Genomic DNA, 71240 nt, shown 5'->3' on the forward strand with positions numbered 1-71240 from the left:
TCTCAGTCTCTCTTTCGTCATCGCTTTTATGCATTTCTTCTTGCATTTTCCATGATGAGGGTCTATTCATGCTAATTTTATTCATGCACGAAGCGCTAAATTACATTAAATTAGCGAGCGACACGTATAGCTCCAGAGTAGACGTGACCGGGAAATAAAGAAAAGGGTGACGCAACACAATGTCATCAACATCGACTGCCTTGAACTTAAAAGCTGCATCATATGCATTGTCCCCCATGATAACGGTTTGTGTTGTTATTGATCTCGTTCTGTCTCTTCTTTGTGTGAATTATACGGCACTATTTGCTTGGCGGATGGACATGCAATCAACACACCACTTTTCTCCCCAGTGACCGTGTCACATATCCCTCCGCCCAGCAAAGCGGTGCCGCACAACAGCGGTCCACAGCCTTTTTACGAGTGTATAAAAGTGATTGTCATCACAAAAATCACGGGAAAAAATCCTATATAAACCGCACCGACTATAAACCGCATGGTTAAAAATTTGAGAAAAAAAGTCACGTCTTATAGTCCAAAATTTACGGTAGTCCTGAATCAGTGGTAAAATACGATAGATTAAATTATATAAATATACTGTCTAGTCAATATCATTCATATGCCGTGATTTTCGGACTATAAATCGCTCCGGAGTATAAGTCGCACTAGCCATAAAATGCACAATAAAGTGAAAAAAAACATAAAAGTCGCACCGGAGTATAAATCGCACTTTTGAGGCATATTTATTTGTCAAAATCCAACACCAAAAATAGACATGAATGAGCAACAACAGGCTAAACGATAGGTATGCTAATGTGACATAAACACAAACGAAGAGCTGAGAACGGGCCTGGCGTAACATTCAGAGTTATTCTAATAACTATTACATAAATAACACGTTTATAAAACCATCTGTGTCACTCCAATTCATTAAATCCATCATTCATCCTTTATGTATATTGTAGCGTTAACAAAGTACAAGCAAAGACGTGGGTTTGGTAAACGGCTCTTTATTTAACAAAACAAGAGTTTAACGAGCCAACAACTACTGAACTTCCAGCCACAGAGGTGGAAGAGAGCTCCATAGAATAGGACCGGGCGTTCGTAAAAGCCATGTCCGAGCCCCATCCACCGTCCCCGGACAGTCACTTGGCCGAGTGCTGGCCCCCGACTTCCATCCACGGAGGTGAAAGAAAGCTCCGTAGAGTATGATCGGGCGTGCTTAAAAGCCATGTCCGAGCCCCATCCATCGTCCCCGGACAGCAACCCGGCCAAGCGCCGGCCCCCGACTTCCATCCACGGAGGTGAAAGAGAGCTCCCGTCGAGAAGGACCAGGCGTGCATAAAAGCCATAATAGATTTTCAAAACTTCTGTGTCACTCCAAATCATTAAATCCTTCAAACTCTTCGTCCTCCGTGTCACTTACAAACAAAGCCGCTAATGCTACGTGGGGCACTTCGTCATCTTTGTCATCCCGTGATCGAATCTTTGTTTTTTATGTAAACAACCCCCTCGGCGGTTGCCGAGGCAAAAACCCGGGTGTGGGAGGAGTTTGGCGAGGCCATGGAGAATGACTTCCGGACGGCTTCGAGGAAATTCTGGTCCACCATCCGGCATCTCAGGAGGGGGAAGGAGTGCACGGTCAACACTGTTTACAGTGGAGATGGTGTGCTGCTGACCTCGACTCGGGATGTCGTGAGTCGGGGGGGGAATATTTCGAAGACCTCCTCAATTCCACCGACACGTCTTCCATTGTGGAAGCGGGGCCTGAGGACTCTGAGGTGGACTCTCCAATCTCGGAGGTCGAAGTCACTGAGGTAGTTAAAAAACTCCTCGGTGGCAAGGCCCCGGGGGTGGATGAGATCCGCCCGGAGTTCTTAAAGGCTCTGGATGTTGTGGGGCTGTCATAGCTGACACGCCTCTACACCATTGCGTGGACATCGGGGACGGTGCCTCTGAATTGGCAGACTGGGGTGGTGGTTCCCCTCTTTAAGAAGGGGGACCGGAGGGTGTGTTCCAATTACAAGGGAATCACACTCCTCAGCCTCCCTGGTAAGGTCTATTCAGGGGTGCTGGAGAGGAGGATCCGTCGGGAGGTCGAGCCTCAAATTCAGGAGGAGCAGTGTGGCTTTCGTCCTGGCCGTGGAACAGTCGACCAGCTCTACACCCTCGGCAGGATCCTCGAGGGTGCATGGGAGTTCGCCAACCAGTCCACATGTGTTTTGTGGACTTGGAGAAGGCGTTTGACCGTGTCCCTCGGGAGGTTCTCTGGAGGGTGCTTCGGGATTACGGGGTGCCGAGCCAACTGATAAAGGTTGACCGTGATACGGTCCCTGTATCACCGATGCCTGAGTTTGGTCCGCATTTCCGGCAGTAGGTCGGATTTGTTCCCAGTGAGGGTTGGGGTTATAACTTTTATATATAACTTATATTTATATATATATATAAGAGAATAAAAATCTGTGGTGTGTCCCCGTTCCTCCGCAGGTTTCTCTTTTCATGCTGCTGTCTGCAGTGTGCGTGATCCTCAGTCTGGACGGCTCCATGCTCCATGCCAAAGCTGCCCTTTGTCACCGATTCTGTTCATGATTTTTATGGACAGAATTTCTAGGCGCAGCCGAGGCGTTGAGGGGGTCCGGTTTGGGGACCTCAGCATCGCGTCACTGCTTTTTGCAGATGACGTGGTGCTGTTGGCTTCTTCGGTCCGTGATCTCCAGCTCTCACTGGAGCGGTTCGCAGCCGAATGTGAAGCGGTCGGGATGAGGGTCAGCACCCCCAAATCCGAGTCCATGGTCCTCGGTCGGAAAAGGGTGGAATGCCCTCTCCGGATCGGGGATGAGATCCTGCCCCAAGTGGAGGAGTTCAAGTATCTTGGGGTCTTGTTCACGAGTGAGGGCAGGATGGAGCGCGAGATCGACAGGCGGATCGGTGCAGCGTTGGCAGTAATGCGAACTCTGTACCTGTCCGTCGTGGTGAAGAGAGAGCTGAGCCAAATGGCAAAGCTCTCGATTTACCGGTCGATCTACGCTCCTACCTTCACCTATGGTCACGAGCTATGGGTCGTGACCGAAAGAACGAGGTCCAGGATACAAGCGGCCGAAATGAGTTTCCTCCGCAGGGTGTCCGGGCTCTCCCTTAGAGATAAGGTGAGAAGCTTGGTCATCCGGGAGAGACTCGGAGTAGAGCTGCTTTTCCTCCACGTTGAGAGGAGCCAGATGAGGTGGCTCGGGCATCTCATCAGGATGCCTTCTGGACGCCTCCCTGGGGAGGTGTTCCGGGCATGTCCCACCGGTAGGAGACCCCGGGGACGACCCAGGATGCGCTGGAGAGACTACGTCTCTCGGCTGGCCTGGGAACGCCTTGGGATCCCCCGGGATGAGCTGGATGAAGTGGCTGGGGAGAGGGAGGTCTGGGAGTCCCTCCTAAAGCTGCTGCCCCCGCGACCCGACCCCGGATAAGCGGAAGAAGATGGATGGATGGATGAAAATTTGTGAAAAAATTCACATATAAGTCGCCCCTCAGTATAAGTCACCCCACCACCCAAACTAAGAAAAAATCCGCGATTTATAGTCCGAAAATTACGGTAAATGTGAAGATCACTTTTGCTTTTAGGATTAGTTTTGTATCCCTTTCTATACAAATATATAATAACATATAATAAATTATATAATTATGTATATCATGTATATATTAGGTATATCAATATTATTCATATAAATGGGACTATCACTTTTGTTTTGGGATTAGGTTTTTATCAATTTTTTTTACAAATATGTAATCAATTATCTAATTATGCTGTCATATCAGTATCATTTATATAAATGGGAATATCACTTTTGCTTTTAGGATTAGGTTTTTATTAATTTTATTTACAATATTGAGTTAATGGCATCACGGATGGATGGATGGATGGATGGATGGATGGATGGATGGATGGATGGATGGATGGATGGATGGATGGATGGATGGATGGAGGGAGGGATGGAGGGAGGGATGGATGGAGGTAGGGATGGAAGGAAGGGATGGAAGGAAGTAGGGATGGAAGGAGGTAGGGATGGATGGATGGATAGATGGATGGACAGATGAACGGGCGGAAGATGGATTGGCAGGCGAACGGATGGATATGTTATCCTCACTCGGTTCTTGTATCTTTAACGCTCGTTATGGTAATAGTAACTACCAGAAGACTGCATTTTCTCAGTTTACCTATTTAATGGATTCCAGAAAGATCGAGACACAGCTGTGAAGCCTTCTTTGCAAGATTGCAAAAGAAGGTCTAACCGACACCTCCAGTATTCTTACCCTTATACTCTTGGCCACTCACCTACATGGGAACGACTCTGCCTAGCGTGATAATGTGTGGCCTTGCAATATTAACTGAAATCAACTAATATATGCACATATGTGCAAAGATTGTCATAGAGAAGAGACGGCCAGTGAAAGCAAGAGAAGGGTCACAAGATAACGGCACAGCTCAAACTACCTACCTAATCACTCGTGCCAAAGAGTCCTATTATAACAGATTATACGTAACAGATGGTGTGGAAAGTATTCCGACTACATTTAAGATTTTACTCTTTGTTCCATTGCATCCATTTGCTATGATGAAAAAAAAGTTATTTTGTAACCTCAGCCAGCTTCTGTGCCTTGCCACAATTCTGTCTCTGAGCTCCTTGGGCTGTTCGTTCGACCTCATGATTCGTATTTGCTCTGACATGCACCGTGAGCTGTAGTCAAGTCAAGCCAAATCCGTTTATATACCCCTTAATCACACCATGTCTCAAAGGGCTTCACATGGCCACAGTTGACAATTATTCTCAACATCTCCTGATCTTAACTCCCAGGAGGGCAAGAAAAACTCACAAAACCCCAACTGGGGAAAAATGAGAAACCTTGAAAAGACCACAGATGGGAGGAGCCCCTTTCTAGGATTACCAGGCTGCAATGGATGCAGAGTGGGCAACATTTAACACAATATAAAAACAATCCAAAGAAAAAGTAAAATAGATGTCCATAGTAAAGGAATATAAGAGTTTGATCTTAAAGTAGTTCATTAGACATCTTGTGTATGAGAGTACGAATCTGTAAAGTGCTGAGTGTGTGACGATGGAGACAAAACAAGATATGTGGGCAAGGATGTGCACGAATGAAATGTTCCAGATTAAACAATGACGCAGGAGCAGCAAGGAGTACAGGATGACCCAGGGGCAGCGGGGAGATAACAACTAGGGGACCCTGTATGGAAAACTACAACCAGGAGGAGCGAGCAAATGATTCTGCAGAAGAAGAAAGACCAATAAGAGCAAGCTAAAGTTAAATGCAGTGTACACATAGCCAATAGAATAATGACAGAATGCCTTTGTTTATGTGCCATTTGCATATTGTGTAGTATAATTAATGGCTGGGCAACTCGGAAGTAGAGTACGTCTGCTGGTGGGAACAGAGACGTACAGAGGTGTATTGAGAGGGACCCGAGACCCAGGTGATGGATTAGATTTGTGTGTTAGGAATAAATCCACTCGTGTGTGAAAATGCCAGCTTCCTGATACCTTTCTATTGCAGAACGAGCGCGCAAATTGTTGGATGAGTGGCAGTTGGGTAAGGTCACAAATTGGAGTCAGATTAGTAACTCGCGTTCAAGTTAAATTAGAAATAAATTCCAACAATTTATGGTGACCCCGACGTGATGCAAGAGAGGTAAAAGAGTCTGGGACTCTAAAGAAGTCTGGGACTTCGGTAACCACAAGAGTCTGGGAATCTGGGTCTGGGACCCACGTCCACACCAGGTGACGACCTGATAAAGACGCCACACGTCCGACCGTCTTTCCTCTTGGGCCCACAGTGAGACAAGGTAAGCAGATTCCTTTTCAAATTCTGCATATTGACAACGCTAAATTATAAGAGGAAGGATGAGCGGAACAGTGAAAGTGTGTAGTAGGGTATAAAATCTGGGATTTACCTACTAGAATAGTTTGGAACTATTTGCGGTTACTATACGGTTTAAAATCTGGGATTTACGTATTAGTACAAGTGTGGACTTAGTAGGGTATAAAATCTGGGATTTACCTACTAGAATAGTTTGGAACTATTCGTGGTTACGATACGGTTTAAAATCTGGGATTTACGTATCAGTGTGAGTGGGAGTGTGAGTGTGGAAACTAAAATTCTTTTGTGTGAAAAGTGGTGACGTGATGCAAGAGAGATAAAAGAGTCTGGGACTCTAAAGAAGTCTGGGACTTCGGTAACCACAAGAGTCTGGGACTCTGGGTCTGGGACCCACGTCCACACCAGGTGACGACCTGATAAAGACGCCACACGTCCGACCGTCTTTGCTCTTGGGCCCACAGTGAGATAAGGTAAGCAGATTCCTTTTCAAATTCTGCACATTGACAACGCTAAATTACAAGAGGAAGGATGAGCGGAACAGTGAAAGTGTGTAGTAGGGTATAAAATCTGGGATTTACCTACTAGAATAGTTTGGAACTATTTGCGGTTACTATACGGTTTAAAATCTGGGATTTACGTATTAGTACAAGTGTGGACTTAGTAGGGTATAAAATCTGGGATTTACCTACTAGAATAGTTTGGAACTATTCGTGGTTACGATACGGTTTAAAATCTGGGATTTACGTATCAGTGTGAAAGCAGTGTGAGTGGGAGTGAGAGTGTGGAAACTAGAAATATTCTGCGTAAAAAGTGGTTGGGAGACACACGAGTGGATTTAAAGAAGGCGGATAAGAGGAAGTGGGATAATGGTCTCGGGTCCCTCCAAATTAAGGGTCCCTCCAAATTAAGGGTCCCTCCAAATTAAGGGTCCCTCCAAATTAAGGGTCCCCCCAAATTAAGGGTCCCTCCAAATTAAAGGTCCCTTCAAATTAAGGGTCCCTTCAAATTAATGGAAGAAAAAGTAAGAAATAAGTGAAAGGCAGGATCCTGATTGAAATAAAAATCTAGATAAACGGATCAAACCCATGTAACAGAATGGGAACCTGGCTGAGAGAAAAAAAAAAAAAAAAAAAAAAAAAAAAAAAGAAGAAACGGAAATTATCTTAAATGTACAGGAGATATTCGCGTTAAAGGAAAAAGTAAGAGAGAAACACAAGTTAAAATTTGCAAAATAAAAGGAAAAGAATTACAAAAAGCGTCTAAAAGTAAAATAGAGAATAAATCAGACAAGATGAGCAAAAAGGTGTTCTTAGTGTGGTCTTTGTGGTCTTTTATGTTGTGCGCCAAACGTGTGTGTAGGGTGTGTGCGTGCGTGTGTATGTGTGGGTGTGTGAGATGTGTGTCCTATGGAAGAAATTAGTCATGGAGAATGTTCAGGAGCCTGTTGAGCGATAATAGGGAAGTTGAGAAGTAGACGATGAGTATGTTTAAATTGGTTGGAGAAACTAAGATGATCGAGGTGTGGCAGTAGAGAAAATAAGATGTGTGGCAGTAGAGACTATAAAGTGTGTGACAGAAAGTGACTAGAAAGGTGGCCTGATAGGATGAGAATAATAGACAACAAATGTTGTGTAGAAGACAGTGAAAGATGTTGAATGTGAACATGATGAAGGGGAACAGTAAAGTAGGCCTGCCCTTTGAGAGGGTGAGATTGAGGAGCGTGCCTGCCCTTGCGCGTAGTCATGGGTCTGTGCTATGCTCGTGTGTGTGTGTGTGGTGGGCCGGCATCATGATTGTTGCAGGAAAAGGCCAGCCTGTGGGCAATCAACATTGATGCCACGTCCCCCCTCACACGGGTCACAAGTCATTTTTCAGTAAATAAGGGTTCAAGGGTTTTCTTATTCAGCTCTTCAGAAACAAAAAAGGAGAAGAGTTTTCTGGGTTACATGTTTAAACATTTGCTTGGTAAAAGCAGTGAATGAAATAATTAGGGGGTTATTTTTACACAGAGGAGTAAATGTTTCCAAACGACTTAAATAAATTAAAAATGGCAGCTGATCAATGAAAGTGCTCAAGCCAAACAATGGAATATTAAAATGTGAATTTTCCCAAATTCACGCCAGGTAAAAAAAAAAAAAGCAGCTTGTTATAACATTAATATATTTATTTAGATATCTGGTGTATCATGTCCACTTTTTGCTATGGCTGCGGGTGAGGCAGAGAAAGTGTGAGTTTTTCAGAGAAGGTTTGAAGAAGAGTGATGCACATTTGCATAAAGGATAAAAGGCACTGATGAGAAAATATAACCAAAACGTCATCCTCTATGACGTTAGCGCAGCATTATTTGTTTTTATTGTTTGTGAGCTGTGTCTTTGCTGTTTTTTGTGTTGTCTGTGTGCTGTCAGTGTTATGTGTTAAAAGGATGAAATTGGCTAAAATAGGTAAATAAAAAGAATTTATTAGACTGTAGTCTATCTGATTTGCAACGCAAAACAAAAGCAATTTGGAAAGATGTGTCAAATTAAATGATAATGTAATCGTATGTAGTAATACGTTATTGCATGTTAGGTGGCCATCAGGGTTGCGGTTTTGTTAACTTTAACAATATGGTATTTGTGAGAAGAGATGAGAGATTAGTTGGCAATTTATATAGAACACTCCCAAAATTATGCTGCATTGTGTTGATTTAAAAAGATCTATTTGGCCTTTGCAGGGTGAGCTACTGTGTTGCATGCATCTGGCCATGGAGAAAGTATGTTGTTTATTTGTGTACTTTGTCAACAACCAATGTAGATGTTAAAGAATGAAATTAATATCTTTAAAATGAATGTGGATTGAGACCACAGGTAAACACCCAGGCAACTACCCTGAAGCTAAGATGATGTTCAGGACGGCGATGCTGAACGGCCTCCCAAATGAGGTGCAAGCGATCATGAGAGTTGATCTGGACATTTGGTCTGTCCGGAACCGAGATTCAAGAGGCATTTGATACACCATTGCCGCATCTACATGGAAAAAGCAAATAAAGATCAAAAGGAAACTGACGCTCTGGCGACTAGTTTGGTTAAATTACAGTTGGCAAAGTTGCATGGTGAGGCAAAACAAGAAAAGGTTAAACAAAAACAGATGTATCAGACTCCAGTGGGAGCTGGACGGGGCTGAGGCCAAGGGTTCCGTGGTGGATACAGAGGGCGAGGTTAAGGCGCCCTCCCAGGACTGGGGCGGAATTGGTTCGCTCCAGGGACTTGCTTCAACTGCGGGGCCCCTGATCACTGGGCGCGAGATTGTAATGGCAACCCACCACCAGCAGGGGCGGAGCAGCAGAACCAGCAAGCAGGGCCACCACACCAAAGTGGACCACAGCAGCCCCGCCCGGGGCCACAGCCGAATCCACATGGGCAGTGTTACCAAGCCGACCCGTGGTATGGCCCGGACGAATAGTGGGGCCTGGGAAGCTCGGGAAGCACAGGCCAGGCAGAGCCAATGCTTCGGTTGACAGTGGCAGACACTCCGGTCCAGATGTTGATGGACACTGGAGCAACACATTCATCGATCAACATGCCACGGCCAAGTACAGCGTTGTCGAAACGAGTTACAACGTTGGTCGGCTTCTCGGGACGTCCTCAGACTCTGCCCTTCACTCGACCATTGAAAACGGAAATCACAAACACCGGACAGAAACTATATCATTCATATGTTCATGCAATGGACACACCCATCAACTTGATGGGCAGAGACATGTCAGCATTGAGAGCCCAGATTCTGTGCGGCGAGAAGGGACTTACAGTGACATTTCCTGACGGACAGGTTCTGGAATGCTCCCAGCCTGTGACACCTCAGGGTCAGTGGTTGATGGCACCACTCCCCACAGTACCAGAAACGGCACGAATCTACTGGGCGAGATTGAATCCTGAGACTCCGTTTGGGAGAGGTGTCTACTCCACGTACCTCCTGTGGAAACCATGGATCCAGGCATTGGCACCGTACCACCCCCCAGTGGATCCATTGCATTGCACTCTATATTATGATAGAGAATCAGATGAGATATATAGAGATGCGTTTGAAGAAATTGAGGGAGATGATTGGACATTACAATCACCATGCATCTTTGTGGGCCCCGAGGGGGTGGCAGCATATGTACAGTTGTCGCCGGAGCAAGAGCAATGGTATCGAATGAGTGAGGAAGGTTTGCCGCACGTGTCACTGGCTGTGTCGCCAGGCCATGAGCCCCGCCAATTGGGGCCTATGGTGAAACGATTAACACAACAACATGACTGGATGATGACTGAGATTCCAGATGGGTGGCATTCGGCCGCAACCAAAAGTTACAGGATAATGGCAAAAATGGTAGATGAGTCAGACCTTGAATTGGTCTTTCTGGACCGCCATCATGGGCGGGAACAGACGGACCATGAGTCTGCACAGGTGATGCTGGATCAAATGCCACAGACCTTGTGGTCACAGGGTCCATTTGGTTTTTGTCATACGGTTCAGCCGATCCAACTGGAAGTTGATTGCTCCAGTCCGGTCCGCCGTCCTCAATATCGATGGCCGAAGGAAGCAGACAAAGGTTTGGAGGACACAGTGGCACAGTGCCTGCCAATGGTGGGCTTAAAGGTTGACCGCCCGAACAGGCAGGTCAAGAGAGGGAATGTGACAATGGCGAGAATTGGATCCAAGTCGGACTCGAAAGTGTCTGAACAACGACGACGACGATGCAAATGTTTAACTTTATTGACTATTTTCAGAAGTGATGGAGCGAAAGAAGAACGAGTGATGGTGTATCAGTCCTGCAATGGAACGGTATGGTAAGAAGCAGAGCAAGATGGTGGTAAGACGCTGACACAGACACAACAACTACTGCTAAATCTGAAGTGTAAACAACTGACACAGGTGAAAGCTTGGGTGACAATTTTCAACTGGACTCAACAATGGCTTGATTTGTTAGATAAATTGGACAATTATCAACCACGGTACAAGGACTGGCCCTGGGATTGGAAATATCCAGGAGTCATGGTGTAATGAAAATGTGTCTTTGCCAGCAGGAATCCCTCTCGCTCGTGCTGATGTTTGGCTGTGGTGTGGAGCAAAAGTGTTGTACGATAGGCTTCCTTCCCTCCAATGCCTCAGGTAAGTGCGCCCTAGTAACGCTGATCATGCCAATTAGTGTGACAGCATTAGACGTGTCCAGAATAAATTGGGAAGGCGTTGGACGGTGGGGAAGAATCCCCTTCCTTGTGAGGAGGAAAAAGGACATGCAAGAATGGTTGAATACAGGAGACCCCACGTACATAGATGCAATTGGAGTTCCGAGAGGGGTTCCTGATGAATACAAATTGGTGAATCAAGTGGCGGCAGGATGGGAGAGTATTTTCCTGCTCATTACAGTAAACAAAAATGTGGACCGGATTAATTATGTCCACTACAATGTCCAACGATTGGCGAACTTCACCACCTCGGCACTCCAGGCAGTGCATGAGCAATTAGCAGCCACGTCTCTTATGGCATTCCAAAATAGAATAGGTTTAGATATGGTGTTAGCGGAAAGAGGAGGAGTCTGTGGTATTTTTGGGGATCAGTGCTGTACTCTGATTCCCAACAATACGTCTCCTGACGGTCGGCTCACTAAGGCATTGGAGGGTCTGCGCACGCTAAGTAACAAAATGAAGGAGCACTCAGGTGTGGACACCAGTTGGTACTCTGACTGGTTAAACGTCTTTGGCAAATATAAAAGCTTGATTGCATCAGTACTGATTTCTATCGCTGTGTTTGCTGCTATTATGGTGTTATGCGGATGTTGCTGTATTCCATGTATCAGATCATTAACTGTTAAGACAATTGAACGCACGTTGGGGCCACTCCCTCCGGGTGGCCAGTACATGATGATCCCTCAGAAGGACCCCCAGGAGGCGGAGACAGCTGTGGCCCTCCGGGATGTGAGTATGTGAAGGTGGCCTCAGGGACCTGAGGCCATGAGGAGGGTATGAAATTTTGTGTTTAACAATAAAACAAGGTATTCGAGTGATGACCTCAGTGGTCTGAGGTCATGAGAGGGATTAAAGGAATATAAGAGTTTGATCTTAAAGTAGTTCATTAGACATCTTGTGTATGAGAGTACGAATCTGTAAAGTGCTGAGTGTGTGACGATGGAGACAAAACAAGATATGTGGGCAAGGATGTGCACGAATGAAATGTTCCAGATTAAACAATGACGCAGGAGCAGCAAGGAGTACAGGATGACCCAGGGGCAGCGGGGAGATAACAACTAGGGGACCCTGTATGGAAAACTACAACCAGGAGGAGCGAGCAAATGATTCTGCAGAAGAAGAAAGACCAATAAGAGCAAGCTAAAGTTAAATGCAGTGTACACATAGCCAATAGAATAATGACAGAATGCCTTTGTTTATGTGCCATTTGCATATTGTGTAGTATAATTAATGGCTGGGCAACTCGGAAGTAGAGTACGTCTGCTGGTGGGAACAGAGACGTACAGAGGTGTATTGAGAGGGACCCGAGACCCAGGTGATGGATTAGATTTGTGTGTTAGGAATAAATCCACTCGTGTGTGAAAATGCCAGCTTCCTGATACCTTTCTATTGCAGAACGAGCGCGCAAATTGTTGGATGAGTGGCAGTTGGGTAAGGTCACAAATTGGAGTCAGATTAGTAACTCGCGTTCAAGTTAAATTAGAAATAAATTCCAACAATAGTCAAAATGAAGAGGCGCAGGAAGATGCCCTCGGTTGTTGAGATAAAAGTTAATTGATATTTTATCATGGATTTGGCTACATAAGGAAAATAAAAATCATTTGATGGCTCAACACTTTTTTTTGCATTCAAAGTGGTAATACAAACACATCCACAATTTACAGTGTACAGCAGGGAGCACTACCATACTGTTCAACAGGCTATTTTCCATAACTCCAAATCGACAGACGTGCTCCGGCTCCAAAGTCCCCCTCCGAGTGCAGAGGCATCACAGACCGTGAGAAGCTCACAGAGAAACAAACTTGTTTGGGGGCGTGATGCGTCATTTTTACAAAGGATTCTCTCAAGGGCTCCCAGAAATGGCGGCCTAACGTACTTAACTTTCGCTTGCACGTGACAAATATATGCTTCTTCTCTTTTTCTCAAACGATACACTACTGTTCAAAAGTTTGGAATCACCCAGACAATTAAATGTTTTCCATAAAAACTAATATAATTGTACAAGGCTTTCAAGTGTTTTCAAGGGTGTTTTAACCGTCTAACACAATTAGCAAACACAATGGATCGTTAGAACATTGGAGGGATGGTTGCTGGAAATGGGCCTTTATACACCTAAGCAGATATTGCATTAAAAATCAGACGTTTGCAGCTAGAATACCGTAATTTTTGGACGATAAGTCGCTCCGGAGTATAAATCGCACTTTTGGGGCAAATTTATTTGTCAAAATCCAACACCAAAGACAGACATGAACCAGTAACAACAGGCTAAACGATACGGTACGCTAACGTGACATTTACACAAACGAGGAGCTGAGAACGGGCCTGAAGTAACATTCGGAGTTATTCAAGTAAGTATTACATAAATAACACGTTTATCAAACCATCTGTGTCACTCCAATTCTTTAAATCCATAGATCGTGCGCCGCATATGCTCACGCCGGACCCGTTGTAAGTTGCATTTCTAATTATTCCACAGACCCATATAACGATATAAAGAGTAGATTTCAAATAACTATCATATTAAAACAATATCATCGAACCATCTGTGTCACTCCAAATCATTAAATCCATCAATCAAATTCTTCGTTCTTTATGTCAACAATGCCGTGCGTGCGCTGCAGAGATCTAGTATATAACTAAGTAACAAAGTACCAGGAAAGACGTTGGTTTGGTAAACGGCTCTTTATTTAACAAAACAAGAGTTCAACGAGCCAACAACTACTGAACTTCCAGCCACGGAGATGAAAGAAAGCTCCGTAGAGTATGACCGGGCGTGCGTAAAAGCCATGTCCGAGCCCCATCCACCGTCCCCGGACAGCCACCCGGCCGAGCGCCGGCCCCCGACTTCCATCCACGGAGGTGAAAGAGAGCTCCCCTCGAGAAGGACCGGGCGTGCGTAAAAGCCATAATAGTTTTTCAAACCTTCTGTGTCACTCCAAATCATTAAATCCTTCAAACTCTTCGTCTTCCGTGTCACTTACAAACAAAGCCGCTAATGATGCCGGTAGTACGTGGCCTTCGTCATCTTCGTCATCCCGTGATCGAATCCTTTGCCCTTTATGTAAACAACTGTCGCGCGGCATGGGTGACGTTACTTGCAGTTCAAATGACAGTAATCCCTTGCTACATCGCGGTTCGTTTATCGCGGTTTCACTACATTGCGGATTTTTGAATTTTGAAAATTTGTGAAAATAAATTACATATATGTCGCTCCTGAGTATAAGTCGCCCCCCCACCCAAACTATGACAAAAACCACGACTTATAGTACGAGAATTACGGTACTCATTTACCACATTAACAATGTACAGAGTGTATTCCTGATTAGTTTAATGTTATCCTCATTGAAAAACAATAGTGATTTTATTTAAAAAATAAGGACATTTCTAAGTGACCCAAAAAATGTGAATGGTAGTGTATAAGAGAATCTCCGGAAGAATGTTCTTGTGTTAGTCCTCAGGAAGACGATACTTTTTTTTGTTTCTTATGGTTCTTTCGGCAGCCATTGTGACAGAAATCCTAAGGGCAACCGCATATTGGAAATTCTGCCCGTTTCCCTTTCATATCAAGCAGCAACGTCAACAGATTCGTACTGATCTTCTGTTTTCATGCTTTCATATGAATTGTGTGCTGATTGTCATGAGTTTTTGAAGCTGCAACTTCAGACCTGCATGAACTCACTGACACTGTCACATTATACATCAGTTTTCGTGAGGATCTGTGTGTGCAGACTAAGACCTTCTGCACGTACAACAATGACAAACCTTGGTTTACACCGAACCTCAGGAGGCTGCGCAAAGTCAAGGAGGAGGCCTACAGGAGCGGTGACCGGGACCTGTTCAAGCAGACCAGAAACACAGTGAACCGAGAGGTCAGGAAAGCCAGGAGGTATTACGGGGGGAGCCTGGAGAGACACCTCTCTGCCAATCCTGATCCCTCAACAGTGTGGAAAGGTCTGCAGAGCATCACGGGCTTCAAGAAACGAACCCCCCGTCCTGTGGAGAGCCCAAGGCTTGCTAACAAGCTAAACAGGTTCTACTGCAGGTTTGATCGGTCCTCCCACACAACAGGACCTCCTGCAGCACAATCTACATACTCCCCTCCCCTCACAACCGCTCTGTCCACACCTCCGTCACCGCTGTCATGTACTCTCTCTCTTGCAGAAGCCGGGCCCTCACTCCAGATACGCGAGGAGGAGGTGTGCCAGATGTTCCGGAGACAAAAGGTCAGGAAGGCACCGGGCCAAGACGGCGTGTCTCCTTCCTGCTTGAAAGTCTGTGCTGAGCAGCTGGCATCCACCTTTGCACGGATCTTCAACTGCTCCCTGGAGCTGTGTGAGGTGCCCTCGTGCTTGAAGAGCTCCACCATCGCTCCAGTGGCCAAGAAGCCCGCCATCACAGGATTGAATGACTATAGACCTGTCGCTCTAACATCTGTGGTCATGAAATCTTTCGAGAGGTTAGTGCTGAACCACCTGAAGGATGTCACGGGCCCCTTGCTTGACCCCCTCTTGTTTGCCTACTGGGCAAACAGGTTGGTGAATGATGCGGTCAACATGGGACTGCACTACATCCTGCACCACCTGGACACCCCAGGAACGTACACCAGGATCCCGTTTGTGGATTTCAGCTCGGCGTTCAACACCATCGCTCCTGACATCCTCCAACAGAAGATCATCCAGCTCGCGGTGCCTGCCTCCACCTGTCAGTGGATCACCAGCTTCCTGACCAACAGGAGACAGCGTGTGAGGCTGAGGAGCATCACATCTGACACCCGGACCACCAATACTGGCGCCTCTCAGGGGTGCGTCCTCTCCCCACTGCTCTTCTCTCTCTACACCAACGATTTCTCCTCAGGTGACTCTTCTGTGAAGCTCCTGAAGTATGCAGACGACACCACTCTCATCGGACTGATTCGGGACAAGGTGACGCTATTAAGTCAACATTGTAAACTAAAGGATTTAAAAATAACAATCCTAAGAGCAAAAATAATCATCATAGTTATATAAATGATATCGATATGCCAGTATAATTATGTAAGCTAACTTGCCGTATTTCAGGACTAATTCAGGACTATTTCAGAAAAAAGACGTGTTCCCAAATAGATTTTGGGTATATACTGGTGCATTTTTTTCTGTTTGTTGTCCATCAGATAACTCGTAATAAACACGCATTCAATCTAATCGTAATTCGATGCTTCAGTGTGAAAAGTGGCCATAGGTGTCAGACGGCAATTGCCATGTCCTGGTGAAGCCCCACGCGTGGCGGACACTGTAGCTGTGGCAGCTGTGTTCATTTCTGACCGTCATCACTCAGCAGTATGGACAGCGAAGATGAGAACGTAGAGGAGGCCGTGGAAGGTAAGACAATAGAGATGCTCTGCATTTAAAGGATATCTGAGATCTTGGTGGCAAATCTCTCTCGAATGTCTGCACGGCGGCTCGCTAGTGGGCCCCCACGGCAACTTGACGCACCGGGGACTCCATTTAACAAGGGAAGCCGTCTGGCAGGCGCACGAGAGCGGTCTGGCTTCCCCCACCCTTACGCAGCAGCTTCCGGTGACCTAGTAAAGGGAAAATGCATACGTGTATTATACGGCAGTGGTGCAGGAATGCATGTTTTGTTCCGATCGGTCCCAATGACATCAATATGTCTGAGATTTAATTGTTAAAGGTGTCGGTCGTATTGTGAACCCGAACTGCACATTCGACAGATTATGTACAATCGTTAAACAGTCTGACTCTAAAACTCAAACCGCAACATGAGCATGCGGAATCTGAGATGATTGTCACATGTTCGGGTCAAAATGTTCGGCCAGGGTTTGTGGTCACGCTGGGAAGGGATAGCGATACACCGGGGCTAACGGGTATGTAGCCCAGTCACATATCTGTGTAGCGGTAGCCCCACCTAATCCCCTTCTGCATTTAGAATTTGATATTTTAAAATAATCATAAATTATTTTATTTTATGTATCCGTCAACCCCCCCCCCCCCCCCCTCCCTGTTGTTCTTGCAGGGGTATCAGCACGCTTAGTAGAGTAGAGTAGAGTAGAGTAGAGTAGAGTAGAGTAGAGTAGAGTAGAGTAGAGTACCTTTATTGTCATTGAAGAGCAAGTATACAATAAAATTGGGAGCACCGCTCCATTGTGATACGTCTCAAACCTAAGTTTGTACATTCTATGAGGTAAGTACATCACAACATTAGTTTATTGTCTAAAAAAAATATTAATATTGAAAACATTGAATGGCAGGGGATGTGTTTAAGAATGTGCTGTCCTCAAATTATGCTTCATAACTTTAGTCTTACAAATTTTATATTTTATAATTATTCACCAAGTTCAATACTGTTTAGGTCCACTAGATGAAGATGAACAACCTCATGGACAGTGCACAGTGACCTACTCATCCAGTGATCGCTTTGAAGGACACTTTATACACGGAGAGAAAAATGGGAAGGGCAAATTCTTTTTCTTCGATGGAAGGTATTTTCATTCGAAGATATTGTTGAGTTTCATTACTTTGACTTGACATTTTTAAGTTCTCAAAGTGGTATTCTCTCACAGCAACTCAGGTTTGTACAAGGAACACTGAAATAACAGCCTCCATATACTATTCAAAGGGGAAAAGTGGTGAAGTCACATTTAGAATTCAGTTTTCCTTTGTAACGTAACAGAGTTATTAAATTACAGGTGAGTAGTAGCAGGCTAAATTTACTCAGTTAAAGTCAAGTCAATTTTATTTCTATAGCCTTTAATCACAGAAACATCTCAAAGGGCTTGCATGCCCACAGTAGACAAATATTAACAACATCCCCTGATCTTAAATCTGTGGAGGGTATTGCAAAATTCCAAAAACACCAACTGGGGGAAACTGAGAAACCTTGAGAAGGGACCACGTATGGGACAATCCCCCTTCCAGGCTGCAATGGTTGCGAATGGGCAACACACATTGTACAAAACTTAGTACTATAGTAAATGCATTGCAGTGTAACCTCAATTTATCGCCTAATCAGCCACTCGTTTCATCACATAAAACTGTTCATTTATCCATTGTCCTTCATGGTAAACAGAGTAATTTATTGCAATATCGAAGAAACGGCTTTGAATCAATTTTCCTTCATGTGGTAAATATAAGGCAAAAAAACCTGGAGTCGAAGCACAAATGAAAAAAATAAATCTCTGTATTTTTCACAACTCAAAGTTGGCCACTGTCTTGTATGTGTTATGCACAGTGAGTCAGTAATTGAGTAGTTGTAGACTACTTAAATTACTTTGACTTGAGTTATATTCTTCCAAAGTATCAGCACGCTTAGTTGAGTAGCCTTGAGTCGTCAATCATATGAACCAATAGACATCTCTCTTTCACTCATCATAATAGCAGCATATAGTTTAGCTCTCATTCTTTAATCTCCCCTAGTAGTAAAGAGACAAATCACTTGATGAAATAAAGAATTGGTAAAGGTCCCAGTCCCAAGCCACTTTAATGAAGCACTGGATCAAATTGATTCAATATGTAATAATTGTGTTCAGGTTATTTAATCGAGAGAGCTCTGCTATTTTTCTGCCTCATCTGCTCAGCACCTTGGAGGGCTTCTACGTGGATGATGTTCTTCAGGGACAGGCCGTATATTCGTATGAAGACGGAGGTGTCATGCAGGGCACGTATGTGGATGGTGAACTCAACGGGCCGGCTCAGGAGTTTGACATAGAGGGTCGCCCGGTGTTTAAGGGCCAGTACAAAGACAACATCCGCTGTGGGGAATGCTGGGCGTACCACACTGTGAGTCATCTCTGACTTACCGCCTATAATTCTACAGAAGCATGGAGCTGCCAATGTGAAGTAAAACATTTTTGACGGGCAAGTACGTTAAAACGTACTCACAAATACTACATTTGAACGTACGTGGTTATAGCTAAATGCTACCAATGTAGCTTTTTTCCCTTAATGCAACAGGGTATTGACTTGGGCATGTGTGAGTGAAAAAGCTAAGATGTTCACAAAAATGAGGAAACTTGTTTATTCATAAATTTATGGTTTTATTGTGTGTATGCGCATGCGGAAGTCCATAATTGATATATATATATATCTGTATGTATGTATATATATATATATATATATATATATATATATATATATATATATATATATATATATATATATATATATATATATATACACACATATATATATGTATATGTTTCATTTTGTATGTTTGTATGCACCGCATTGCATCCAGGATGGAGGCTGTGTGTTTGGGGAAGTGAACGAGGATGGAGAGTTGACTGGTGATTCGTTAGCGTACGTCTACCCCGATGGCCGCACAGCTCTTCATGGAAGTTTTGTGGATGGTGAACTCATCCAGGCTCAGCTCGCCACCCTGATCCTCACTGAGAATGGAAGACCATCTTTTGAGGTTACACCGAGTAGTGGTAAGCAATGTATTTCATTTTGCACTGTAATTCACTGTATTTTACAGGGAAACGTATTCCAACTTGTGAAATTATAGGGATTCAGCCGGGATGGTCCTTTTTCCACTAACGATCACAATTTATGTACCTTAATTTTCGGACTATAAGTCGCGTTTTTTTCATAGTTTGGGTGGGGGGGCGACTTATACTCAGGAGCGATTTTTATGTGAATTTTTTCACAAATTTTCAAAATTAAAAAATCCGCGATGTAGTGAAACCGCAATAAACAAACCGCGATGTAGCAAGGGATTACTGTCATTTGAACTGCAAGTGATGTCACCAGCGCCGCGCGGCGGTTCTTTACATAAAGGACAAAGGATTCACTTTATTCGATCACGGGATGACGAAGATGACGGAGGGCCCCACGTTTGAAGGATTTAATGATTTGGAGTGACACAAGGTTTGAAAAAGGTTTATGTTATAGTTATTTGATGTATTTTATTTTGTGTAGCAACTTGTATATGTTTTTATCGTTACAGTTCAGTAGTTGTTGGCTCGTTGAACTCTTGTTTTGTTAAATAAAAAGCCATTTACCAAACCCATGTCTTTCCTGGTACTTTAACACTACAATATAGTTATGTACTAGATCTGTGCGCGGCGTTGTTGACATAAAGGACGAGGAATTTGATCGATGGATTTAATGATTTGGAGTGACACAGATGGTTTGATAATATTGTTGTTATAGAAACTCATGTCTTTCCCGGTACTTTGTTAACTCTACAATACAGTTATATACCACATCTGTGCGGCGCGCGCGCGGCGTTGTTGACATAAAGGATGAGGAATTTGATCGATGGATTTAATGATTTGGAGTGACACAGATGGTTTGATAATATTGCTGTTATATAAACCCACGTCTTTCCCGGTACTTTGTTAACGCTACAATACAGTTATATACTAGATCTGTGCGGCGCGTGCACGCGGCCTTGTTGACATAAAGGACGAGGAATTTGATCGATGGGTTTAATGATTTGGAGTGACACAGATGGTTTGATAATATTGTTGTAATATGATATTTATTTGAAATAAGACTATATATATATATATACTTTATATATCGTATATATATATATATATATATATATATATATATATATATATATATATATATATATATATATATATATATATTTATATTTTAGTTTTAGAGTCATATATCGTTATATGGGTCTGTGGAATAATTAGAAATGCAACTTACAACGGGTCCGATGTCAGCATATGCGGCGCATACGCGGCATTGTTTACATAAAGGACGATCGATGGATTTAATGAATTGGAGTGACACAGATGGTTTGATAAACGTATTATTTATGTAATACTTGAATAACTGAATGTTACGTCAGGCCCGTTCTCAGCTCCTCGTTTGTGTATATGTCACGTTAGCATACCGTATCGTTTAGCCTGTTGTTGCTGGTTCATGTCTGTTCTTGGTGTTGGATTTTGACAAATACATTTGCCCCAAAAGTGCAACTTATACTCCGGTGTGATTTATATATGTTTTTTTTCACTTTATTGTGCGTTTTATGGCTGGTGCCACTTATACTCCGAAGCGACTTATAGTCCGAAAATTACGGTGTTTTTTTTTTTTTAATCAGGTAAACGATTATAAGTTGTATTTTCAATTTTTTTTAATTTATTTTTGAGAAATCAGTAAATAACCAAAAACCACCGTCCAGAAATGTGGAATATGGCCACACCGCCACCCCACTGTGTCATCCTAATGTCTGTAAAGCACAATACAATTTCAAATGTGGTTCTGCTTTTTCAAGGGGCTGTATATACATATGACAAATCTACATCCACTCGTATTGCTACCCATGCTATGCTGCCAGATCCTTACGAGAGCCAAAGGTACTGAAGGATAGCTTCATACATATATATATATATATATATATATATATATATATATATATATATATATATATATATATATATATATATATATATATATATATATATAAAACGCTTGAACGCAAAGTTGCAGGACTTATCCATATTTACGTTTTTTGTGTGTTTAGGGTGTTTGTGGCAGACTCCTTGATCAAAGGAGCTGGACAAGGTCTGTTTGCCAAGACAGATGCTGAAAGAGACACCGTAATGGCCTTTTATAATGGAATACGAATCACACACTCAGAGGTGTGGAATCTGTATGCTTTTGCTTGCTGTGTGGATTCTTATTGAACATGTTTTCCACTAATCCTCAGGTGGACAACAGAGACTGGACGTTGAACGGCAACACAATCTCATTGGACGAGGACACTGTGATTGACGTTCCTCGGCCATTTGACCAGACAGAGCGCTATTGTGCCTCTCTTGGTCACAAGGCAAATCACTCCTTTACCCCCAACTGCAAATATGATGTGTAAGTATATAATATTTAATATATATATTGAAATATTTGAAAGTGTTTTGTCCCCACCCCCTAGGTATGTTCATCCCCGTTTTGGGTCGATCAAATGCGTCCGAACAATAAGAGCTGTGCAGAAGGATGAAGAGCTGACTGTTGCCTATGGGTACGATCATGAGGCGACTGGGAAGAATGGCCCAGAGGCCCCTGACTGGTACAAGCAAGAGCTGTATGTGTTCCAACATGGACAGGCACTTCCCACAGCCTCTTGAGGCTACACATTAAACTTGTGAACAGTACAATAACACCCTGCTGCTTGGGATTCACTTTGTCTTCCCTGTAGCCACATATCGTACCATAAATACAGTACGAAAGGTTACTATGCTGAACACGCTAGGCAAACTGTTTTGCGGTGTGGCCCTCTGAGATTGGGGCAAGATTATTAAGTGTGCAATCAAAAGTATTTTTAATGTTTACATTTAGGGTATTGAAACACTGTGTCATTTTGCTCCCTTGGCTAACAATTTACAATCTAAATATATAATTTCTGGAAGTAGGTGATTGTGGAGTCATATTCTTACAGCCTTGTACACACAATACACATGGTCTTCATTCAATGAGCTGTTTGTATTTGTATAATACAAAATAGTCACAGTTAGAATACAAATTTATCTGCTATCAAATTTGACTAAATACAGTACAATCAGTGTACATATGCATTCTGATTTATCTATTTGGTGAACTGCCATTTGGTATCTGGGCTATACTGGGTATACTTTGCACTTCATAGTACCACTATGACACCCTAGGTATAGAAAACCCCCCATCAATACCTAATAACATGAAAACAATACTGACCAGTAATGCTGGTCAATAAGAGCATTACTGCAGAGGCTGGCTCTAAATGGTATTTAGGTGTGCACAATGCTTCATTTGCTTGGCCAAGTTGCAATTTCTTCTCTGACCAGGCGATCAAAAGACCAAAATTATGCTGGCCCCGAGAAGGCGGATTTGAAATCCGATTGATTACAGAAACAGTACTGTTATTTAATCGTTGGAAATTCATTGACTGAATGATATAAAATTATTAAATGGACCAAATGTTAAAATATAGGTTGTAAATGTGGATCATTGCAGTACTATAATAGTGAAAACTGTAGATAAGAAGCCCTTCGTTACTCTCATACCATATAGTTATATACGTGTTTAGTGGCATAATTTGTCGTACTTTATTTATTGGCATAATTAGTTCTGAAGATGAGGCTCCTAATGTGTGACGGGAGTATGTATAAATTCCTGCCAGTGTAAAATCAGGGCAAAACTTCGTCTGTACCTGTCGCTTCATGCATGGGTGCAGGTTAATGATTAAACTTTCTACACTTCAGACTCAAGGCAACTTAACAGCCAGTCCGCTGCCGCTCTGACGCCACTTGAAGATAACAATGTTGGTTTTCTCCAAGACTCGATTTGTGTTTCTCTACTGACAGCCCGAAGCGTGAATGCTAAGCAAAGTTTTTGCTTGGGTCAGCCTTGGCGTCCGTCCTTTGCTCGACCATCGAGCAGGTTGACGTCTGGAGATGGACCGATTCAGGTACTTCACTTTTAACCAAAAGCGCGTACTCGTCCTCGGTGTCCTCCAAGTGGCGTGTGCGGCTATCTGCGTGATCTGTGGCTTTATGGATGCTATTTTCCGCAAGGATACCCCGCTGAGCACAACCAGGACCCCAGTATGGGGAGGAATGGTGAGACACCGCATCGTTGACTTGTCTTTACTATGTTTCTGTTAGAAACAAGAATTGAAACTTGGCTTCATTCACATTGACCTACATTCACAGCAGGAGTTCAGAACATCCAGAGAGCTATTTCTACATTACCATCAGAAATAATGAAAAAAATCATTTAAAGCGCCAAAGTATAGCAAAATTGCAACATTTAACAGCACAATGGGCTCCATAAGTTTATCCCAGGTGACTTTTGGCAAAAGGTGGGACACACCCTGAATTGGTCGTGATCCAAGTTGGCTACAGACAATTTAGGGTCTTGAACCTATGATTTGGCAACATGGGAGAAACCCACACGAGGTGAGAACCTACAAACGGCATATGGGAAGGCCTGATCCCTGATTTAGACCCACAACTTTGGAATTGTTCGGCGGACGTGCCAATCTATTGGCCACCATGTTGACTTTGATTTTATTAATGGCTATTTAAACTGAAGGGTGAAGTTTTCAAAAGGTTACTTTCATCCTTCAATTTAACAGAAGATTGATTTAAAAAATAATTTCCTCTCTAGGGCAAGTCATGGGCAAGGCAGGTTTAGTCATACTCTATAACAGAGGTCCTCAACCTTTGGGCCTCGGACCGGTCCGTGTATCATTTGATATGTACAAGAAAGAATAAATCCATCAATCCATTTTCTGAACCGCTTTGTCCCCACGGGGGTCGCGGGCGTGCTGGAGCCTATCCCAGCCGTCATTGGGCAGTAGGCGGGGGACACCCTGAACCGGTTGCCAGCCAATCGCAGGGCACACAGAGACGAACAACCATCCGCACTCGCACTCACACCTAGGGACAATTTTAGTCTTCAATCGGCCTACCAAGCATATTTTTGGGATGTGGGAGGAAACCGGAGTGCCCGGAGAAAACCCACGCGGGCTCGGGGAGAACATGCAAACTCCACACAGGGAGGGCCGAAGGTGAAATCGAACCCGCACCCTCCTAACTGTGAGGCAGACGTGCTACCCAGTGCGCCACCGAGCCGCCAGAAAGAATAAATAACTTGCATTATTTTCCTTTTATTTATCTGCGCCTGTACGTCCTTCCATCCATCTTCTTCCGCTTATCCGGGGTCGGGTCGCGGGGGCAGCAGCTTTAGGATGGACTCCCAGACTTCCCTCTCCCCAGCCACTTCATCCAGCTCATCCCGGGGGATCCCAAGGCGTTCCCAGGCCAGCTGAGAGACATAGTCTCTTCAGCGCGTCCTGGGTCGTCCCCGGGGTCTCCAACCCGTGGGACATGCCCGGAACACCTTCCCAGGGAGGCATCCAGGAGGCATCCTGATGAGATGCCCGAGCCACCTCATCTGGCTCCTCTCAACGTGGTGGAGAAGCGGCTCTACTCTGAGTTTCTCCAAGATGACCGAGCTTCTCACCTTATCTCTTAAGAGGAGGAAACTCATTTCAGCCGCTTGAGAGTCTCCAGGCCCTGCTTCCACAATGGAAGGCGTGTTGGTGGAATTGAGGAGGTCTTCGAAGTATTCTCCCTACCAACTCATGACTTCCCGAGTCAAGGTCAGCAGCACGCCATCTCCACTGTAAACAGTGTTGACTGTGCACTGCTTCCCCCTCCTGAGACGCCGGATAGTGGACCAGAATTTCTTCGAAGCCATCCGGAAGTCATTGTCCATGGCCTCGCCAAACTCCTCCCACGCCCGGGTTTTTGCCTCAGCAACCGCCGAAGCCGCGTTCCGCTTGGCCGGCAGCTGCCTCCGGAGTCCTGTAGGCCAAAACGGCCCGATAGGACTCCTTCTTCAGCTTGACGGCATCCCTTACTGCCGGTGTCCACCAGCGGGTTCGGGAATTGCCGCCACGACAGGCAGCAACGACCTTACGGCCACAGCTCCGGTCGGCTGCCTCAACAATGGAGGCGCGGAACACGGTCCACTTGGACTCAATGTCCGCCGCCTCCCCCGGCGGGGCCTGGCCGGGCATAGCCCGAACAGAAAACGTGGGTCCCCCTTCCCATGGGCTCACCACCTGTGGAAGGGGCCAAAGGGGTCTGGTGCAAAGTGAGCTGGGCGGCGGCCAAAGGCGGGGACCTTTGCGGTCCAATCCCCAGCTGCAGAGGCTGGCTCTAAGGACATGGAATGTCACCTCTCTGGCTGGAAAGGAGCAAGAACTGGTGCGTGAGGCAGAAAAGTTCCGACTAGACATAGTCGAACTTTCCTCCATACGTAGTTTGGACCCCGGTACAAGCCCTCTCGAGAGGGGCTGGACTCTCTTCCACTCTGGAGTTGCCCACGGTGAGAGGCGTCGAGCAGGTGTGGGCATACTTATTGCCCGCTGGCTGGGCGCCTGCACATTGGGGTTCACCCTGGTGAACGAGAGGGTAGCCTCCCTCCGCCTTCGGGTAGGGGGACGGGTCCTGACTGTTGTTTGTGTCTATGCACCAAACGGCAGCTCAGAGTACCCACCATTCTTCAACTGGGATCGTCTTTAGGACGGAGAATATGTTCTCATTTCTTTCTTCTGATCCAAACCTCAGTTGCAGTGTTCTTAATGAGTTGGACCTGTTTGATGCTCTTCTGTGGGAGCCCAGTCAGAAGACCATTACATTAATGGTGTCTACTAGTTATAAAAGTGTGGATGAATTCTGACGTTCTGAAGAATTTGACCCTGGTTAACAGATACAGGGTGAACTAAAGAGGTGCAAGAACTGACCTGTGAGGGACTCACCATGCCACGGTTATTTAGTCAGATTTAAACCTTAGGATGGTTGCAAAATAATCCTTTCCTTCAAATAGGACCGGGATCATTTCAGGGATGCTAAATTTAGTCCTGCCCTAGTTTCCAGTATGTATCGACTTCATGGACATGACATTCTTTTCAGATCATGGCTTGTCCTGGTGTTTTGGCTTTGTTTGCATCTCAAAGGAAAAACCCAATACTGGTATGTATTCCTGTACACGGGTTCTGTGTATTGATCAATTTCCGAATAGACGAAAGTAAATGTTTATAGGTGATATTTTTTTAGTATTGCGGCACAAGCCTATGGTTGAAACATGAATGGAAAGTCGTGCACATGATTTCTTGACTGTGCTTTCTTCAGGTGAGTGTGCTGGTGGCAGTGGGATGCCTCTCTTGTGTGGCTTCTTTCTTTGTATTTGGCTATTCTTGTCTAACACTCACTTATGGAGAGGAAGATAAGGAGGTCTTCCACCATCATGACAGTCCCAAAGTGGTAATCACATCCACAAAACGACCCCTATTTCCATCTGTTATTGTTATCACACATGAGTGCAACAAGCATACTTGCCCTTTGTTTTTTTCCACACAGACATTCGTGCTCCATCGGATGGTGAAGGGCGCCAACGCCACCACACTGCTGTGCTGCATCCTCAGTCTGCTCCTATCGTCTCTCATTGCCTACGTGGGTTGCTGTAGTCTACCCCGGTGTGGGTGCTACGACGCACAGACCGGACTGGTGGGAACAAATATTGTCGGCATTAGTGGTTACATTTACCATCAGATTAACAAAAGCTATGCCATGGTCAGTAGAACCTTAGAATCAAGTACACAACTAGTCATTTGTACACAAATATTTTTGTGTAAGCATAACTGCATTCTTAACTGTTCAACCATCTTGACAACATAGGCAAGATGAACATACTGGTAAGAGTATGTGGTTAACACATTTATTTTTACTGACGTATGATTGCCTGATGAGGATCACAGATGACAACCATGGATCATTCTGGACTTTTTGATGAACAAGAACCATCCTAAAATTTGAAGATGGTTGATTGGCTCACCTAAATTCTAATCTGTAATCCTGTTGCTTTATGAAGACCACAATAAATACTAGACACTGGCTTGTTCCATTGCTTTTATGTGTAACCTTTAAATGAGTGGTTGTCCAATATTTGTAGATTTTTTCAAGATCCCCTACCTTTCCACACATACATATTTTGCGTTATAGCCCTTTTAATTGTATGCACTTTAACAAATTGAACATGAAATAATATAAACACAACACGTGGAAACAAACCAACTCCCTCATTTATATTGTGTGTATTGTAGGCAACATTGGTTCCACAGTGTGACCCTGGGGATACTGAGTTAGTGTGTACCTGGCAAGGTAAATCTTCAAGTCATTGAGATTTGACCATTTACAACCCTTGTACTGTCAGCTGGGAGAGTCTGACGTTGTCTTTCTGCTTGAAGCTGGAGGAGACGACAGGCTCTTCAACTCTCCAGCTCAGACTACAGACTCTGGCACCACAGAAGAGGAAGTTTCCTCCAAGTTGCCTCCATACAGTAGACTGACCTAAGACAAATCTTCGTCATACGATCATACTCGACTTTAAGATGTGAAACTATTTTAAAAGATTGTGCCAATTCATTTCATTTGATTTCTTGAGAGAGCAGATAGCAAGCACTAAGCACTCCAGTAGAATCCTTTTTCTGAAAATTACTGTACATAAGTTGCTTACATAATATATATGAACTGATATGTGAATGTAAGTGAATGAGAGTACTGTATTTCACTGGCGGTAGACAATGTGAGTTGTTTTTAATTTCTAAACCATTTAATTCATAAATTCTGCAATAAAGGTAGTTTCATTTTGTTTACCTGCTATTTGGAGATGGCACTAAATACATGTTAAGAATGTTTATTGTAAGATTACACAACAAAACCAATCAAAGCACCTAAATCTCGAGTTTACACACTTCGATCCTACGCGACTTTTGTCGAATGCAGTTTGGTCATGGACCCCAATCTTGTTTGTCATAAATACATTTATTAGTATTTTAAATGGAGCAGGTCGGTGGAGCACTGGTTAGCACGCCCGCCTCACATTTTGGAGAATACAGGTCCGATTCCACCTCTGGCCCTCCCTGTGTGGAGTTTGCATGTTCTCCCCGTGCCCGCGTGGGTTTTCTCCAGTTTCTCCGAGCACTCTGGTTTCCTCCCACATCCCAAAAACACGCTTGGTCGGCCGATTGAGCATTCCAAATTGTCCTTAGGTGTGGTTGTTTGTCTCTGTGTGCCCTGTGATTGGCTGGCACCATAACCCGCCTACTGCCCATTGACTGCTGGGAGAGGCTCCAGCACGTCCGTGACCCCCGTGGAAAAAAATGAAAAATACTAAATGGATGGATTTTAAATGGACAATATGAGGACTGTATGAAGCTAAATGACTAGCGCATAACGTTAGAGCCAGACCTGGATAGCAGCCTTAGGTGGAAGCACCTCATTCACACAGTCACTCAAGTCACTGGTCATTAACATACACTGTTTGGCACCTTTTTAGAACTGTCTCACACACAGCAGTCTATTCATTAACTGAATGAATAGTTACGAGTTATGTGTGACAACAGGAATACAATGGTACCGTTTTCCAAACAGCATCCTAAGAAAAAAACTAAATACTGGAGGTTGTCCATAGCTACCCTTTGTTACCTGTATTATAATACTCTCTACTTTGCAGAATTCCTTGTTGAATGACAATATATATATACTGTAGATATGGCGCCTTGACTACTACATATTGACTACAATGCAAGCCATTAGACTTCACATTTCAATTACCTTTGCCATGTTGAGATTTATATAACAATCAAGTACATGTATAGAGGTGCAACAATTAGTAATCAACGAATGATCGATTATTATTCTCAATAAATCAATTCATTCATCATTAAGCTCCTTTTTTTAAATTTCAAATTGTACAAAATGTCATCTTATCAACAATAAATATTTTCTGGTTTTCTGTAGTGTGTCCTCAAGATGGCTGATTGATTACACTGGGGAACAATAATAATTAAAAAAAAATGTTGGGTTAGAATTTTATGCAGATTAAAACTAAAATCGGCAAGATGATTCCAAAATCAGAGTCAGCCATTTCCCCCACAACATAAAAAAAAAAAAATTCCACAGATTAGCTGAGGTAAGACTTGCCAGGATATTATTATTATGGCTCATCTTCAGCTATGTGGCAACTTGTTTGTGCGGTCACAATAATAGAGAGGTGCAGCTCGTAATGGGTCAATACCTGCAAACAGAAAGGGAGCAAAGTAGAAATTAAGAGGATGACCGCTGACTTTTCTCTTAGCCCTGTCACCATGGGCATTGCATGTTTTATGCTGATTTTTTAAATTATTTTTTATCGTTTACATCTTAATGGTTTATACATATACAAACACACTTATTCAATAGAAAACAGGGATCCTATAGCTCAAAAACTTGACGTAATAAAGAAAAGACAAGCTCTCTTCCGTTTTACATGAGTTGAAAACAGCTGTAAGACCAAACGCAACAAAAATTGTTCTCCCTAGTGTTATTTTTGAGTGGAATCAAAATAAAACTTGATTATACTTTGGAAAACAATCTGGAACATTTTTTACTGATTTGTCTCCAAACCGGTGACTGAATGTTTGTTTCATTGTGCATTCACTGCAGTCAATTTGAAATGTCATGTTTGTTTGTTTTTAAACAAAAGGATGTTAATTTTGAAAAAATCTGATTCATTGATTGATCATTTACTAAAATTGTTGGTTGTACCCCTATACATATACTACATCAGATGGACACATACATGCAGAAATCCTATACAGTGCATCCCCGCTTCGCGCAGGGGATAGGGACTGAGTAAATGCGGCTGACACTTTATCATGCTTAGATTTCACATTTCAAACATTGTTGCAACAAATCCAGGTGAATTTCAAATTCTGTATTGAAGCGACAGTAATTATTGTTTGCAAAGAGCACACACCAAAGATTAAGTGTTTTATGATCATACAGGTGCACCATCTCATTTTCTCATCTCTCAACACGGTAATCTGCCTGCGACCCAGCCAATACTTGACAGTCATTGACGAATATAAGCACAAGCATGTACAACTGTTTGTGTATAAACCATTGGTCAGGTACCTCCACGAATCAGCAGCTGCTGCAGGCCCAGCCCCGCGACCCATCGGTGCCATCCTCCCTGCTGCTGCTGAAGTTGATGCTGCCTCCTGATCCCACAGGAAGCTGGCTCAACACCAGAGGCTTCTGAGACTTGAGTTTGTGAGCCACCGTCATGAAAATAGCCTCAACGTGGTCACTATTGCCAGAGCTCGTGCCGCCCTGGCTGTTTGGGTTCTTAGCAGAGGTCTCAAACAAAGGCATAGAGTGGGAGTCAGCGAACTGCTGCGCCACATCTGTTCCGACTTGGACGGAGTCTTGGAGGTCGCACTTGTTTCCAACGAGGATCCTTGGCACTTCTGTGCCTAGCGCGTGCTGCTTACACTCCTCGATCCAGGCCGGGAGGCTGCGGAAGCTGGCAGCGTTGGTAACATCATAGACAAAGACTACAGCATGCACATTGCGGTAGTAGTGTTGCACCATAGACTTCCTGAAGCGCTCCTGGCCTGCTGTGTCCCACAGCTGGATCTGTCCATTGAAGTGGTGCCATTTGGAACGAATATTGCCAAAAAATCCAAAGAAAAGGAAAAACATAACTGTAGTGTTAATCACAATGAACTCACTGTGATCATTTGAGTCTACAGTACATATTGCAAGCGAGCGTTGCAATTTAATTTAAATAAAATAATTGAAAAACATCGTACAGTGGTGGAAAGCATCCATTCGTTTTCTGTACCGCTTTGTCCCCAAGCAATTAAACACAAATACTTTTTTACTGTACCTGAGTAGATTTTTCAGGTCACTTTACTGGAATATTTTAATTTTGATAGATTTTTTTGCCTGTATTACCGTAATTTTCAGACTATAATTCGCTCCAGAGAGAAAGTCGCACCAGCCATAAAATGCACAATAAAGTGAAAAAAACCCCATATATAAGTCGCACCGGAGTATAAGTCGCACTTTTGGGGCAAATTTATTTGTCAAAATCCAACACCAAAAACAGACATGAACCAGCAACAACAGGCTAAAGAATACGGTATGCTAACGTGACATATACACAAACGAGGAGCTGAGAACGGGCCTGACGTAACATTCTGAGTTATTCAAGTAAGTATTACATAAATAACACGTTTATCAAACCATCTGTGTCACTCCAATTCATTAAATCCATCGATCGTGTTTTATGTAAACAATGCCGCGTATGCGCCGCATAGGCTGACGTCGGACCCGTTCTAAGTTGCATTTCTAATTATTCCACAGACCCATATAACGATATATAAAGTATATTTCAAATAACTATCATATTACAACAATATTATCAAACCATCTGTGTCACTCCAAATCATTAAATCCATCGATCAAATTCCTCGTTCTTTATGTCAACAACGCCGCGCGTGCGCTGCAGAGATCTAGTATATAACTATATTGTAGCGTTAACAAAGTACCAGGAAAGATGTGGGTTTACATAACAATATTATCAAACCATCTGTCATTCCAAATCATTAAATCCATCGATCAAATTCCTCATTCTTTATGTCAACAACGCAGCGCATGCGCTGCAGAGATCTAGTATATAACGATATTGTAGCGTTAACAAAGTACCAGGAAAGACGTGGGTTTGGTAAACGGCTCTTTATTTAACAAAACAAGAGTTCAATGAGCCAACAACTACTGAACTTCCAGCCACAGAGATGGAAGAGAGCTCCATAAATAGGACCGTGCGTGCGTAAAAGCCATGTCCGAGTCCCATCCACCGTCCCCGGACAGCCACCCGGCCGAGCGCCGGCCCCCGACTTCCATCTACGGAGGTGAAAGAGAGCTCCCGTCGAGAAGGACCGGGTGTGCGTAAAAGCCATAATAGTTTTTCAAACCTTCTGTGTCACTCCAAATCATTAAATTCTTCAAACTCTTCGCCCTCCGTGTCACTTACAAACAAAGCCGCTAATGATGCCGGTAGTACGTGGGGCCCTTCGTCATCTTCGTCATCCCGTGATCAAATTCTTTGCCTTTTATGTAAACAACCGTCGCGTGGCACGGGTGACGTCACTTGCAGTTCAAATGACAGTAATCCCTTGCTACATCGCGGTTTCACTGCATTGCGGATTTTTGCATTTTGAAAATTTTTGAAAAAAAATCACATATAAGTCGCTCCTGAGTATAAGTCGCCCCCCCCCCCCACCCAAACTATGACAAAAACTGCGACTTACAGTCCGAAAATTACGGCACTCCCTTCATTTAAAAAATTGTAAGCTTTAGGCCAATTGTGTCAAAATAAGTTTCTTTCTTATTCTTTTTAAACCTCTGCGAATGGTAGGCGTGCAATCATCTTAAAAGTATTGTACTGTACGTCGCGCTTTTGGGCAGATAACAGTTGAGCGGTCCCAGAGTTCTACTGTGGAGCACTCCTTTGATTAATTCAGGTATCTATTTCTCGTCAGGTTACGCATGATGAATAGGTACAATGCCCACCTTAAGCTTCTCGCCGTCAATATCCACCAGCCTCTCCCTGAAGTCCACCCCGATCGTGGCCTCGGTTTTCTCCGGGAACTTTCCGGCGCAGAAGCGGTAGGTCAGGCACGTCTTCCCAACCCCCGAGTCCCCGATGACGATGATTTTGAAGATTCGAGTCCTCGGCGGAGGTAGACCCGTGGAGCTCGTCAGAGAGCTCGAGAATTCACCAGAGGAAACGCTCTCCGCCATGGTCGCGGACAAGCTGCTGAACGACAACCAATGGACGCACCTTTTCCTTCACGGCAGCTGAGCCTCCGACGCAGTTGTTGACAAGCAAGCAATAATTAAAGGTTTCTGAAAAGCTGCCACTGTCTCTCGAAATGTATGCTTACTTGGTATGTTTGGCTGATCATGCATGACTTTCGATAACAGTCATTAATTTGTGATATATCTGTAAAAATGAGCAGATTCTTTTCCTTATTTGCATTTCATCCCGAAAGCCACGTTGACCTCTCTGCTCACTTCCCGCGAGATGATCGAACGTTACGTTCCTGGAGGCGGAAACGGAAAAACTTCCTTTTTTTAACATTTATCATTTATATAACATTCAAACATTATTCAAACACATTAGGTATAATAACACCCCTTTGCACATATCAGCAACTACAGACAAACAAAATCACAATAAAGCATACACGATACCAGGAAAAACACACAAGCAAGCACGCGCACACACAAGCATGTACACACACACACGAACAGCACGTACACACGCACGCGCACACACACGCACACGTACACACGCACGCGCACACACACGCACGCGCACACACAAGCACGCGCGCACACAAAAGCACGCACACACACACAAGCACGCACACACATTACAGGGCAACTCCGTATTATATCTAATGTACACAGCCAGAACAAGCATCTTCCAGAAAAACCTTTTCAATAAATGAAGTCAGTTTTACAGCATTCTTGGTGTGAATAAATTTTAAGGAAATGTTGTAGGATTTCAGATTATTCTTCCAATGAAGGCTGTTTGGTTTTGTTTGTGTATATATTGTGTATATATGTAAAATAATATTGTTAATGAAAAAATCTAATTTAACATGATGAAAAAAGCCATATTTAATATGAATACTAAGAGTAACAAAAGTAACCTTTTTGAACAAGTCCTTTGTTAAAGGTCAAGCCAAAACCTTTGTACAGACTCACACTAAAAGAAAAGATGGTCTAAATCTTCAGTTTCCTTTTCACAAATAAACACCGCTCTTCTATCCATTTTAAATTTCGTCTTCAAAATGTTTTTAGTTGGGTAAATATAGTTGATCATTTTAAATTGAACTTCCTTTGTTTTTGCTGTGACTGGAAATTTCAAATATTTGCATCTAATCACTCTTATATATTCTAAGCTAAAGTCTTTCAAAATATAATCACGTTCGTAAAGGGAAAAACTCAATCGAGCAAATATTATTATTATTATTGCAAATCTACAAATCATATTGGCATAGTACATTGTTAACAATGTTATACTACCTTCACAAAACTGGCGCCTGAAAAGCGACTTTATTCAACTTGGATTTTTACCAATGCTATCTGATCACAAAGAAATTATAACAAGTCTATCTCACTCGTTTTTGAACATGGCACATTTCCCGTGAATGATCAATGACTCTAGAAAAAAAGTATATAAGTATAATTATTGATGTAATACCAGGGGAAATTTTCCCAATACCAAATTACTGACGTACTACACGTGAAACTGTCGATGTCGACAGCACCGTTACATCATGACCTTCACATGCAAACAAGCATAGTTGGCCGATACTAATCGCGATTATAAAATCCTCCCAAAATATAACAAATGTTGTTTTTATACAATTATAATATTAAGAACTTATTCTAAATGTATGTATCGTTCATCATCAATAAAATTATTTTTTTCTTAAAGGGTATAGTATTTCTTAATTGTAAAATATATTCAGGCATTAAATTTTGATCCTGTTTAGGGGTCCTTCAGCCTTGCATCGTGTAACATGTGTTGGATAATTCCAGAAGGTGCGTCGCAGTTCTAAGGCCTTTCTACTGACTATCCACCGGTGCCAGCACCGTATATCGAGCTAGCATTGATCAGGACGTGACGCTTGAGAATCTCCAAAGCAGCGTTTATTAAAATATTTGCTAATATTATCTACTGTCAAACGGTTTAAGTCGTTTTATTTCAGTTGGTTAGCCGAGCTGTCAAAAATGTTGAGCATTGCCAGAAGCGTTTCAAGGACTCAGCCGACAAGAAACTGCGCACGAAATGTGTCGTCTTTGCTAACAAAAGTGAGTTGCTCATACACGTAAACGGCATTAATAGACATCCTCTTCTCCGTTAATTGCGGCTTTTGCAGGGCCACTGCGAGGGTTAATATGTTAGCAGCTAGCTTTTACTTGTGATTTTTTAAACTCCATTTATCGTATGGTTGTTGGGTAAAATGCAGTATATTGCAGTCTTTGTGACTTTAAGTAATTTGTAGCATTGGTTTGTTAATTCTTGATTGTTATGAGTAAAGGCATTTCTCAATTGTTAGCCTGAGTAAGTCATTTCGGCGGTTGCGTAGTTTGATCATGTAACCTATAATCGTCAAAAATGTCGATTAAGTTATATTGTTTGATGCTTGCAGTCTTTAGCAGATACATTTAGCCCATTCAATGTGTCTTTCTGTGGCGGATGTGTGACTGGATGACCTTCAGATTGATGCCCTCCTGCTGCAATTTTGTTCCAAAGCTCACTAATGCGGAGTTTCTCAAGCATTGTGGGTCCAAAAGACATTTAACAGGGAGCAATTTCCCAAGACGGATGGTACTGATGCCAACATAACCACCTACTTGTATATTATACATGTGTTAAATAAGAAGGAACAACCAAATTCAATTGGAATAAGATCAGCGGTTCAGTACATGAGGTGCACTGCTTCCCCTAACATAGCTGCGAACAGAGAGCACATAAAATACTTCATCACTCTATTTATCATCTGTTCTCACCACTCCAGGAATTTGTTTGTCTAATAAGATAAGCGATTAGTGAGTTTGATTCAATCCTGTAAAGAGACAACATAAATGGAATTGTTTACTCATTTGACCTGAATTATGTGCTTCCCAGCAAGTGTCACGGAATGATTTATGTCCATATTTAAGCATTTTCTTGGTCCAAACCCTTGGCTTTTTAAACTACTATAGTACATTGTGATATCACCCCACAGGCTCATTGGAGCGGCTTCCAATCTGATGCACTCAGAGCCCTGTCCAGAAGAGACTATGCGTAAGTGTATTTAAATTTATAATGACTCTGGACATAAATGTCATTTGAAATTTAATCAATAAGTATGATGTATACATAAATGGAACTGTTTCAAAAAGTTGATAGTCTTTGTTGCCTTCTCTTGACAATTGTTGGATTGTTTTAATTTGTATTTTGCGTAAAAGGTAAAGGTAAATGTTAGATATAGCGATAAATTGGAGGAAAATATATTTTCATTGCAAAAAAAAAAGTGTCTTATGGTCAAAAGTTGTTTTGCAGGTCAGAAGCCATCAAGGGGGCAGTAATTGGAATTGACCTGGGCACCACCAACTCGTGTGTTGCAGTCATGGAGGGTAAACAAGCAAAGGTGATGCCAAATGTGTTGATTCCGTTGTTATATGGATGTAATCCAGTTTGCGGAATGTACTTAGGCGCATTTATTTTCAGCATTGTAGGTTGTCAAAATGTTTCTGTTTGATCGTGCTGTATAATCACGGGTCACCAACTCTGGTCCTCAAGAGCTCCGATCCCCACAGTGTTTTCAATGTAGCCGTCGTCCAAAACACCCGATTCAAACAATGAGCTCATCAGCAGGCTCTGTAACAAGCATGATGACGGTCCTGATCATTTCAATCGGGTGTTGTTGGGGGGACACACCTAAAACACTGTGGGATAGGCATCCCGGAGGACTGGAGTTAGTGGACCCCTACATTACATCTTAAACAACTACAACTAACAACTGTTTGCCGTAATTCTGTACAAACGATATACCAAACTTTTGTATTTATTATTCATTTTCATGAGGCTAGAGGTGATCAATCTTAATAGTTTACCTTTTAGGAGCAAATCATTGCAAGTGACCACTTATGACTTTCTTTTTACATCTTGTAACGTGACGCACGTTGCAGGCGAGCAAATTTGTTGTTCATTGTAGACCTGCTTCCAATAAAAAGTGCCTTCAGATAATTTTATACAACTCATCAGTGTTGCTTTCCCAAAGCTTGCTGAAGAAACTTAGGATTTAAATCAGATGTGTAGTACAAATACACTTAAAACAGACTGGATAATGGCTTTTGAGGACAGGACTTGGACATCTAGGATGTACTTATTGTTATTATTGTATCTTATTTCTTCACAGGTGTTGGAGAATGCGGAGGGAGCCAGGACAACTCCTTCGGTCATTGCATTTACCGCCGAGGGGGAGCGCCTCGTCGGCATGCCCGCTAAACGCCAGGCTGTCACCAATCCTCAGAATACGTTGTACGCCACAAAGAGACTGATTGGCCGCCGCTTTGAAGACCCTGAAGTCCAGAAAGACATGTAAGGATGCGCTAATGTGGGATGATCAAAAGATCTTTTAGTTCTTTAGATCTTGTAATTGTGTTTTTTCCATCAACAGGAAAAATGTCTCTTACAAGATTGTGCGTGCTTCTAATGGTGATGCTTGGGTGGAGGCTCATGGAAAAATGTACTCCCCCAGTCAGGCTGGGGCCTTCGTTCTGATGAAGATGAAGGAGACTGCAGGTAATGTGACTCTTTTTTTTTTTTTTTCCCCCCTCGGGTTTGTTTTACACAAACAGTCAACAGACACATTTTGATCTGGTGCTGTTTTGTTGATTTGCTGTGTTGCAGAGAACTACCTGGGAACTAAAGTGAAGAATGCTGTGATCACAGTACCGGCTTACTTCAATGACTCTCAAAGACAGGTAAAGCACACACAGCGAAAAATTGGACTGTTTGTTGCTTAATAAAAAAAAAAAAAATTCTTCATTCTGAGTTACTGCTTTTTTTGGAATCTGTTGATACCGAGGCCTGATCCCATACATGCATGCATTTATAACAGAGTGCATACTCATCTCGTTTGTCCTAATTTTATTTATATCAATAAAAGTATTCTATCAGGATAACTTATTTTTTGGCTATTTCCAATCATATGATCATTATCTTAGTGAGGTTATTTGTTTTGACAGTCCAAAAGTACGTCAGCTCATCGTGTTCGGGGATGAGAATTTTCCGCAAATCCGCGGATTTCCGTATTTTTCCCGTCGAAAGTATCATTTTCGTGAATCGTGTAAATCCGTTGAGAAAATGTTTATATATGCGGGGGTAGGGAAGCGGGGTTAACATTAGCCTGGCGACTCGCGAGCATTCACCCGCCCACCCGCCACGATAGCATCTTACGGAAATCGACTTGGCTCTGTAAACCTAACTAACTGCCAGCAGTGATGCGACAACATCCACCTTATTTTCGGCAGCATTTTCGTCACATCATTTCCCCCTGTTTACTTGCGCGGAGAACTAAGTGTTTTTACACCGCCACAATGTGAATTTGCCGTTCTCATCCCTGCGAGTTCTCCACAGTAAAATCTGAGAAATAAATGATTGGACAATTAGAATTGTTTCACCCTTGTGTGTTGTTACCCCCCTCCCCCCCACCACCACCACTAATTGCCGTGTTAATGTGCATTCAGGCTACCAAGGATGCTGGCCAAATTGCTGGTTTGAACGTTCTGCGTGTAATCAATGAGCCCACAGCGGCCGCACTGGCCTACGGCTTGGACAAAACCCAGGACAAGATGTGAGTCGTAGTGTGTCACTTGTGAAAGTCAAACAAAAATGAAACTATTCAGTTGTATGGACTGGGTTAATAAGCATATTCTAAATCAGTAATTGCCCAAAAAGAAAGAACATATTTGGATTAGCTCAGTGGCCTAGTGGTAGAGTGTCCGCCCTGAGACTGGGAGGTTGTAGGTTCAAATCCCAGCTGGGTCATACCAAAGACTAAAAATGGGACCCATTGCCTCCCTGCTTGGTACTCAGCATTAAGGGTCAGAATCAGGGCGGGTTAGATCACCAAATGATTGCCGAGTGCGGCACCGCTGCTGCTCACTGCTCCCCTCTCCTCCAGGGGATGGATCAAAATCACACAGGGATGGGTTAAATGCAAAGGACAAGTTTCACCACACCCGTGTGTGTGTGTGTGTGTGTGTGTGTGTGTGTGTGTGTGTGTGTGTGTGTGTGTGTGTGTGTGTGTGTGTGTGTGTGTGTGTGTGTGTGTGTGTGTGTGTGTGTGTGTGTGTGTGTGTGTGTGTGTGTGTGTGTGTGTGTGTGTGTGTGTGTGTGTGTGTGTGTGTGTGTGTGTGTGTGTGTGTGTGTGTGTGTGTGTGTGTGTGTGTCATTAGGACTTTAACTTTAAGAAACCTCTACAGTGCATGTTAAGACCCAAATTGACTGTCTTTAACTTAAAAGCGGCATCATATGCGTTTCTCTTGTCTCCCATAATGAGGGTTTGGGTATAAAACCTTCCTTTCTTTAGTAATGCCCGTCTTGATCTCGTTCTGTTTCTTCTTTGGGTTAATTATAGTACGGCACTATTTACCTGGCAGATTGATCATGCGATCAGCATACCACTCTTCGCCACAGTGACCATGTCACATATCACTCCGCCCAACAAAGCGGTGCCGCACAACAGTGGTCCACAGCCTTTTACGAGTGTATAAGTGATTGAATCATCACAATAATAACGAAAAATCCATTGATATGCCGCACCGGACAACAAAGCTGCAGGGTTAAAAACTTGAGTAAAAAGTAACAGCTTAAAGTTCGGAAATTTCGGTATATTGTAAAGAAAGATTTTGACGGAGGTGACGTCCTTTTTAAGTTGGAATGGGAGAATTTGGCCCCTAATTTGTTTTTAGTGGTACGATGCCTTCTTGTGCTCTAAACTCCGTAAAACTCGCTTCTCTGTTTTCCAGTATTGCTGTATATGATCTTGGAGGAGGTACGTTTGATATCTCCATCTTGGAGATTCAGAAGGGAGTCTTTGAGGTCAAGTCCACCAACGGTGATACCATCCTTGGAGGAGAGGACTTTGACCTGCCCCTACTCAAACACATTGTCAAGGAATTCAAGAGAGAGGTAATGAAGGGGAGACCATCTGTATAGCTTCCTCATGGGTGGGAATTCTCTGTTCAGTTACAAGTTTTTCTTCCACCTCAGTCTGGTGTGGATCTGACAAAAGACAACATGGCCCTCCAGAGAGTCAGAGAGGCTGCAGAGAAGGCCAAATGTGAGCTGTCATCTTCACTGCAGGTACATATGCGCATCACCTGAGGGATTGACTGCTGTCCAAGCAGGGTTTTCACAGGGTCTTAAAATGTCTGAAGATTCAAAATCCAAACTTTACTCTCAGTTGTCTTTGGATATCCATGATTTTACCTTCCAAGTCTTAAATTCAATTTAGTCTTCTAGTGTCAAGCAACCCTAACCCTAATTCCAGAAGGAAGTATAGCTTTTAACCAGATCAGTCGGTGGACAAGACAAGAGGATAGATTAAAAAGCAGTGTGAGGTGAATAAAATGGGCTGCAAAATATCGAATGAGAAGTTCTAATGTAAACTTTGCTGTCATTTTTTTTTTTGAGCATTCTCGGTCATAAACAAGCAGCTGTCGAGGACATGCAATTGAAAAATGGCTGGCACAGAGACTGATTTGCACATCCATTTCACACTTCTGAGGTCATGGGTTCAAATAATGGGGTGTGGTTTTCTTGTGTGGACTTCACATGTTCACATTGGGTCTGTGTGGATTTTCCCCAGCCCCCCTTCCCACACACACATTCCTAAAACATGCATGCTGTTTTAACTAAATGGACTGTAAGTGTGTCTGGTTTGTCTTGATGTGCTCTGCGATTGGCTGGTGACTGGTCCAGCGTGTGTACCCATCTCTTGCTGCTCAGTAACGTGATTGTTTTCTTGTAGACTGACATCAATCTCCCCTACTTAACCATGGATGCATCTGGCCCCAAACATCTTAATATGAAGGTGACTCGTGCTCAGTTTGAAGGCCTCGTAGCCGATTTGATCCGTCGCACAGTCGCTCCCTGTCAGAAGGCCATGCAAGATGCTGAGGTCTCTAAGGGTGACATTGGAGAGGTGCTACTGGTTGGAGGCATGTCACGCATGCCCAAGGTACACAGCAGTTTGTTTTCTGGACTAAAAGATGTCTAATCAATAGCTGTGCACATAAATGTCATGCACATTCGCCCCCTTTTAGGTACAACAGACTGTTCAAGACTTGTTTGGCCGCGCACCCAGCAAGTCTGTCAACCCAGATGAGGCTGTTGCCATAGGAGCAGCCATTCAGGGCGGCGTTCTCGCAGGAGACGTCACCGATGTCCTGCTTTTGGATGTGACGCCACTCTCGCTTGGAATTGAGACTCTGGGTGGGGTTTTCACCAAACTTATTAACAGGAACACAACCATTCCCACCAAGAAGAGCCAGGTACAGAGGACTCCAGGGACACATTATGATTGTACTCTGCTAATCTTACAAAAATATCACTGCAATGCTGCTTTCTTCCTGCTTTCGCTCAGGTCTTCTCCACAGCAGCAGATGGTCAAACCCAAGTAGAGATCAAAGTGTGTCAGGGTGAGAGAGAGATGGCAGCAGACAACAAGGTGCTGGGACAGTTTACCTTGGTGGGACTCCCCCCTGCCCCTCGTGGTGTTCCCCAAATTGAGGTTACCTTTGACATCGACGCCAATGGCATCGTCCACGTGTCCGCCAAGGACAAAGGGACAGGTCGGGAACAGCAGAGTGAGTATTTTTTACCCTCATTGCAAGTGAAGTCAGTTCAATCCATACCACACCACAATGTACACAATCACTTCAAGACTTTTCACACCAAATCTTTGCTACTACTTCCACAAATGTTCAAACTCAGGCAGATTTCAAATTGAATGTTTACGTGCTTCTATTAAGTTGTTGGAAACTGGGTTTAACAGTGAACCATTTGAAATTGAAATGGTTAGGAAATGCTTGTGTTCCATCTCTTGCTGCGGCTGCTACTATTGCTACTGTATAGGGTGGGGGTTATTCCTAACTAGATGTATGACAAAGTGCAGTTTCAATACGGACCAAATATATCCATGTCTATTTTTTATTGCATCAATGTACAGAAGTGTACGCTCATGTTTACAAATACTAGATCCATTGCGTGTCAACACAAAATAACCACTGGAATTGTGAGGATGCCTATCATTCTAGTATAACACCGGTATTACATCTTTCACTGACTCGACCACAGGAAACATATTTACTTGCAGTAATTTATCAAGGTCCAGTCCGACTTTGAGCAAGGACCCAACCCCATACTACTACTATTACAGTTAAGTGTTTAATTTTTTTTAAATCTGTGTCGCTTCTACATTTGTCCGCAGTTGTTATCCAGTCATCAGGAGGTCTCAGTAAAGATGACATTGAGAACATGGTGAGAAACGCTGAGAAGTATGCTGAGGAGGACAGGCGGAGAAAGGTGAGGGCCTGATGTTGAAGATGTAGGGATGTATTTAGCTTGAGTGACCAGAGATCATCACAAGCTGCAGTTTGGGCACTTATATAACGTTCTGTTGTTTCATTTTGAAGATTCTTTTTGTTGTGTCGAATTTTTAATGCATGCTCTATGAATGACCACATAAATTAAGGTACCAATTAAGGTGGTTGCTGCAAATGGCAACATTGGTAGTCGTAATCATTGAAACTACAAGAATTCAAAATTAATGTTTTGGACTACCTTCTCACATTCATCCAAGAAATTGCAATGTATAATGTTTTTACTTCTGATTGAATCGTATTTGACTGTTCTTTCTGACTCTATGCCATTGTGTCTACCAGGAGCGTGTGGAGGCTGTAAATATGGCAGAAGGCATTGTTCATGATACAGAATCAAAGATGGAGGAATTCAAGGACCAGCTTCCTGCTGATGAGGTAAATTAAATCTTTAGCTGGTGTGACTTGCAAACATATTTATCGTAATTTTCAGACTATAAGTCGCACCGGAGTATAAGTCGCACCAGCCATAAAATGCACAATAAAGTGAAAAAATGCACAGGAAATGCACACTAACGTGAAAAAAACATATATAAGTCGCACCGGAGTATGAGTCACACTTTTGGGGCAAATTTATTCGTCAAAATCCAACACCAAGAACAAACATGAACGAGCAACAACAGGCTAAACGATAGGTATGCTAACGTGACATAAACACAAACGAAGACCTGAGAACAGGCCTGATGTAACATTCAGTTATTCTAATAACTATTACATAAATAACACGTTTACAAAACCATCTGTGTCACTCCAATTCATTAAATTGATCGTCTTTTATGTAAACAATGCCGCGTACGCGCGCCGTCGGACTCGTCGTGATTTGCATTTCTAATTATTCTACAGACCCATATAACGATATATGAAGTATATTTAAAAAAAAAAAACAATCATATTACAACTATATTATGAAACCATCTGTGTCACTCCAAATCATTAAATCCATCGATCAAATTCCTCGTCCTTTGTCAACAACGTCGCACGTGGGCCCTGACGTCAGCCTCGTTGTTATTCCACAGATCTAATATATAACTATATTGTAGCGTTAACAAAGTACAAGCAAAGACGTGGGTTTGGTAAACGGCTCTTTATTTAACAAAACAAATGTTCAACGAGGCAACAACTACTGAACTTCCAGCCATGGAGGTGGAAGGGAGCTCCATAGAATAGGACCTGGCGTGCGTAAAAGCCATGTCCGAGCCCCATCCACCGTCCGCGGACAGCCACCCGGCCGAGCGCCGGCCCCAGACTTCCATCCACGAAGGTGAAAGAAAGCTCCGTAGAGTATGACCGGGTGTGCGTAAAAGCCATGTCCGAGCCCCATCCACCGTCCCTGGACAGCAACCCGGCCGAGCGCCGGCCCCCGACTTCCATCCACGGAGGTGAAAGACAGCTCCGTCGAGTCGGACCAGGCGTGCGTAAAAGCCATAATAGTTTTTCAAACCTTCTGTGTCACTCCAAATCATTAAATCCTTCAAACTCTTCGTCCTCCGTGTCACTTACAAACAAAGCTGCTAATGATGCCGGTAGTACGTGGGGCCCTTTGTCATCTTCGTCATCCCGTGATCGAATCTTTGTCCTTTATGTAAACAACCGCCGCGCTGCTGACGTCACTTGAAATTCAAATTACAGCAATCCCTTGCTACATCATAGTTCGTTTATCGCGGTTTCCCCCCCTTTTTTTTCACATATAAGTCGCTCCTTAGTATAAGTTGCCCCCCCCCACCCAAACTAAAAAAAAAACGCAACTCATAGTCCGAAAATTACGGTATATATTTTGTAAACATAGCTCACAACCTCCAGCCTTTATAATCTGTTTCTATGTCATCAGGAAACTCGAATGAAAAGAAATAGTCTTCTTCTGGTGCAATTGGACAGGGTGGCAAATGTGCATTGCAATATGCACAGGCTCATATTCGGGCATTCAATTTGACACAAAAAATTAATTGTTCCTGACAGTTATCAATAATGCCACACTGCGTACAAAAGATTGAGTCGATAAGAAATATTCCTTGTCAAAATTGACATTTTATTAGAAAAATATTTTTTCACAAAAGTAAATTGGTTTGCTCATTGAACATAAATTGTGCAATAGTGTTTCTCAATTAACTCTTGAGCATTTTCAAGACGTGAACCACTCGTGCATTATTTTAGTTTTTTATTTCTCAGAATATTGTGTTCAAACACAAACTACCAAATGAAAGATTAGACTCTTTGTTCATCACAAATCTTTTTTATACCATGTCACATTACATCTCCAAAGATCTACCATGTTTTAGAACGGGTGGCCCCTGGGCACCAGGTGTAGCCCTTTATGGCCATATGGGTAGCCCACAGGCCCATTCCAAAAATAGCTCACCAGTGATGGGACACTGACATTTTTCCAGGAATGTTGTCAAAGTGATTATTTCAAAAATTTAACCTGACAGAGATTTATACCATAAAGTATTGCATATTGATATTTATTGATTCGCTTATTACTGTGAGGAATCATTGACATGAACACATTTGTATCATTACATAAATTAATATAATTATCATAACCTAAAATATAATAACGCATGCTTAAAGGTCTCACAAGTTTGGCGATTACTTGCACTGTGATGTCCAAAAGCGGGTCAATGCTGCCATCTCCTGGTCATTGGTTGTTTTGTTTTTTTTGGCTGTACTACTTTTTCATTGTGTCCATAATTTGAAGTTGTTAGTTGTATACTAAACTACCCAGAATAAGATACAAAGAGGAACATATTCGGGGACACGGAAGTGTGTAATTTGTATAGGGACACAGTCTGGCCGTTGGGGAATAAACTTGAAGTACAACTTTTGTAATTCTTCCTTCTCGCAGTGCACTAAGCTGAAGGAGGAGATCACCAAGGTACGAGATCTTCTCACCAACAAGGACTCAGAAACGGGGGAAAACATCAAGCAGGCGGCCAGCAACCTACAACAGGCGTCACTCAAGCTCTTCGAAATGGCCTACAAGAAGGTGTGTGTACATTGTAGTAAATAATCATTGCAAACTCATTTCATAAGATTTCCCTTAAGACTAAAGAGCTTTCAGCTTGAGTACAATAACTCACACTAAAGTGAAAAGTATTTACCCTGCCTAGTATACGTACATAAGCATAATTTGTATTTATTCATTCCTGGTACTCATGATGTTGACATCAAAAGCGGTGTTCGCTTCATGCAGTCCATAATCCAACCAGCTAAATCAAGATACCCCCACACCAGGACTAATACCAATTGTTGAGAGCCCAGGAAGCAGACAACCAAGTTGTGGAGCCAACTTTTATTTGCAGTAAAAAGGAAAATCTTTGCCAAAAAATAATACAAAGTCCAACACGTGGTTTAAATTCTCAAGTATGTTTATTAAATAGCTTCTGTTTTTAACATGTTCAAGATTTTTTTTCTTTGAAAATCCTTTGTTATGGGATTCTAGTAAGTATGGGGAGTTGTCGTTAAAAGTTCAATAAAATGTAAACGGATCCCTAATGCTTTCAACAATAGTTGGACAAAATTTCAGTATAACTAAAGTTTTAATGTTTCACCTGGCTTCGTTTTAATTTCAATCAAAGAAGAATGTTGTGCAGCAGTCATCAATGCTCTTTCTGTTGTTTGTCAAATAGTACACTTGTACCAAATTTTATAGAAAAGTTCTTGCATGGAGCAGATGCTAACAGCGTGTTACAACCGGCCAACCCTACGATTAAACGTTCTGTAAATTAATCGTTTCAGCCAGATTTTAACACTATTTTGTGTGCATTTCTTTACGCTTTGGCTCTTTTTCCTACAGATGGCATCAGAGCGCGACAGCAAAAGCAGCGGCGGCGACAGCAGCAGCAGCAGCTCAGAGGGCGAGAAGAAAGAGGACCAGCAGTAGACTTTTGACAATTTCACTGTGTGTTGTCATATAATTTGACAACAGGACTGTTGGGGAGGGGAAGGAATTGCAGGGCCGTTGTGGATGTGTGAATGTTGTGAAATGTATGTATGGATGCATGTATGTGTGTGGGTTAATATCCAAGATCAGCCGTATGCAGCCGTTCAACTGAAATTTGGCCAGGTGGATCACAATTGCATTGCTGTCTTTTGTAGTAAAATAAAAAACAATAATCAGTCTTGGGACTGATTGAACAAAGTGTGATTTGTTATTCGTAAGACAAAGACAAAGATGAGCTTCAAGTTGCGGTCCCTTCTTGATACCTGGTTATCGATCCTATTGCATTTGCAGCAGAGGAAAACGTGTATCTGCATTTTAAGAGATCCCTATCCATCTAGTTTATGTAATTAGTGGTTGTCCTCTTTAGCTGAAGGCAAAAGAATGATGAGGTGCACCTGGAACAAAGTGCCAACATATAGCAGGGCCCCTGGAATGTAAACAAAGAAGCAACCATTCACACCAATGGACAAGACTTCAGCTTTATTTAATGGAGCACTTGAACTACAGCTGCAGCTGTTACAAACGCCTACAATTAACAATATGAAGCTTCAGAAAAGAGTTGATTTGAGTTAGGACTTCACAGGAGAGGTATTCCCGCAAGCAGGTTATGTGAGAACTCAAGGTTAACCTCAAGATGAAGGGGAAAGTCTGAATTGTCCATTGCATAGAGCAAATCCAGCCTAATAAGTATGCTTTTGAATCCTGTGATATTTGTTGTCATATAAATTGTTTCCTCATGGGTTAAATGTATGTTTTTCAATTTATTTTGTATTTGTTTCTCTCATTTGATGAATGGTTGAATATTAGTCAAATAAAATACACATACATGTAATGTTTTATTCAAATGATTTCGGATTATGACTACATTTTTACATTGATAAACTATTTTATATGTAAAATTACATTTGTAGTTTATTTCATTCAATGAATAGATTAGATTCGTTAATTCAATTATATAGTTTATCACTTAAAATAACAGTTAATTACAATCTAAAATTAGAATTGCTCCAGTTCATCTAAATAAATTATTTCCAAAATAATGTGAACATTATATGAATAAAATTTTAGACTTCTTTTTTTTAATTTTATGGTTTTCATTACTGGATGTCAACAGACCTAATAAAGGCTGAAATATTGCGTAATTAAAATACACTATTTTTAAACCTCATTTTCAAATGACCTCACCCATCTACGTTCAAAACATCCATTGTAGCCCTTGAGCACTACATTTGCTTTCCTCACTTTCTTAGAACAGATGCCTTAATGCTCCCAAATGTGAATTGTGTGTGATGAGAGTCACCCCGCTCACTCTGTTTGTACTTCTGCCCTCTAGGAAGAGATACAGATGCCTGCGCTCCCGCACCACCAGACTCAGGGACAGCTTCGTGCTCCAAGCTGTCCGGATCCTGAATTCCCTCCCCCCTCCACCCTCTGCTACATGACGTCCTGTTCTTTTGCGCTATGATCTGGCTGTCTGCTATTAGCGCGCTTGCTCCATTTTGCTGCTCTTATTTGTCTATTTATTTATTTATTGTTTATTATTTGGGTTATTTGCTTATTACTTATTTGTTGCTCTTGTCTGTTCGTTTTTACTCTTTGTGCTGTTTGATGTGCGTGTTGTGTACTGTCTAGTCACCGTGGGACGGTGGGAAACGTAATTTCGATCTCTTTGTGTGCCTGGCATGTGAAGAAATTGACAATAAAGCGGACTTTGACTTTGACTTTTTGACTTTGAATTGGTCAGCTGCTTCTGCAGAGGAAGTCTTTGTCTCGGTAGATTGCCAATCGAATGTTAATCTTTTTGTAAAAAAAATGTTTGGTCAACAAATTGACGACACAGACTTAAATGAAACTGTGAGCTATGTTTAATATTAAATGAATCAATTGTTAAGATTCAAGAGTTTTTATTCACCATGTTTGAGCGTGCCAAACAAGGAATTTGACTCCGGTACATCACAGTCTCTGTTCAACATTTAGGTGACTAACAACACCCAGGACATGTGAAAAATGACAATGACGACTATCCTCAAACATCCCCTGATATTAAACTCCCAGGAGGTCAAGGAAAAACTCAAAACTCCAATTAGGGGAAATGAGAAACCTTGGGAAGAGACCACAGATGGGAGGGTCCCTCTTCCAGGATGACCAGGCTGCAATGGATGCAGAGATGTGATTGCACTTTAGTTTACTTATTTAAATGTTCAGATATTAAGATTCAAGAATTTTTATTCGCCATGTTTAAGCGTGCCAAAAAAGGAATTTGACTTCGGTACATCACAGCCTCTGTTCAACATTTAGGTGACTAACAACACTCAGGACGTGAAAAATGACAAATATTCTCAATCATCCCTGGATCTTAAACTCCCAGGAGGGCAAGGAGAAACTCAAAACTCCAACTAGGGGAAATGAGAAACCTTGAGAAGAGACCACAGATGGGGGGGGTCCCTCTTCCAGGATGACCAGGCTGGAATGGATGCAGGGAGGACACAGTACAAACAGTGTAGACAATTCAAAAAAGGTGTGGAGAGCAGGATGTTATTGCACAGCAATGACTCTGAGACTCTAGGAGTGGTGTGAGTTCATCAGGGCAACAGCTTGGGGGAAGAAGCTGACTCTGTGTCTGCTGGTTTTGGCGTACAGGGCTCTATAACGCCGTCCGGAGGGGAGTAGTTCAAACAGATTGTAACCTGGGTGAGAAGGATCTGTAGAGATGTTGCTTGCACGTTTCCTGGTCCTGGACAGGTAAAAGTCTTGGATAGATGGGAGGTTGATTCCAATGATCTTTACTGCAGTCCTGATTGTCCGTTGCAGTCTGTGCTTGTCTTGTTTGGAGGCCGATCCAAACCAGACAGTGATGGAGGTGCAGAGGACAGGCTGGATGATGGCAGTGTAGAAAGTCTTCAGCAGCTCCCGCGGCAGGTTGAACTGTTAAATATCAGTGAGATTAATGAATAAACTCTGAGGTCCAGTCATGGCTTATTTTATTTTAAAAATACTTCTAAACATGTTTCTGTGATGCCAGGACCTAAGTCAGGGTTCATCACCGGTCCAAGAGAGCCGTTTTCCTGGGAGTTTTAGAAGTTTTCTCTCCTCAGCACACCTGATTTAAATAATCCTCTCATCAGCAAGTTCCGTTGAAACTTAATAATGCCATCCATCCATCCATCCATCCATCCATCCATCCATCCATCCATCCATCCATCCATCCATCCATCCATCCATCCATCCATCCATCCATCCATCCATCCATCCATCCATCCATCCATCCATCCTCTCCTGCTTATCCAGGGTCGGGTCGCGAGGGCAGCAGCTTTAGGAGGGACTCCCAGACTGCCCTGTCCCCAGCCACTTTATTCAGCTCATCCCAGGGGATCCCAAGGCGTTCCCAGGCCAGCTGAGAGATATAGTCTCTCCAGCAGGTCCTGGGTTGTCCACGGGGTCTCCTACCGGTGGAACATGCCCGGAACACCTCCCCAGGGAGGCATCCAGGAGGCATCCTGATGAGATGCCCGAGCCACCTCATCTGGCTTCTCTCAACGTGGAGGAGAAGCGGCTCTACTCTGAGTTTCTCCCGGATGACTGAGCTTCTCACCTTATCTCTTAAGAGGAAGAAACTCATTTCAGCCACTTGTATCCAGGATCTCGTTCTTTCAGTCACGACCCATAGTTCGTGACCATAGGTGAGGGCAGGAGCGTAGATCGACTGTTAAATTGAGAGCTTTGCCTTTTGGCTCAGCTCTCTCTTTACTACGATGGACCGGTACAGAGTCCGCATTACTGCCGAAGCTGCACCGATCCGCCTGTCGATCTCGCGGTCCATCCTGCCCTCACTTTTGAACAAGACCCCAAGATACTTGAACTCCTCCACTTGGGGCAGGATCTCATCTCCGATCCAGAGAGGGCATTCCACCCTTTTCCGACCAAGGACCACGGACCATTTGGAGGTGCTCACCCTCATCCCAACCACTTCACGACACTCGGCTGCGAACCACTCCAGTGAGAGCTGGAGATCATGGCTTGAAGAAGCCAACAGCACCACCTCGTCTGCAAAAAGCAGAGAGGCAATGCTGAGGTCCCCAAACCGGACACCCTCAATGCCTCGGCTGCGCCTAGAAATTCTGTCCATAAAAGTTATGAACAGAATCGATGACAGGCAGACTCCAACCCTCACTGGGAACGAATCCGACTTACCACCGGAAATGCGGACCAAACTCTGGCATCGGTGATACAGGGACCGAACCGCCCTTACCAGTTGGCTCGTCACCCCGTACTCCCGAAGCACCCTCCACAGAACTTCCCGAGGGACACTGTCGAACGCCTTCTCCAAGTCCACAAAACACATGTGGACTGGTTGGGCGAACTCCCATGCACCCTCGAGGATCCTGCCGAGGGTGTAGAGCTGGTCCACTGTTCCACAGCCAGGACAAAAGCCACACTGCTCCTCCTGAAGCCAAGGTTCGACATCCGGACGGACCCTTCTCTCCAGCGCCCCTGAATAGACCTCACCAGGGAGCCGGAGGAGTGTAATTCCCCTGTGGTTGGAACACATCCTCCGGTCCCCCTTCTTAAAGAGGGAAACCACCACCCCAGTCTGCCAATCCAGAGACACCATCCCCGATGTCCACGCAATTTTGTAGAGGCATGTCAGCCATGACAGCCCCACAACATCCAGAGGCTTTAAAAACTCTGGGCGGATCTCATCCACCCAGGCCTTGCCCCCGAGGAGTTTTTTAACTACCTCAGTGACTTCGACCCCAGAGATTGGACAGTCCACCTCAGTCTCCAGGCCCTGCTTCCACAATGGAAGGCGTGTCAGTGGAATTGAGGAGGTCTTCGAAGTATTCTCCCCACCGACTCACGACGTCCCGAGTCGAGGTCAGCAGCACGCCATCTCCACTGTAAACAGCTTTGGCGGTGCGCTGCTTCCTCCTCCTGAGACGCCGGATGGTGGACCAGAATTTCCTCGAAGCCGTCCGGAAGTCGTTCTCCATAGCCTCGCTAAACTTCTTCCCGCCCGGGTTTTTGACTCACCAACCGCCGAAGCCGCGTTCCACTCGGCCATCCGGTACCTGTCGGCTGCCTCCAGAGTCCCACAGGGCAAAATGGCCCGATAGGACTCCTTCAGCTTGACGGCATCCCTTACCGCCCGTGTGTTATGTAATTTGATTGCTTCCTCTGCAGCTGGTCAATCAGTTCAAGGGATCTTAGCACTTTGTTTTTCTATTTTGTTAAGACAGGACACGTTTGGTTAATTATTACAGGTTACATTCCAACATAAGAATAGGATCAAACTAATCTATTAACCGTAACACCATACATCTTCAGTTCCTCCAGTTCACTCACAACGGGAGTCTTGACAACTTCTGGCGTTGCTTCGTTCGTTTTAATCCATACTTTGCAGTTTCTGACCCACGTTGCTAGAATCTTGTTTTCCTTCTTCAGTTTGCGTGCGTTCCAGGCTATTTCGGCATTCTTCTTAGTGAGGTGCTCATTTAGGTAAACACCCGTTCTTTGTAGTTTCAGGTCTTGCTGTATCAAGCTAATGGATGATTTGAGTTCATCGTAGCCCTCATTTTTTTTGGGCAGCATTGCGTAAGCAGATCTAGACTCATCATAGCTTGTTACGCCAAACAGCCAACCATTCTAGTGTGTTCTGATTCACATTCAGCAAGTCAGCGTTGTTCAGGCTGCATGATATCGGGGGATATGCTCGATGGTCTGGGCGCCCTCTCCACACTCACACGACTGCTAAAGCATGGTTGGACTGTTTTTGCGTGTAATGTTAGGATTGGTCTCCTTACGAATTAACAGGGTCACGACGAGAACGTTCTTAACTTGACCCCTCTAGATCTAGACTAAAAACGAGTCACACTGCTAAACGCCGACATTCAATACTTGCTGGTGGGGCTAAAGTGGCTAAACGCATAGGCTACGTTAGCATTGTAGCCTACAATGCCATTTGACTTCCTTCTTTTGGCAGATGTTGTTGGTGTTGTCCATTATTGGTGTTGGTTTCCCACGGCCGCGATGAGGCAAGCCGAAGCCCACACACAGAAGCAACGTGTGTTGTCCAAGTCGGTTGGTTGTAGCAACCTCAAGGACCTGTGGTTCATTACTGCATCAATGTTACTTTTTTCTTGTCATTATTTTCTATGGAATATACAGTACATCCCTGCATATTCGCAGTCTGGCACCTACAAATTCTCATATTTGCGGGAATTATCTAACTTTGCTTGAATATTTTGTTTACCTTGGGGATGTTGTTTTCGCAAGACTCCCCCTTTATCTTCAGTTCTCGCAGAAAATGTATATTGAATATTTCGCATTGTTTTTCGATGAATGTTTTAATTACCGGAATACATTTACCTGGTCATCAATCTGCAAGGGAGTAGTAAATAACTTGATATTTCTTCCAGTTTTTATAGTGTATTGACATCAGGGTTCCACCAATGTCTTTTTCTTCTGCATGCGTCCACGCGCTTAACGGGGGCGTATTCAGACTGGATAGCACTAATTCAGATCAGCTGTTCTGGACCCAAATGATCACATTTTCTGAGTTCGGAGGAAGTTGCCTCTGAACTCAGGTTTAGATTATGAGTATGTTGAACCTGTCTGCTGGAATTCGTTGTAAATTTACTAACCTCCTTAAATCCTGACATCACAATTTGGCAAATTCAGAAAGTAAATACAAGATATACTTGGTATTGTGGGCAGGTACTCAGAGAACAAATTACTTTTAAACAACCAATTAAAAAGTTGATTTTACATATAGTAGGTTCTTTTCGAAACTAGTGTCTTGACTGGGTTCATTTTTTCCTTTGCCCACCCCAGTTGAACATGATTAATTTGGGGGAGTTGTTCAGTTAAATGTCACGTTAATCCGTTTGAGGGTTAATGCATACGGAATTAATAGTGAAGCTGTCGAATGGAAGAGAAGCACGACCATTTATTAAAACATGAACACGATTCCTCAGTAGATTTAATAGCGTGAGATGACTATTCATGACTTGTTGTTATAGCCTGTCAGCTCGTTTGTAGATAAGTTCCGCTGTTATATGAGGACAATAAGAAGTTTGCAGCAGCATTTGTTCTACCTAATAGTTAACTGGACTGACCATTTGGAAGCACTGAGGTATGAAATGAGCTCGGCAAGCTACTGGTGTGATCACCTTTTGCTCCAGTCAGACTCTCAGGAGGACAGCTCTGACAGAGAGGTCCTGACGATTGACAGGCACCAACTTAACCTCACGTCTAGTCCACATCCCAGTGAACAAGGCTGCCAAGGAGTTGAAGTTGCGTGAGTGGATGTGAGTGATGGCTGATGTGCAGCTTACTAAACAGTATACCAGACATGCTTAGGTGCCAGCATTAGGTTGTAGGGAAGGCTTTTGTTGACATCTCAAGGTCAGACAGAATAAGGGCCCAGCTGGAATCTGAACGTTGCCCTTTTGTGCGAGATTTAATAATGGACCAGCGGTTGTGGCATTGTTGTCATCAACTATTTATTTATTTATTTATTTATTTATTTATTTATTTATTTATTTATTTATGTATTTATTAACATTACAGTGGAAGTGCAGCTTGAACATTTGTGGAGCGTTGTACTTTTTTTCTGGCAAGAGAGGAATATTTTTTTGCCGATATGCACTAAAACGGCTCCTGTGGAGGGAGGCTGTTATTGGAAAGGGTCCAACCATTTACACCAGGGGTGCCCAATACGTCGATGGCGATCGACCAGTCGATTGCCAAGCCACTACTGGTCGATCGCGTGACATTAAAATGTTTTTTTAGTCACTGAGAATGCCATGGTACCCGTCTTACGTTTGGTGCAGGAGGCATGGGTTGAATTCCCACTTGTGAGTGTAATTAACAAGTGGGAATTCAACCCATGCTTCCTGCACCAAATGTAAGACGGGTACCATGGCATTCTCAGTGACTATTATGAATGACCACCTCGCATAATGGAAAATACAATACAAGAATGGCGCAGTTTGAGTGTAGTCTAAATTCCCTCATATACATTTTATTTGATTTTCCAGCAAACTAATGGTTTCTACCTCTGCATAGGTGCCACCCCTCTATAATTTTTCAAGGCAATCGGCTCTTTATATCGTACCTTCAAATAACTTCTGTTATTACCTTCTGGGCTATAAAAGTCAAACTGACCTGGCTTCCTGCAAATAAAATCCCATTTCAGTTATTTAGAAAAACTAACAAAGCAAGGCAGTATACTTGGTCATAACAATTATTATACTACATATATAATTATATGCAGAATGCACGACTTGTTTTGTGCTTATATAGGAGAGTCCTGACTGGGTATACTGTACAATCACCTGCTGGATCACTCACATTGGCAGCATCATTATAACATGTCCCAGGGATAATTGTGTGCTGGCTGTATATATGAGTTTGTGGTGATTGACAGCTGCAGTCTGTTTCTCCACTCACCTCTCCTTTGACTTTTTGTACAAAGGAACTGTCAGAGTTTAATGGCAGACACACTGTCAAGGCATGCATTCACAGCAGATATTTTGGTCTCAAAAAGCTTTGCCAGCAATTAGACTTCAATAGCCAACTTATTCATTACGGTGCTATTAAATTCTACTGTCAATATCCTGTTTTGTTTGGCAGTCGAACGGCCTGCTAGGTCTTTATCACTTGAAGCACATTCATTTTAAGTAACATTTAGGAGCTATGAGGCTATTAGTATAACATGTTTTGTTTATAAAAAAAATATTTTCAAATTATTTCCGTCCGTCCATCCATCCATACAGTAGAGCTTGTCCCCACGGGGTCGCAGGCAAATTATTTTCAAATGACCATAATTGTGTGACACAATAATTTGCGATACAAACGCATCATTCAAACTATTGTTCTGACTTTGACTTCATGTAGATTCTACAATGATAGAGCAACAAAGAGGTTTCTGCCACATTTTTCTTATTTTGTTTTACATTCTCCATTGTCTCTCATTTTTGCAAAATGTTACGTCAATCTCCTTTCATAACATCCAAGCTTGTTCATCCCCGACAGATGGAAATAGGGCGAGAGTGATCCATTTATGTTACTGATGTGCATCTTTGATCTGTCATGTTGGAAACTTTGATCTGTCATTTCATTATGTAGACGAGGAACTTCTCCATGTATTTTGAGCGCAGATGTTCTCATGTCCTAAACTCGTCTCGAAAGCCTCGAGGCAAACTCCAACCTGATTTCTGGTCAGGACTCTCATTCCCCGTATCAAAGCTCATGTTTTCAACTTTGTTGCATATTTCTTGCCAATCAAATGTTCAAATCAAACATAGTACTTTACTTTTCTAGAGTTCTCTCTCTGTCTCTCTCTCTCTCCCTCTCTTTCGTATCACACAGTCATTTGTCCCCAATGATGATGAATACAATAGTTTAATTTCTTATTGCAACATTGTCTCACTTGGATGGACTACTCCCTCCCTCCCTCCCTCCCTCCCTCCCTCCCTCCCTCCCTCCCTCCCTCCCTCCCTCCCTCCCTCCCTCCCTCCCTCCCTCCCTCCCTCCCTCCCTCCCTCCCTCCCTCCCTCCCTCCCTCCGTCCGTCCGTCCGTCCGTCCATCCATCCATTCATCCTGTTAGTCTCGCGGATTTTTTTTTTTTTTCCTGGGACAGACCATGAAAATCTGGGCCAATGAGGAAAATCCAGGAAAGGTGACAACACCAGCCTTAGCTGTTTGAACGCTTTTTACGCTATGAACAAGTTCTGAGGTATGCTGATTCTGACCTTTAAATTATTTCAAAATTCAGGACAGGCACGTATGGTGACACATCTGTTCACCTTTTATGGCCCCCTTGTTTATGACAGGGAACATTAAGCCTAAGAGAAAGTTTTTGTTTTTTTGTTTCCACATTTTTAATCTATGTTTTACATAATATTTAGTGTGAACTTTTTATACACATACATCTATATGTATATATCTACACAGAAGGGTACCACTGTTGGCAAAAAGAAAAAATACGAAACACACGTCTCGCTTGCGCTTTCCAATGAATATAATTAAGGCAGTCCATAGATTGCTGTATCTTTCACTAGACGGGTTTTATTCTGGACTAAGTGATCCCGGAAAAATGAAAACAGATCAACTTGGAGGCTGCCCTTAGACTTGAAAGTTTCTATTGCATTATGCATGCCAAAGTGTGACTAATGACAATGTTGTGAAACTGTGAAGCTGGTGGCTAATCGGTTTTGCCAGAGTGCCCTGGAAACATAATATGGCACTATTTGATTTAATTAAGCAGCAAGTCGTGTAAATAATTTAACATGGCAACCGCCTTGAACTTTTATTTAAGAAGTGTATCGCTTTCTTCCAGACTGAATTCACAAGTTAACACCATTGAAGTGATGCAAAGATCACAGAAAGACCATTATTTTTATGGGACCAACAATCAAGGTGACAAAGGGAGAGGCAGTACTTGCAGTGATAAACCCGCAGAGAGTTATATGCTAAGCTTTAACACCAAGTTCCAACCACAATCTTTATTGTTTTTGTCTATTCTTTTTATTTATTTTTTGACAGCAGGTCGTTGCTCTGCTCCATAAAACCCATTATAGTTAGTGATTATCTGATTTACTTTAAACCTACATTTGGGTGTTGGCTCGTGACTTCAAATTAATGATAATGTCGCAGAGAAATTGATTAAATTGTTGATGCAGCTCTTGAAATGTGGATGACAACTGAATAAAAAAATATGCATGTAGATCATTAGGATACTTAGGGAGATATTTATGGCAGCTTGACTTGTGCATCGCATTTGTTTTCAACATATTGCGTAATTGGTGCTCTGAAGGCAGTGTGTGTGTGTGTGTGCGTGTGTGTGTGTGTGTGTGTGTGTGTGTGTGTGTGCGCACGTGCGTGTGTGTCTGCCTGCGTGCATGAATGTGTCTCAACTGATGACAAATCATTTTTAATTCGGGAAAACAAGAACTTTATATGAAGTAATCCTGCTTTCCAACATATCACTATTACGGCCCCACAAGTTAAAAAAAGGACAGACAAAAAATACTTATATATCAATTACTGTAGAATTTCATCTTCTGCTGGAGTGTGACAGAGTAAGGTCCCGGTAAAGCACAGAGTAACTGTAGGGATTTCCTCTGGGCACTAAAGGTTACCGGGCTATCGGTTATGGTGTACGACCTCTTGTTGCGTCACCCTTGCAAGCATTTGTTTTCTTCCCGGGAGCTCAATTTGCGTTGGTTTGCAAACTTTATCCCTGTGAGTGGTCCCATATTATTTATTGTTAGTCGCTGAGGTTTACACATTTGTACGTTTGCAGAGCTCCTTCATCTCTGTCATCGAACACTATCTGACATTTAGGAGTGCATTACTTCATGAAAGAGCTTGGAATAAAGTGGATGCTGAGTCCCAGGCTACGCTTTCATCATTGAATATGTCTCTGAGGCCCTCACCATGGTTTTGTTGGCAAATAATGGACTCGCCAGAACCCATCTTTTCAGGCAGTTGCTCAGGCCCTGACGTTTCAAGGTCCGATGCTTATTTGAACTCTGGTGGACATTGGTGTATCAAAATTGGAACGTGTTCACCCATTGCTAGGACCTCTTCCGCGCTGGTTCAGGCATAGGTGATGCCCCCGCCCCTTTCTAACTGTTCCAGTGTGCCGGACCCGAACGTGCCGATAGTCTGTTGAAGGGCAATCCCGATGTTACTTTTGGTCCCCTGCCCGATCTCATTGATGCTATGCGTTCTCAGTCCTTTGCACTGAGGTCTTCTGGCTGCGATAGGACTGTGACGAAGCGTACTCTGCCTTTTCGGCCAGGGTGCGCGGGTATGTGGAAACATGCGCTTACTCGGCGATATGTGTGTGCGGCAGAGATGTGCACTTCCCTGACCAAATTATCCATGATGTGCTCATAAAAAACATTTAATACTCTGACTTGCCCCATGCCGCACTGGGGATTCCCGATATCCCGCACAAACCAGTGAACGACGTGATTGCGTTTATCGAAAACAAATTACTGTCCACCTTGTCAGTGGTGTCATCGTTTTGACTCCAACGGCAGGCCCCACAGCCTTACAATTTGCCCACCCCAGTGGACAAGGCCAAACGGGCATCCTGCCCGGACTGCAAGAGCTCGTTCAACGTCTTTACGGAGGGCTCTTAGGGCTTGTATAGCAGGCCTCATCAAGTATGTCTTGAATGCTATAAGGCCTGTTGACGCAGAAAGCGTCAACAGCCTCCGCTAGAGGCTATCAGGCCACTACGAAGGATGAGCTAATCTTCCTGATCTCATCAATTCAACCAAGGACCAAACTGAGGTGATGTGGTGAGGCCCGGTGCTGTGCCTAGGCTACACATGGCAGCTCCCGCAAACCTGTGCCCATCAGACTCGGCCACCACATCTTTTCTAAGAGTGCGTGGAGGCGTGCCAAGCTGCAGGACAACCCCCGTGTGTTCATCTCGGCCTTGATTGACAGGTCGATCAGACTAGGCAGCGGGGCCCTTGGCTCGACTAAGACGGCAACAGTGTCTGCCGTTGTGGTTACTGGCGCTCGATTGGACCTTTGGTCTCTGGAAGAGTTCCTTACCAGTGGATTTTCACGTGATGAACTGTACCGTCAGTCTTGGCTTGTCCGCTGCCAACCGCTCCATTGTGGGGGCCTTCTTTGCCAAGCTCTCGACGGTCCCTAACTGTAGTGTGGCATCGTCGTCCTCCCGTATGTGAACAGTGCAGTCCACATAATGTACCTTTCCTTTGAGTCGCTCCATAACCTCGGTCTCTTGCCTGGTGGATTCCCATCAAATGCCAGTGAAGCGGAATCTGGGGGCAGACTCCTGACTCTCTTGTTGGGGAAGCCGTCCATCCATCCCTCAACATTGTGTGGTCCATTAATGGTGACTGTGAGGGTCAAAATAGTTCCCACATGTCACAGTGCTCGTGTCCCCTGCGCACAGCGCCCCAACTCGCCCAGCAGAGTTGCCGTTTCCCTGCAAGCACACAGAATGGCCGGATGAAAGCCTGGCTCCTCGATAGGTATGCCTCATCTATGTTCAACACCTGCCTCCATCAAGTGTGGCCATGTATGGATGGACCCCCCCATTGAAATGCACATGGACCCGGACACCACACCAATGTTGGTTATCAAGGTAAAATCATGCATTCAGATAAACAATTTTCATTTCACACTATGCAATATGTTTCAACCTGACTACATTGGCTAAATATTAAATATTTTAGAACCATTCCAAAATACATTCTGTCAATCCAGGAAATGCAGTTAGAGTGAGCTTGTCGATTGTAAATATTGAAAAAACAAGGAACAGTAGCACAAAGAGCTGAAGGTGGACTGAGGAGGGGAGGGGGGGTACACTGTAGTGTTGTGTAAATAAGCTATAAAATGGGAATCATTTTCATGATTAAGACCTTGAATTCAGAAGTGGTAAATACTTTACACAATCTGACTTTGCCTACCTTTATGGAGCTCTCTTTTCAATTGTACAGGTAAGAATTGAAATATGAACGTGACTGCACGGTAAAAAGAAGTAGTATTTTTGGGCTAAAACTGATTCAAGTAGAACACCTTCAAAATCTAAAATATTGACATTTGTGGCAATAATAATGGTTATGCCAACAAAGCAAGCAAGTTGGTTGGTTCAAAACAATTTGCCGCATTGTTGTTACTTATTGTTTAAATTGGGGGCAATACAAAGGACAAATCCATTCCATTCCATTCTCTGAACTGCTTTGTCCCCACGGGGGTCGCGGGCGTGCTGGAGCCTATCCCAGCCGTCATCGGGCAGTAGGCGGGGGGCACCCTGAAATGGTTGCCAGCCAATCGCAGGGCACACAGAGACGAACAACCATTCCCACTCACACCAAGGGACTATTTAGAGTGCTCAATCCACCTACCAAGTATGTTTTTGGAATGTGGGAGGAAACCGGAGTTCCCGGAAAAAACCCACGTGGACACGGGGAGAACATGCAAACTCCACACAGGGAGGGCCAGAGGTGGAATCGAACCTGCACCCTCCCAACTGTGAGTCGGACGTGCTACCCAGTGCCCCACCGAGCCGCCCCCAAAAGACAAATAAGTCTGTTAATTTTTAGTTGTACATTGCGGAAAAGCCAATTTTCACATTTGTTGAGAAAGTATTGTAATTATTTTCCACCCAGTTATGAAGCAGGGACCTTTTGCAAGTTGGGTGAGCATGATGATGGAAACTGGTAGCCTAGCGGAGACAGGATAATTGCTTGGCTTGCAGGAACTGCCAATGCTTTCAGGGGTTGTGACACTTGCTTCTCAGTAGGTCAGTTGAGGTGACCTACAGTCCTGGTCAGGATAGTAGACAGTTTCCCCCATCACGTGGATGCCTGGGATTCCATTCCTTCACGGAGAGTTCATGTGTACTTCACCTTGATGTAGTGCGTTTTTTTAAGACAAAAAAAGCCAATGGGACCCGTTTCCGCAAACCTTGTATCTTCCACTCAACTATGGAAACTAGTAAAAAATCTCTAGCCTTCTAACTACTAACTTGTCAAATCTCATTCGTATCATGACTGGGATTTGATTTCTTGATGGGGAATGGATTTTATGAACATCATACATTTGTGGACCTGGTTTCAATGACAAATACAGTAAGAAATGTGAAAAGATGTGTCATATAAGGGCTGTGGGACAAGTCGATAATGGTGGTGGTGTGGCTCTGAATACAGTGTGGCTAAGAAAAGTGGAGTCATCTCCAAGTGCCAAACTCTCTCCTGCTTAAGTGCTTTGAACAACTCTCCCGATCCTCTTTGATTGCCAGCATATGTATGGGTGAGAATTCTCTCCCATAAGCATGATGAGATGCCCCCTTTAAGTCCCTCCATCTGGAAGATTTCCCATGGATGATTACCACCATCTTTAGGAAGCTGTCTTTTTCCAAGTGCTGAAACGCACATCTGTGACTGCGGACAGAGAGATGAGAACTGCAGTCTTTCTGGTCCCTATCAAACAATAACCGTTTTGCTTACCCTTTTAACAGCAATTTAACATTACACTGATGGTTGAAGTGGTGCACACAGACCTGAAACAACCTTTGGTGGTGGTCTGCATGGAGGCTGGACTCACTGGTGGCAAGAGGGCAAGCTCAAGTTTTACATAGTTAGTCTGAAACCCTGTGAAGGATGAAAATGAAATTAATTTATGGAGCACCTCTACACCTCATGAAAAAAAATTCTAGACATCCAATGTATGAAGAATGTATGTTATTCACCACCAAGAATATCCTTCTGACAAATGACACTCCAGACTATGCGTTTCTGGTTTTCTTGGATTGATACAGTGCACCACGACATTCTGGAGATACCTTTGCAGCACTAGGTTGGCATTACTTGTAGCACTCAAGAGTGGTTTACTGTAAATTCTGTTTCGCCGGCAGGACTTTTTGAGTTAGCCTACGTTGCTCTGTCCCTTTGTCAAACGGTGTTCCCCAGGGTTCTGTTTTGGGGCGTTGTTGGCCGCTAGGTTCCATCCTACATGACATTTCCTTCCATTGTTCTGTAGTTGACACTCGGATCTATGTCCTGCTGAGCAAAAATAAGATCACTCCTGCCTAGAGGAAATCAAAGCCTACCCCAGTAAGTGCGTTAGGACACTGTAAAAACCCTAAAAAACAACTAAATATCTTATATATTTTCATTTCCATCCATCCATCCATCCATCCATCCATCCATCCATCCATCCATCCATCCATCCATCCATCCATCCATCCATTTTCTGATTAGATTTATTTTATATATCTAGTCTGACATCAGCAACGCACGTAGTTCCGGTGTCAACAGCTGTGTGTGTTTTTTTTTTAAGTGACACAGAAGACAAAGATTCTGATGAATTTATTGATTTGGAGTGACACGGATGGTTCGATAAAACCTACCGTAATTTTCGGACTATAAGTCGCTCCGGAGTACAAGTCGCACCAGCCATAAAATGCACAATAAAGTGAAAAAAAAAACATATATAAGTCTTACCGGAGTATAAATTGCACTTTTGGGGCAAATTTATTTGTCAAAATCCAACACCAAAAACTGACATGAACCAGCAACAACAGGCTAAACGATACGGTATGCTAACGTGACATATACACAAACGAGGAGCTGAGAATGGGCCTGACGTCAAGTCAAGTTTATTTATATAGCCCTAAATCACAAGCAGTCTCAAAGGGCTTCACATAGACAAACAATTGACAATTATTCTCAAAGCATCCCTTGATCTTGAGCTCCCAAAAGGGCAAGGAAAAACTCAAAAAAACCCTACCAGGGGAAAAATGAGATACCTTGAGAAGGGACCACAGATGGAAGGATCCCCCTTTCAGGATAGCCAGGCTGCAATGGATGCAAAGAGGGCACATAAAATACACAATATGGAAATCAAAAAGTGGATGTCCAGGCCAAAGCGAAGAGCTGTCGGAGGAGCCCTCGATCGCACTGGCAGTGTCTTCGAGGAGGGTAATCCGATGCAGTTCCCTCATCCTGAATTTGGTCCACGAGAATCTAGATAGCCGCTCTCAGCTTGGGTGTCACCTAACCACCTCCCCAGCCGGGGAGGGGTGGGGGAAGTGGGGTCGGGGAGAGGGAGCAAAAACAAACTCCAGCCGAATCGGCCACTACAGGTTAATTAAAGGCCATATCAATGAATATGTCTTTAAACGTGTCTTAATGTTTCTACGTAACATTCAGAGTTATTCAAGTAAGTATTACATAAATAACACGTTTATCAAACCATCTGTGTCATTAAATCCATCAATCGTGCTTTATGTAAACAAAGCCACGTATGCGCAGCATATGCTCACGCCGGACCCGTTGTAAGTTGCATTTCTAATTATTCCACAGACCCATATAACGATATATAAAGTATCTTTCAAATAACTATCATATTAAAACAATACTATCAAACCATCTGTGTCACTCCAAATCATTAAATCCATCGACCAAATTCCTCGTCCTTTGTCAACAACGCCGCCCGTGTGCCCTGACGTCAGCCCCGTTGTTATTCCACAGATCTAATATATAACTATATTGTAGCGTTAACAAAGTACAAGGAAAGACGTGGGTTTGGTAAACGGCTCTTTATTTAACAAAACAAGAGTTCAACGAGCCAACAACTACTGAACTGTTACGATAAAAACATATGGAAGTTGATACACGAAATAAAATGTATCAAATAACTATAACATAAATAGTTCACCGCCACACGGCCCCAAGCACCGGCGTCAACTTCCAGGTGTGTGGCGGCGTGGACTTCCCTGGAGGTGGGATTCCAGCCACGGAGGTGGAAGAGAGCTCCATAGAATAGGACCGGGCATGCGTAAAAGCCATGTCCAAGCAGCATCCACCGTCCCCGGACAGCCACCCGGCCGAGCGGCGGCCCCCGACTTCTATCCACGAAGGTGAAAGAGAGCTCCCGTCGAGAAGGACCGGGCGTGCGTAAAAGCAATAGTTTTTCAAACCTTGTGTCACTCCAAATCATTAAATCCTTCAAACTCTTCGTCCTCCGTGTCACTTACAAACAAAGTCGCAAATGATGCCGGTAGTACACGGGGCCCTACGTCATCTTTGTCATCCCGTGATCGAATCGTTTGCCCTTTTTGTAAACAACCGGCGCGCGGCACGGGTGACGTCACTTGCAGTTCAAATGACAGTAATCCCTTGCTACATCGCGGTTCGTTTATCACGGTTTCACTACATCGCGGATTTTTGAATTTTGAAAATTTGTGAAAAAAATCACATATAAGTCGCTCCTGAGTATAAGTCGTCCCCCCCACCCAAACTATGACAAAAACTGCGACTTATAGTCGGACAATTACGGTATATATATATATATATATATATATATATATATATATATATATATAATATATATATTTTATTGTTATTTCATACATAGTTTTTATATTTTTATATGGGCCTGTTGAAAATGTTGAACTGCAACGCGCTGCTGACTTGTTTACATAAAGGAGGTCAAACTCGATTGATGGTTTTAATGATTTGGAGTGACACAGATGGTTTGATAAAGGTGTTATTTATGTTATAGTTATTTGAATAACTGTTATTGTTACATCAGGCCCGTTCACAGCTTCTCATTTGTGTTTATGTCACGTTAGCATACTGTATTGTTTAGCCTGGTGTTGCTCGTTCATGTTTTGTTTTTGGATTTTGTCGACTAAATTTCCCACAAAATGCAACTTATACTCCGGAGCAACTTATATATGTTTTTTTTCCACTTTATTGTGCATTTTATGGCTGATGCGACGTATATTCCGGAGCGACTTTTAGTCCAAAAAATACGGTACCTCATGCTTTTCCTTTTTCGGTAGATTATTTACCTGTTTATTTTCACGTGTTCCTGCACCTTTAGTTAAATAAAACATTTTGTTCTGGGATTCTGTTACCTGAGTTGTCATAATCATAAACAGTTCTTATTTCGTTATTCAGTGCTCTCAAAAGGTGAACACTTTGCAACGATCACAACTGCGTAAACTACTTATTAAATTACTTATTCATCCCTCTTGTCTATTCGTTTTTACTCTTTGTGCTATTTGCTTGTATGTGTTGTGTAATGTGTCTAGTGACCGTGGGACGGTGGGAACTGTAATTTCAATCTCTTTGTGTGTCTTAACATGTGAAGAAATTGACAATAAAGCAGACTTTGACTTTTTGACTTTGATGCCTCCCCGCTCATGTCATCAGTATGCGCCCCCATCACTGCCGCAATCATAACAGATCTGTACAGAAACTTAACACAGTCGACACGACCCAGAGGCCGACTGCCCTCATCTCAACGTGTGCCCTCTGAATCAGGCTTGCAACGCCATCAGGACAGTTACATGACAGAGTCAGGCCCACCCCAGCTACGCTAGTAAATACCCATAAAATCCCAAAAACTGTGGCGAGCCTTGTAATAATTCCAGAGATTGACGAATAGTAAAGTCTCCCACACACATTTAAATAATACCTGATGTTATTGTGGCACTCAGCAGATTAGCGCAAAGTTCATTGCGAGTGGTGCAATGTGCTTCGTCCATGAAATGAAAATGAGCACATGTACAACATCAAGGTGGTTCTTTCAAACAACTCCCAGACTAATTATTCTGTGTTCCTCATTTCCGGTCGAGGAGAAGCAGGAATCTTTGGAGGCTCAAAACAGCACTTTTTCGTCATCTGAAAAAGCCAGTTAAAATAATGATCTTCTAATACACAAATTCAACGACTTCTACTTGTTAGTACAACCGCCAGCAACGCACCAAGCTGCTTCGCTTCTGGGAGTATTTATAATGACCTTTTTGGTCATAAACTGCCTGCAGAGCCAAGCGCTCTCACACCCACAGTTGCTTGGATTTGTATCTGCTTGGATAAGTGAGCTGCTGGCTTTGTTCCATGTGTTATGATGAAGACAGTCACATGCAGCCACAAGCTGAATGCACCTGGTTAGCCTGAAGTGTTTTAGGAGAACACACCTAATATCACGATATGGCTGAAACGCACACACGCCCGCACGCAGAACATAAACAATTCACAATTGGACATCAACATACGCCAACATAATAATGAGTCTTCGTACCAGCGCTTTCGTTATTTTCTTCAAGGGCAGCTGTTTCTGATTGTACTATCTGGGGAAGGTTGTTTATCTCACACAATATTCAAATATCTGCCGAACATGCCAAATCCAAAACCGACATCTGATTTAAAAAATATACTATCAGGAGGAGCAGAAATATGTAGATGCACATTTCAAATTCATCTTGTAGTTATGCCCAAAACTAAATCATATTCTTTGGTTTCTCTGCAGGTCTTTCAGTTTTAATGAAACCTGGTGAAGGAGTGCATTTGAGCCAAAGAAAAAGTTTAAAGTGGTCCATTAAACAAATTGACTTTTTTTTTTATCAGCCTTGGCAATGGTATGCTGTTTTCAAAATATCTATCTTGTTTCTGTTTTGAGCAATTTTTGTTGAGTGATTTGAAAATGTCTATAAAATTTATTATAGTAAAAAGTATGTATAAAAGGTGTATCCAAGAAGCATTAAAATGACAGTTGCCAATATGGTCTTTTTCTCTTTTCTCCCTGAGGCGGAACAGAAATCACAAGCTGGGCTAGTTACATCAGAAGGATTTATGAAGCTTAAAAGGTTCTCTGTGATTACCTGTCCAGAACAGTTATTTATTTTTCTGTTGTGTTCAAAAGTTATTTTCGTTTCATGTAACGTATCCAGTTCATTTTATAATATATGATCAATTAAATAGAATGTCATGCATGACATACATCTATGTTGGAATACTGTAGTAGGTACGATTCTAGTTATCATTTAAATTTCATTTAATACTTTCAGAACCACATGGGGGCAGTACCTATCAGCCTTTAGTTTGTCGCATACGCCTGTGTGGTGGAGGGGTTTAATTCATGCAAATGAGCATAGCTTTCCTGTATCAGCTGTAATGTGTAATCATTAAAATATTTCACCCTCATGCATAGACTAAAGATATAATCCACTAAAACAAATGTAATCCAATCTAATACAATAGAGACAGAACAATATACTTCAATACATTAACCATAATATTTTAGTTCAAAAACAGAAAGCATATTTTAATTTGCTTCTCATTAAAGGGACAAAAAAGCCATGATGGTCCATTTTTCACTTACAAGCTCAATATTTTTTAGGTTATTTTCTGCCTTATCCATTCATTTTGGGCGAATATTTAAATGAGTAATGCCTTCAGAAATGCTCACTTTTAATGAAGAATATGGCCACGTCCCCATCCCTTCATGTTCATATATATATATATATATATATATATATATATATATATATATATATATATATATATATATATATATATATATATATATATATATATATATAATCTAGGATGATGGAGTCTCCTGTCGATGCAACGGATAAGTAGACTAGCAGTTATTTCCTTTTAGTGTGTCTCCTCATGTGGGAGTATAGCCCTATCCCTGGGACACACAGTCTTCCACAGATACTGCAGGGGATTTTGTCCAGTGTTGACGAGAGAGACCCACGTTTCCTGTGGTCTCTCTTTTCTTGGATGGCTTCTGTCTTTGCCTATTTAAAGCTCTCAAGTCCTTGGGTGACCTGGAGTCTCCACCTTTCCCTATTGGCAGCTGTGTCCTCCCAGTTTGCTTTATCAATGTGGCAGTTCTCGAGGTTGGCCTTCTGGGTGTCCCTGAATCAGGGACGGGGTCTTCCCAGGCCACGCTGTCCCTCCTTCAGCTGACCATACAGCAGCATCTTTGGTATGTGGCTATCGGACATACGGACGACATGACCTGCCCACCGGAGCTGAGCCTTGATGGTCAGGCTTTCAACGCTGGTGAGATTGCACTTCTGCAGGACCTCGAGATTTGACACTTTGTCCTGCCACTTGATCTTGCATATTCACGGGCACCTCTGGTGGAACCGTTCCAACTACTGGGTGTGACGACGGTAGATTGTCCAAGTTTCACAGCCGTAGTCTTGAGGGACTTCACCCTTCTTCCAGATGACCTGATACAGGGACGTTAGCTTCTCCATTAGTGCCATGCCTCCATTTTTGTAGATGTCTGAAGGCAACCCATCACCTCCTGGTGTCTTCCCAGAAGTGGTCTGTTGGAGTGCTTTCACCGTCTCTGCACTGGTGGTGGTGTGGGTGGGGGTGGGGGTGGGGGGGTGTCAGCCAATTCAGCTTACATTGGCAGCTGAGGGATCGTGGCAATTGTCTCTTCAGAAATTGAGGACTCTCTATTTAAGAGCTTACTGAAGTGCTCTGCCCAGCGTTCTAGAATGTCGCTCTTGTCGGTGAGCAGGCCAGACTTGTCAGAGGAACGGACTGGGGTTGAGCCATTGGTTTTTTTGAGCCAGTATTAGCAGCAGCAGTGTAGACACTCTCCTTAAAGACCCACCACTGTACTTTCATTTCACCATTCTCTGGGTCAAAGCTGCACAGCGCTTCCATGATGTTCTCTTCTAGTGCCGTGTTGTCACGTACCAAGGCTCCTACATTGAGGTTATGCATGGGCTGTCTTCCTCTTCTGGGCAAGCTGGATGTTTATCTTGGTCCTGAGTAGACGGTGGTCTGACCAGCAATCCGCACCTCTCATGCAGCGTGTTATGTGCACATCAGCTCTGTCCCTCTGGCGGGTTATGACGTAGTCCAGCATGTGCCACTGTTTGGAGCGAGGGTGCTGGCAGGTTATGGCGTATTCCAGCAGCGAGGGTGCATCCAGGTGTTCTTGTATCCGTGGGCTTGTTGGAAGAGGGTATTTGTGATGGCCATGGCGACCAAGGATGTTAGGCCAGGTGACATGGTCTGAGCCCACTCGGGCATTGAAGTTCCTGAATAGGAAGAGCTTGTGAGGAGGACATTGATAGCTTCGTAGAAGGCTTCTTTGGCATCCTCAGGATTGGTCATGGTGGGAGCATAGGCACTGATGATGGTTGCGTATTGGTCTTTGCCAATTCTGATGTGCAGGGTCATGAGACGGTCGCTGATGCCCCAGGGCAGGCTGTCAAGTTGTCCCGCTAGGCTTGCTCGAACAGTAAACCAACACCGGATGTTCGCACGTCATCTTCAAGCTTCCCAATGTAGTAGAATGTGTTGCCTCCTCCAATTTCCTCAAACTGAGCCTCACCAGCGACTCTGGTCTCACTCAGTGTGGCTATGTCAACCTGGTAACGGCCAAACACTCTTGCTATGAGGGCTGAGTAGCGCATTGGTCGATCGCCTCTATCGAGTAGGGTCCGGACATTCCATGCTCCAAGATATAAGGGGTTTCTCTGTTTTCTGTGTTTTCGACCACTGAGATGGATGGCCAGGTAGGTGCGGTTGCCTACCAAAGCTCAATTGGGGCAGGCTTTTTGTAGGGAACCTTTTCTATCCCCTTCCCCATATGGGTAGAGCAGTGCCATCCCTAAATAGGGCTGCTCTGTCACTGTAGGAGGACATTGCCCAGCAGGTGCAGGTACTGCCACATGCAGGGCGCCCCAAGAAGGTGCAGCTTTCTTGTTTGGAGTGTGCATCTCCTAGCCCGTTCCTGAAGAGGAATGACCTACCAGGCAGCTGGTGGTTTGTAATCAGAGTTTCCCTCTCCTATCCGATGTGTTGGCGAGACTAGGTACCATTTTCCTTGGCCAAAGGGCCCTTGCTGTGGTAGGTTTCTACCTCTCTACAGCCTGTGGTTGCAGTTTAACATTTTGCCCAGGGCTGAATCTATCTATCTATCTATCTATCTATCTATCTATCTATCTATCTATCTATCTATCTATCTATCTATCTATCTATCTATCTATCTATCTATCTATCTATCTATCTATCTATCTATCTATCTATCTATCTATCTATCTATCTATCTATCTATCTATCTATCTATCTATCTATCTATCTATCTATCTATCTATCTATCTAGCTAGCTAGATAGCTAGCTAGATAGCTAGCTAGCTAGCTGGTCAATATCTATCTATCTATCTATCTATCTATCTATCTATCTATCTATCTATCTATCTATCTATCTATCTATCTATCTATCTATCTATCTATCTATCTATCTATCTATCTATCTATCTATCTATCTATCTATATATATATATATATATATATATATATATATATATATATATATACATACACACAGTATCTCACCAAAGTGAGTACACCCCTCTCATTTTTGCAATGTTTTAATTATATCTTGTCATGGGACAACACCAAAGAAATGACACTTAGTAGTCACGTAGACACGTAGTCACTGTAGAGCTTGGATAGCAAAATAAATGTATTGTTACTTCAAGTAACTCAAAATACAACAATGAATGTGTAAAATGCTGGCAACAAAAGTGATTACACCCCAACTGAAAATGTCAAAATTGGACCCAAATGTCAATATTTTGTGTTACCAGCATTATTTTCCAGCACCGCTGTTAGAGTAGTGCTCACTCTAACTTATTCGCAAGAACCACTCGGGAGACAGTATGCCCTTTGAGCACGTGCAAGTGGAGAATTCGTTCGTCACTGTGCATACAGCGATGTTTGAACGAAGTCTGACTTTGGATTCTTGCAAGAGAGTATTTATTGAGAGAAAGCAGGGTGGGGGTGAGAGTGGATAGGATGGGGGTAAACCCCTGGCCTCTGGTCAAATCATAGCAGGGGGTGCTTTACGATGTTGTGTAAACAGAACAACTTTGATTGCTTCCTCTGCAGCTGGTCAGTCAGTTCAAGGGATCTTAGCACTTAGTTTTACTACTTTGTTAAGACAGGACACGTTTGGTTAATTATTACAGGTTACATTCCAACATAAGCATAGGATCAAACTAATCTATCTACTCTAACAACCGCCCTAACCCTTTTAGGCATGGAGTTTACCAGAGCTTCACAGGTCACCACTGGAATCCTCTTCCATGATGACATCACGGAGCTGGTGGATGTTAGAGACCTTGCGCTCCTCCCCCTTCCGTTTGAGGATGCCCCACAGATGTTCAATAGGGTTTAGGTCTGGGGACATGCTAGGCCAGTCATTTTTTCTTCTTCTTCTATTTTATTCTCACTTTTTTGACACGCTACTCCTTCCACATGATTCATCCGATTCACTCCATTCCACGTATTCCAAATATTCATG

General features: G+C 43.2%; 4 protein-coding genes across 13 annotated transcripts; 3 read left to right on the forward strand and 1 right to left on the reverse strand.

Annotated features, from left to right (window-relative positions):
• The first annotated feature begins 15212 nt into the window (after nucleotides 1-15212).
• On the forward strand, nucleotides 15213-22206 carry setd7 (SET domain containing 7, histone lysine methyltransferase). Of its 4 annotated transcripts, XM_085906517.1 has the most exons (11): nucleotides 15215-15546; nucleotides 15622-15832; nucleotides 15945-16012; nucleotides 16290-16447; nucleotides 17439-17568; nucleotides 18664-18865; nucleotides 19323-19515; nucleotides 21324-21405; nucleotides 21573-21690; nucleotides 21759-21916; nucleotides 21981-22206. In XM_085906517.1, exons 4-11 carry the CDS (start codon nucleotides 16408-16410, stop codon nucleotides 22171-22173), a joined length of 1116 nt encoding a protein of 371 aa, XP_085762643.1. In that variant the 5' UTR covers nucleotides 15215-15546; nucleotides 15622-15832; nucleotides 15945-16012; nucleotides 16290-16407; the 3' UTR covers nucleotides 22174-22206. The 4 variants fall into 4 exon arrangements, with proteins under 4 accessions (XP_085762644.1, XP_085762643.1, XP_085762642.1 ...); XM_085906516.1 differs by having other exon boundaries at nucleotides 15622-16012; XM_085906515.1 differs by having other exon boundaries at nucleotides 15945-16447.
• Nucleotides 21540-33689, reverse strand: rab33ba (RAB33B, member RAS oncogene family a). Of its 4 annotated transcripts, none has more exons than XR_015065570.1 (4): nucleotides 32998-33689; nucleotides 30553-31056; nucleotides 27749-27945; nucleotides 21540-27099 (listed from the first exon to the last, which is right to left on the reverse strand). XR_015065570.1 is itself a non-coding variant. In XM_085906527.1 (3 exons), the coding sequence occupies exons 1-2, from the start codon at nucleotides 33226-33228 to the stop codon at nucleotides 30562-30564; spliced, it is 726 nt and encodes a 241-aa protein (XP_085762653.1). In that variant the 5' UTR covers nucleotides 33229-33689; the 3' UTR covers nucleotides 21540-27099; nucleotides 30553-30561. The 4 variants fall into 4 exon arrangements, 2 of the variants coding, with proteins under 2 accessions (XP_085762653.1, XP_085762652.1); XR_015065569.1 differs by having other exon boundaries at nucleotides 27749-29674; nucleotides 32998-33688; XM_085906527.1 differs by lacking the exon at nucleotides 27749-27945.
• LOC147061272 (uncharacterized) lies at nucleotides 22355-29473 on the forward strand. Of its 3 annotated transcripts, none has more exons than XM_085906525.1 (6): nucleotides 22355-23643; nucleotides 26509-26568; nucleotides 26728-26859; nucleotides 26956-27102; nucleotides 27699-27756; nucleotides 27816-29473. In XM_085906525.1, the coding sequence occupies exons 1-6, from the start codon at nucleotides 23479-23481 to the stop codon at nucleotides 27947-27949; spliced, it is 696 nt and encodes a 231-aa protein (XP_085762651.1). In that variant the 5' UTR covers nucleotides 22355-23478; the 3' UTR covers nucleotides 27950-29473. The 3 variants fall into 3 exon arrangements, with proteins under 3 accessions (XP_085762651.1, XP_085762650.1, XP_085762648.1); XM_085906524.1 differs by having other exon boundaries at nucleotides 27843-29473; XM_085906522.1 differs by having other exon boundaries at nucleotides 26728-27102; nucleotides 27843-29473.
• Nucleotides 33690-34978: 1289 nt separating the features above from the next.
• hspa9 (heat shock protein family A (Hsp70) member 9) lies at nucleotides 34979-46798 on the forward strand. Of its 2 annotated transcripts, none has more exons than XM_085903016.1 (16): nucleotides 34979-35043; nucleotides 36234-36292; nucleotides 36551-36638; nucleotides 37410-37591; nucleotides 37671-37795; nucleotides 37904-37977; nucleotides 38743-38849; nucleotides 40027-40189; nucleotides 40271-40363; nucleotides 41031-41240; nucleotides 41326-41553; nucleotides 41646-41868; nucleotides 42492-42586; nucleotides 42946-43038; nucleotides 45503-45643; nucleotides 46454-46798. In XM_085903016.1, exons 3-16 carry the CDS (start codon nucleotides 36618-36620, stop codon nucleotides 46538-46540), a joined length of 1842 nt encoding a protein of 613 aa, XP_085759142.1. In that variant the 5' UTR covers nucleotides 34979-35043; nucleotides 36234-36292; nucleotides 36551-36617; the 3' UTR covers nucleotides 46541-46798. The 2 variants fall into 2 exon arrangements, with proteins under 2 accessions (XP_085759142.1, XP_085759132.1); XM_085903006.1 differs by lacking the exon at nucleotides 34979-35043 and adding an exon at nucleotides 35053-35313.
• The last annotated feature ends 24442 nt before the right edge of the window (nucleotides 46799-71240 follow it).

This window comes from Syngnathus leptorhynchus, chromosome 2 (assembly GCF_054491065.1).
Source record: "Syngnathus leptorhynchus isolate UIUO chromosome 2, UIUO_Slep, whole genome shotgun sequence".
NCBI lineage: Eukaryota > Metazoa > Chordata > Actinopteri > Syngnathiformes > Syngnathidae > Syngnathus > Syngnathus leptorhynchus.

Bases quoted from the DNA above. Each gene is read 5' to 3' on its own strand.
- setd7 (XM_085906516.1), top strand. From the start codon at position 16,408: ATGGACAGCGAAGATGAGAACGTAGAGGAGGCCGTGGAAG. The intron at 18,866-19,322 runs GTGAGTCATCTC...CATTGCATCCAG, and splicing joins AATGCTGGGCGTACCACACT to GATGGAGGCTGTGTGTTTGG. The intron at 21,691-21,758 runs GTGTGGAATCTG...ACTAATCCTCAG, and splicing joins TACGAATCACACACTCAGAG to GTGGACAACAGAGACTGGAC.
- LOC147061272 (XM_085906522.1), top strand. From the start codon at position 23,479: ATGGACCGATTCAGGTACTTCACTTTTAACCAAAAGCGCGTACTCGTC. The intron at 27,103-27,698 runs GTGGGAACAAAT...TGTGTATTGTAG, and splicing joins ACGACGCACAGACCGGACTG to GCAACATTGGTTCCACAGTG. The intron at 27,757-27,842 runs GTAAATCTTCAA...TTCTGCTTGAAG, and splicing joins GTTAGTGTGTACCTGGCAAG to CTGGAGGAGACGACAGGCTC.
- rab33ba (XM_085906527.1), bottom strand. From the start codon at position 33,228: ATGGCGGAGAGCGTTTCCTCTGGTGAATTCTCGAGCTCTCTGACGAGC. The intron at 31,057-32,997 runs GTGGGCATTGTA...TTCAATGGACAG, and splicing joins TTGACGGCGAGAAGCTTAAG to ATCCAGCTGTGGGACACAGC.
- hspa9 (XM_085903006.1), top strand. From the start codon at position 35,233: ATGTTGAGCATTGCCAGAAGCGTTTCAAGGACTCAGCCGACAAGAAAC. The intron at 41,869-42,491 runs GTGAGTATTTTT...ATTTGTCCGCAG, and splicing joins GACAGGTCGGGAACAGCAGA to TTGTTATCCAGTCATCAGGA. The intron at 42,587-42,945 runs GTGAGGGCCTGA...TGTGTCTACCAG, and splicing joins AGGAGGACAGGCGGAGAAAG to GAGCGTGTGGAGGCTGTAAA.